Source organism: Mytilus edulis, chromosome 7 (assembly GCF_963676685.1).
Source record: "Mytilus edulis chromosome 7, xbMytEdul2.2, whole genome shotgun sequence".
NCBI lineage: Eukaryota > Metazoa > Mollusca > Bivalvia > Mytilida > Mytilidae > Mytilus > Mytilus edulis.
In genome coordinates this window covers 92,337,836-92,409,924 of record NC_092350.1, presented here as the reverse complement: position 1 = coordinate 92,409,924, position 72,089 = coordinate 92,337,836, and the positions used below count along the sequence as shown (strand labels likewise).

Here is a 72,089-nt window from a genome sequence, read left to right as displayed (position 1 = left end):
TCAGGTGCTTCGGAACGATGACCAGTGCCGAGGATGGCTTTATAGTTAACACATAACTCAAGTAATACGGAACAATGAACAGAACTGAGGGTCGCCTTTTAGTCAGCACAGATCTCATGTGTTTTGAAACGATGAGAAGTACCTTAGGTGACTTTATAATCAACACATCTCTCAGATGCTGTGGAACGATGAGCAGTTACCGATGGTGACCTAATAGTCAACTCATTACTCAGGTGCTTTTCACTGCTACGTTTGAATAGGTACTATTTCTGTACTAAAAGTATGTAGTACTGGAAATTAACTTTTAATATTTAGTACTATTTCTTGCCTTTAAAATTATTGTAATTTTTAGGTACCTATATATCTATATATTACGGTACTTGATTTGTACAAAATAACTACCAACAGTGATCACAATATTCCATGTTTGTAAATCACAACTTTAAGAGATTTGAAATAGACAAACTTTCAAAATGCTGAAAATGCAACGGTGTAACCAACATCTGTATTACATTAGTACAAAGTAAGTACAGTAAAATACAAATACCTAGATATTACAATAACTTTAAAATAACATGATAGTACTGAGTATTAGAAGTAGATTTCCAGTACTACATATATTTGGTACAGAAATAGTACCTTTGCAAAAGTAGCTGTGTAGTTAACACATATCTCAGGTGCTGTGGGAGATGAGAGGTACCAAAGATGACTCCATAGTCAACACATAACTCAGTATCTTCGGATCATCGACCAGTACTGAGGGTGACCTCATAGTTAACACATAACTCATGTGCTTCGGAACGATAACCATCATCGAGGGTGGCCTTATAGTCAACATATAACTCGTGTGATTCGGAACGATGTCAGACCATCATCGAGGTTGGCTTTATAGTGAACACATATCCTAGATGCTGCGGAATGACGAGCAGTACCTTGGGTGACCATTTTAGTCAACACATATTTCAGGTGCTTCGGAACGATGACACGTACCGAGGGTGACCTTATAATCAACACATATCTCGGATGCTTCGGAACGATGAGCGTTACAGAGGGTTACCTTATAATCAACACATATCTCAGATGTGTTGAAACAATGAGGATACATAGGGTGACCTTATAATCAACACATTACTCAGATACTTTAGAACGACGACCAGTACCGAGGGCGGTTTTATAGTCAACATATATCTTAGGTGCTTTGGAACGATGTTCACTACTCAACTTTCTAGCGACACATTATTATGGTGTTAAGATGGAAGAATAGTCAATACAATATTCTCGTTAGTAAATATACCGATTCTGTTCTAATCTCGATTGCTATATTTTGACTGAGTTTTGATTTGCTGGAGATGAATGCACCAAAGGAGGTATTTACCATATCAGAACATCCGGTATTGATCCCAAGATTTTATGTGATTCTTTTTCTTTGTTACCTCGATTCATACTGCAACTAGTTATGTTTATTTCCTAAATATAGTAACATAGACATATTTTGTATAATGTCAATTGCATCATGGAAAACTTTCTCCACAATCAGGGATTCATTAAGGGATGAAAATAAATTTGACAATTGTGTTATGATTTAATAGCCTATCAATGTAATAGTTTGAGTTGCAGTATAAAAACAATATTAGGTCAATGTCATAAAAATGTAAACTTTTTTTGTACTCGGCGCAAAACTGTGGAAGGGCTCGGTAGAACCTCGCCCTATCTCAGTTTTTTAGCCTAATACAAAAAAGTTTATATTTTTCTCCATTGACCCAATATTGTATATTCATACCTCGTAAATATATAAATAAAAATATATACAAGATTTGAACATCTGTAAACTAGTGCTGCCTCTTATTTGATGACTCCGAAACGGACCAACCAACTAAAATTCTCTAACCAACTAAACACTTTACGATATTCAAATCATAAAATCTAATTCTCCAAACAACTAAAACCCATACGATATTTCAATTATAAAATCCTACTTAAAACAACTAAAAACATTACGATAATGTAGTCATAGAATCTAAGTCCCAAAACAACTATAAAAAGTAAAATCACAAAAAACTAAACTTCGAGGAAAATCCAAAAAGTCAAGTCTCTTATCAAATGCCATGCAATATCAAAAGCTCAAAAACATTAAACGCATGGACAACAATTGTCATATTCCCGATTTGGTTTAGGCATTGGCTTATATGTAGAAAAATAGTCGATAAAACTTGGTTATGAAGCGAGCTAAACTTCTAATTTGTATGACAGTTGCATCAAATTCCATTATAATGACAACGATGCGTGAACAAAACAAACAGACACAATAGGAAAAAATGTCAAAAATAGAGGTACAGCAGTCAACATTAAGTAATAATCTTAATCACTATAAAAACAAACAAATATGTAACAAAGAAGTACAAAAAGGCATATAGACAAAGTACATTCGCAAAAATTTAAGACAAGAATACAAAAATGTACATAACACAATAACCTCACGTTACTTTTATTGTAAAATCCAGTACTTCAAACAACTCAAAACCTCACGATATTTTAATCATTAAACAAATCCTCCAAAGAACAAAAAAAAAAAACTTACGATATTTTAATCATAAAAATCAAATTCACCAAACAACTAAAAACCTGGCGATACTTCAATTATAAAACTCTATTCTCCAAACAACTAAAAACCCTATGATATTTTAATTTTAAAATTCAATTTTCAAATCAACTAAAGCCCTTACGATTATTTATTCAAAAGATCAAATTCTTTAAAGGACTAAAAAAACCCATGATAGTAAATTAAAAAAAAAAATTCTCCAAACAACTAAAAACCTTTCGATATTTCAATTATGAAACCCACTTCTCAAACCAACTAAAAACCTCACGATATTCTAATCATCAAAGCAAATTCCCCAAAAAATTGAACACGTCACGATAATTCAACTATACATTTTTCAAACAACGACAATCATTCCCACATTGCAGTTAATAAATGAGTACTGATAATAATACATACAATATGTCATCATAATGGTTTAAACTTATCGTGATAAAATGATGTATAAAAAGTATCAGATATTGTAAGATAAGTCAGTTTAAGTATCAAATGTTATTCATATGGTCACGTTTATTCTTATTTCATAAGATTGATCATGTTTATAACAGTTAATAGTTATCAAAGGTACCAGGATTATAATTTAGTACACCAGACGTGCGTTTCGTCTACATAAGACTCATGAGTGACGCTCATATCAAAATATTTATAAAGCCAAACAAGTACAAAGTTGAAGAGCATCGAGGATCCAAAAATTCCAAAAAGTTGTGCCAAACACGGCTAAGGTAATCTATGCCTGGGATAAGAAAATCCTTAGTTTTTCGTTAAATTCCAAATTTTGTAAACATGAAATGTTTAAACATGTTTCTATATGATATATCTAAAATGTGAAATAACAAAAATATCGAACACCGAGGAAAATTCTAAATAGAAAGTCCTCACTCAAAAATTGAAATCAAGAGGCTCAAACACATCAAACGATAACATTGGCATATACCTGACTTGGTAAAAGCATTTTTTTATGTTGAAAATGGCAGATTAAATCTGGTTGTGTTCACACATCGTTGTCAAAAGAAAGTAATTTTATGAAACTGCCATACAAGTGAAATACATAGAAGCTATATAAATAATTTTAATCAACTCGAAGAAATGAATGTACTAAGTAAGGAATGTGGCAGTTGGTTTTCATTTGTTTGATTTCTTTGAGCTTTGAGCTTTGATTTTTGCAATTTGCTTAGGAACTTTTCAATTTGAATTTTCATTGGAGCTAAATATTTTTGATATTTTACTATTTTTTGTACAGATAACTATAATTTGGTTGAAAAATAATCGAGGGTTTGAAATTGTCTCGCAGAATATTAATGTTTTAATATTTCTTCTGACGGTTAATGATTTAGAATTTAGGATATAATTCTCAAAATACTTATAGATAAAAATTACGATATAAAATCTGAAAAGTTAAACAATTGATCATATAAACACATTGGAGGAAAAGAAAAACAAATTACATGCGATATATAACTATTTCCTTTGATATAATGCATCATTTTAATTAGGTCTTTACTTTAGACCAGGATATAATTGTCATGAAGATAGATGTTTGTATGTCCTTCTCTCTAATTATCTGATTTCTTACATCTCCAACTTGAAACATTCCACAAATTGATGACATAGTTATCTTACACTTGTAAATAGTCAAGTGAAGCTATGTTAAATAGGCGAATATAGTATGATACTGTTGGCTAAATAAATGTTGACTAATTAACAATATGGATGTACATAAGTTCGCCCCCCATTATCAGAGGAGGTTCGTTTTGCTCAATATATATTTTTCTGTACACCTTTTGTCTGTTCGTATGTTTTGTCATTGGTTATAATTATATTCATCTTTTTAGAATTATTGAATTGTTTGCTCTGATTACAATATGATGACTTTCTTTTGATAGCTATGCAGCTTTGAAATGATTATGTTTATGAACAAAAAGTTCCACTGGTTCGACTAAGAATGATTGACAGCGCCACAAAAATTAAAATTAGATCCTGGAATAAACATTTCAGCCCTTAACGTGGTAAAAGCAGGAGAGAAAAAGACGAAAGGAAAATAAAGGGTTTTGCAATATCTATTATTGGACTTTATAAAATAAGTTTCTACTGAATGATTTCTGCTTCTAATCAATAAAATGATGAATTTTGTATTTAATTAAGAAATATGTTTGAAGGAGTGAGATTACAAGATGCGTTGTTAATTCATAACTTTGTAATTAGCCATTTAAACTATGAACAAATTAAAACCTTTTTAGAGTGTTAGTCTATATAAAAAAGAAGACGTGGCATGATTGCCTATGAGACAACTCTCCACAAGAGATGTCTAGACAACTAAACCTATACTTATCGCATACGATATTGTCAATGAAACAACTCTCCACAAGTGATGTCTAGACAACCAAACCTATACTTATCGCATAAGATATTGTCAATGAGACAACTCTCCACAAGAGATGTCTAGACAACTAAACCTATACTTCTCGCATAAGATATTGTCAATGAGACAACTCTCCACAAGAGATGTCTAGACAACTAAACCTATACTTATCGCATAAGATATTGTCAATGAGACAACTCTCCACAAGAGATGTCTAGACAACTAAACCTATACTTATTGCATAAGATATTGTCAATGAGACAACTCCCCACAAGAGATGTCTAGACAACTAAACCTATACTTATCGCATACGATATTGTCAATGAAACAACTCCCCACAAGAGATGTCTAGACAACTAAACCTATACTTATCGCATAAGATATTGTCAATGAGACAACTCTCCACAAGTGATGTCTAGACAACCAAACCTATACTTATCGCATAAGATATTGTCAATGAGACAACTCCCCACAAGAGATGTCTAGACAACTAAACATATACTTATTGCATAAGATATTGTCAATGAGACAACTCTCCACAAGAGATGTCTAGACAACCAAACCTATACTTATCGCATAAGATATTGTCAATGAAACAACTCTCCACAAGAGATGTCTAGACAACCAAACCTATACTTATCGCATACGATATTGCCAATGAGACAACTCCCCACAAGAGATGTCTAGACAACTAAACCTATACTTATCGCATAAGATATTGTCAATGAAACAACTCTCCACAAGAGATGTCTAGACAACCAAACCTATACTTATTGCATAAGATATTGTCAATGAGACAACTCTTCACAAGAGATGTCTAGACAACCAAACCTATACTTATTGCATAAGATATTGTCAATGAGACAACTCTTCACAAGTGATGTCTAGACAACCAAACCTATACTTATTGCATACGATATTGTCAATGAGACAACTCTCCACAAGAGATGTCTAGACAACCAAACCTATACTTATCGCATACGATATTGCCAATGAGACAACTCTCCACAAGTGATGTCTAGACAACCAAACCTATACTTATCGCATACGATATTGTCAATGAGACAACTCTCCACAAGTGATGTCTAGACAACCAAACCTATACTTATCGCATAAGATATTGTCAATGAGACAACTCTCCACAAGAGATGTCTAGACAACCAAACCTATACTTATCGCATACGATATTGCCAATGAGACAACTCCCCACAAAAGATGTCTAGACAACTAAACCTATACTTATTGCATAAGATATTGTCAATGAGACAACTCTCCACAAGAGATGTCTAGACAACCAAACCTATACTTATTGCATAAGATATTGTCAATGAAACAACTCTCCACAAGAGATGTCTAGACAACCAAACCTATACTTATTGCATAAGATATTGCCAATGAGACAACTCTCCACAAGAGATGTCTAGACAACTAAACCTATACTTATCGCATACGATATTGTCAATGAGACAACTCTCCACAAGAGATGTCTAGACAACCAAACCTATACTTATTGCATAAGATATTGTCAATGAGATAACTCCACACAAGAGATGTCTAGACAACTAAACCTATACTTATCGCATAAGATATTGTCAATGAGACAACTCTCCACAAGAGATGTCTAGACAACCAAACCTATACTTATTGCATAAGATATTGTCAATGAGACAACTCCCCACAAGAGATGTCTAGACAACTAAACCTATACTTATCGCATAAGATATTGTCAATGAGACAACTCTCCACAAGTGATGTCTAGACAACTAAACCTATACTTATTGCATAAGATATTGTCAATGAGACAACTCTCCACAAGAGATGTCTAGACAACTAAACATATACTTATTGCATACGATATTGTCAATGAGACAACTCTCCACAAGAGATGTCTAGACAACCAAACCTATACTTATCGCATAAGATATTGTCAATGAAACAACTCTCCACAAGAGATATCTAGACAACCAAACCTATACTTATTGCATAAGATATTGTCAATGAGACAACTCTCCACAAGAGATGTCTAGACAACCAAACCTATACTTATTGCATAAGATATTGTCAATGAGACAACTCTCCACAACAGATGTCTAGACAACCAAACCTATACTTATTGCATACGATATTGTCAATGAGACAACTCTCCACAAGAGATGTCTAGACAACCAAACCTATACTTATCGCATAAGATATTGTCAATGAAACAACTCTCCACAAGAGATGTCTAGACAACCAAACCTATACTTATCGCATAAGATATTGTCAATGAGACAACTCCCCACAAGAGATGTCTAGACAACTAAACATATACTTATTGCATAAGATATTGTCAATGAAACAACTCCCCACAAGAGATGTCTAGACAACCAAACCTATACTTATTGCATAAGATATTGTCAATGAGACAACTCCCCACAAGAGATGTCTAGACAACTAAACATATACTTATTGCATAAGATATTGTCAATGAGACAACTCCCCACAAGAGATGTCTAGACAACTAAACATATACTTATTGCATAAGATATTGTCAATGAGACAACTCTCCACAAGTGATGTCTAGACAACTAAACCTATACTTATTGCATAAGATATTGTCAATGAGACAACTCCCCACAAGTGATGTCTAGACAACCAAACCTATACTTATTGCATAAGATATTGTCAATGAGACAACTCCCCACAAGAGATGTCTAGACAACTAAACCTATACTTATTGCATAAGATATTGTCAATGAGACAACTCTCCACAAGAGATGTCTAGACAACCAAACCTATACTTATTGCATAAGATATTGTCAATGAGACAACTCTCCACAACAGATGTCTAGACAACCAAACCTATACTTATTGCATACGATATTGTCAATGAGACAACTCTCCACAAGAGATGTCTAGACAACCAAACCTATACTTATCGCATAAGATATTGTCAATGAAACAACTCTCCACAAGAGATGTCTAGACAACCAAACCTATACTTATCGCATAAGATATTGTCAATGAGACAACTCCCCACAAGAGATGTCTAGACAACTAAACATATACTTATTGCATAAGATATTGTCAATGAAACAACTCCCCACAAGAGATGTCTAGACAACCAAACCTATACTTATTGCATAAGATATTGTCAATGAGACAACTCCCCACAAGAGATGTCTAGACAACTAAACATATACTTATTGCATAAGATATTGTCAATGAGACAACTCCCCACAAGAGATGTCTAGACAACTAAACATATACTTATTGCATAAGATATTGTCAATGAGACAACTCTCCACAAGTGATGTCTAGACAACTAAACCTATACTTATTGCATAAGATATTGTCAATGAGACAACTCCCCACAAGTGATGTCTAGACAACCAAACCTATACTTATTGCATAAGATATTGTCAATGAGACAACTCCCCACAAGAGATGTCTAGACAACTAAACCTATACTTATTGCATAAGATATTGTCAATGAGACAACTCCCCACAAGAGATGTCTAGACAACTAAACCTATACTTATCGCATAAGATATTGTCAATGAAACAACTCTCCACAAGTGATGTCTAGACAACCAAACCTATACTTATCGCATAAGATATTGTCAATGAGACAACTCCCCACAAGAGATGTCTAGACAACTAAACATATACTTATTGCATACGATATTGTCAATGAGACAACTCTCCACAACAGATGTCTAGACAACTAAACCTATACTTATTGCATAAGATATTGTCAATGAAACAACTTTCCACAAGAGATGTCTAGACAACCAAACATATACTTATCGCATAAGATATTGTCAATGAAACAACTCTCCACAAGAGATGTCTAGACAACCAAACATATACTTATCGCATAAGATATTGTCAATGAAACAACTCTCCACAAGAGATGTCTAGACAACCAAACCTATACTTATCGCATAAGATATTGTCAATGAGACAACTCTCCACAAGTGATGTCTAGACAACCAAACCTATACTTATCGCATACGATATTGTCAATGAGACAACTCTCCACAAGAGATGTCTAGACAACTAAACCTATACTTATCGCATAAGATATTGTCAATGAGACAACTCTCCACAAGAGATGTCTAGACAACTAAACCTATACTTATTGCATAAGATATTGTCAATGAAACAACTCTCCACAAGAGATGTCTAGACAATCAAACCTATACTTATTGCATAAGATATTGTCAATGAGACAACTCCCCACAAGAGATGTCTAGACAACTAAACCTATACTTATCGCATAAGATATTGTCAATGAAACAACTCTCCACAAGAGATGTCTAGACAACCAAACCTATACTTATCGCATACGATATTGTCAATGAGACAACTCTCCACAAGAGATGTCTAGACAACCAAACCTATACTTATTGCATAAGATATTGTCAATGAGACAACTCTCCACAAGAGATGTCTAGACAACCAAACCTATACTTATTGCATAAGATATTGTCAATGAGACAACTCTCCACAAGAGATGTCTAGACAACCATCCCTATACTTATCGCATACGATATTGCCAATGAGACAACTCTCCACAAGAGATGTCTAGACAACCAAACCTATACTTATCGCATACGATATTGTCAATGAGACAACTCTCCACAAGTGATGTCTAGACAACCAAACCTATACTTATTGCATAAGATATTGTCAATGAGACAACTCTCCACAAGTGATGTCTAGACAACCAAACCTATACTTATTGCATAAGATATTGTCAATGAGACAACTCCCCACAAGAGATGTCTAGACAACTAAACCTATACTTATCGCATAAGATATTGTCAATGAGACAACTCCCCACAAGAGATGTCTAGACAACCAAACATATACTTATCGCATACGATATTGTCAATGAGACAACTCTCCACAAGAGATGTCTAGACAACCAAACCTATACTTATTGCATACGATATTGTCAATGAGACAACTCCCCACAAGAGATGTCTAGACAACTAAACCTATACTTATCGCATAAGATGTTGTCAATGAGACAACTCCCCACAAGAGATGTCTAGACAACTAAACATATACTTATTGCATAAGATATTGTCAATGAGACAACTCTCCACAAGAGATGTCTAGACAACGAAACATATACTTATCGCATAAGATATTGTCAATGAGACAACTCCCCACAAGAGATGTCTAGACAACTAAACCTATACTTATCGCATAAGATATTGTCAATGAGACAACTCCCCACAAGAGATGTCTAGACAACTAAACATATACTTATTGCATAAGATATTGTCAATGAGACAACTCTCCACAAGAGATGTCTAGACAACCAAACCTATACTTATCGCATAAGATATTGTCAATGAGACAACTCTCCACAAGAGATGTCTAGACAACTAAACATATACTTATTGCATAAGATATTGTCAATGAGACAACTCTCCACAAGTGATGTCTAGACAACCAAACCCATACTTATCGCATAAGATATTGTCAATGAGACAACTCTCCACAAGAGATGTCTAGACAACCAAACCTATACTTATTGCATACGATATTGTCAATGAGACAACTCTCCACAAGAGATGTCTAGACAACTAAACCTATACTTATTGCATAAGATATTGTCAATGAGACAACTCTCCACAAGTGATGTCTAGACAACCAAACCTATACTTATCGCATAAGATATTGTCAATGAGACAACTCTCCACAAGAGATGTCTAGACAACCAAACCTATACTTATCGCATAAGATATTGTCAATGAGACAACTCCCCACAAGAGATGTCTAGACAACTAAACCTATACTTATTGCATAAGATATTGTCAATGAGACAACTCCCCACAAGAGATGTCTAGACAACCAAACCTATACTTATTGCATACGATATTGTCAATGAGACAACTCCCCACAAGAGATGTCTAGACAACCAAACCTATACTTATCGCATAAGATATTGTCAATGAGACAACTCTCCACAAGTGATGTCTAGACAACCAAACCTATACTTATTGCAAAAGATATTGTCAATGAGACAACTCTCCACAAGAGATGTCTAGACAACCAAACCTATACTTATTGCATAAGATATTGTCAATGAGACAACTCTCCACAAGAGATGTCTAGACAACTAAACCTATACTTATCGCATAAGATATTGTCAATGAGACAACTCCCCACAAGAGATGTCTAGACAACTAAACATATACTTATTGCATAAGATATTGTCAATGAGACAACTCTCCACAAGAGATGTCTAGACAACCAAACCTATACTTATTGCATACGATATTGTCAATGAGACAACTCTCCACAACAGATGTCTAGACAACCAAACCTATACTTATCGCATAAGATATTGTCAATGAAACAACTCTCCACAAGAGATGTCTAGACAACTAAACCTATACTTATCGCATAAGATATTGTCAATGAGACAACTCTCCACAAGAGATGTCTAGACAACCAAACCTATACTTATTGCATAAGATATTGTCAATGAGACAACTCCCCACAAGAGATGTCTAGACAACTAAACCTATACTTATCGCATACGATATTGTCAATGAAACAACTCCCCACAAGAGATGTCTAGACAACTAAACCTATACTTATCGCATAAGATATTGTCAATGAGACAACTCTCCACAAGTGATGTCTAGACAACCAAACCTATACTTATCGCATAAGATATTGTCAATGAGACAACTCCCCACAAGAGATGTCTAGACAACTAAACATATACTTATTGCATAAGATATTGTCAATGAGACAACTCTCCACAAGAGATGTCTAGACAACCAAACCTATACTTATCGCATAAGATATTGTCAATGAAACAACTCTCCACAAGAGATGTCTAGACAACCAAACCTATACTTATCGCATACGATATTGCCAATGAGACAACTCCCCACAAGAGATGTCTAGACAACTAAACCTATACTTATCGCATAAGATATTGTCAATGAAACAACTCTCCACAAGAGATGTCTAGACAACCAAACCTATACTTATTGCATAAGATATTGTCAATGAGACAACTCTTCACAAGAGATGTCTAGACAACCAAACCTATACTTATTGCATAAGATATTGTCAATGAGACAACTCTTCACAAGTGATGTCTAGACAACCAAACCTATACTTATTGCATACGATATTGTCAATGAGACAACTCTCCACAAGAGATGTCTAGACAACCAAACCTATACTTATCGCATACGATATTGCCAATGAGACAACTCTCCACAAGTGATGTCTAGACAACCAAACCTATACTTATCGCATACGATATTGTCAATGAGACAACTCTCCACAAGTGATGTCTAGACAACCAAACCTATACTTATCGCATAAGATATTGTCAATGAGACAACTCTCCACAAGAGATGTCTAGACAACCAAACCTATACTTATCGCATACGATATTGCCAATGAGACAACTCCCCACAAAAGATGTCTAGACAACTAAACCTATACTCATTGCATAAGATATTGTCAATGAGACAACTCTCCACAAGAGATGTCTAGACAACCAAACCTATACTTATTGCATAAGATATTGTCAATGAAACAACTCTCCACAAGAGATGTCTAGACAACCAAACCTATACTTATTGCATAAGATATTGCCAATGAGACAACTCTCCACAAGAGATGTCTAGACAACTAAACCTATACTTATCGCATACGATATTGTCAATGAGACAACTCTCCACAAGAGATGTCTAGACAACCAAACCTATACTTATTGCATAAGATATTGTCAATGAGATAACTCCACACAAGAGATGTCTAGACAACTAAACCTATACTTATCGCATAAGATATTGTCAATGAGACAACTCTCCACAAGAGATGTCTAGACAACCAAACCTATACTTATTGCATAAGATATTGTCAATGAGACAACTCCCCACAAGAGATGTCTAGACAACTAAACCTATACTTATCGCATAAGATATTGTCAATGAGACAACTCTCCACAAGTGATGTCTAGACAACTAAACCTATACTTATTGCATAAGATATTGTCAATGAGACAACTCTCCACAAGAGATGTCTAGACAACTAAACATATACTTATTGCATACGATATTGTCAATGAGACAACTCTCCACAAGAGATGTCTAGACAACCAAACCTATACTTATCGCATAAGATATTGTCAATGAAACAACTCTCCACAAGAGATATCTAGACAACCAAACCTATACTTATTGCATAAGATATTGTCAATGAGACAACTCTCCACAAGAGATGTCTAGACAACCAAACCTATACTTATTGCATAAGATATTGTCAATGAGACAACTCTCCACAACAGATGTCTAGACAACCAAACCTATACTTATTGCATACGATATTGTCAATGAGACAACTCTCCACAAGAGATGTCTAGACAACCAAACCTATACTTATCGCATAAGATATTGTCAATGAAACAACTCTCCACAAGAGATGTCTAGACAACCAAACCTATACTTATCGCATAAGATATTGTCAATGAGACAACTCCCCACAAGAGATGTCTAGACAACTAAACATATACTTATTGCATAAGATATTGTCAATGAAACAACTCCCCACAAGAGATGTCTAGACAACCAAACCTATACTTATTGCATAAGATATTGTCAATGAGACAACTCCCCACAAGAGATGTCTAGACAACTAAACATATACTTATTGCATAAGATATTGTCAATGAGACAACTCCCCACAAGAGATGTCTAGACAACTAAACATATACTTATTGCATAAGATATTGTCAATGAGACAACTCTCCACAAGTGATGTCTAGACAACTAAACCTATACTTATTGCATAAGATATTGTCAATGAGACAACTCCCCACAAGTGATGTCTAGACAACCAAACCTATACTTATTGCATAAGATATTGTCAATGAGACAACTCCCCACAAGAGATGTCTAGACAACTAAACCTATACTTATTGCATAAGATATTGTCAATGAGACAACTCTCCACAAGAGATGTCTAGACAACCAAACCTATACTTATTGCATAAGATATTGTCAATGAGACAACTCTCCACAACAGATGTCTAGACAACCAAACCTATACTTATTGCATACGATATTGTCAATGAGACAACTCTCCACAAGAGATGTCTAGACAACCAAACCTATACTTATCGCATAAGATATTGTCAATGAAACAACTCTCCACAAGAGATGTCTAGACAACCAAACCTATACTTATCGCATAAGATATTGTCAATGAGACAACTCCCCACAAGAGATGTCTAGACAACTAAACATATACTTATTGCATAAGATATTGTCAATGAAACAACTCCCCACAAGAGATGTCTAGACAACCAAACCTATACTTATTGCATAAGATATTGTCAATGAGACAACTCCCCACAAGAGATGTCTAGACAACTAAACATATACTTATTGCATAAGATATTGTCAATGAGACAACTCCCCACAAGAGATGTCTAGACAACTAAACATATACTTATTGCATAAGATATTGTCAATGAGACAACTCTCCACAAGTGATGTCTAGACAACTAAACCTATACTTATTGCATAATATATTGTCAATGAGACAACTCCCCACAAGTGATGTCTAGACAACCAAACCTATACTTATTGCATAAGATATTGTCAATGAGACAACTCCCCACAAGAGATGTCTAGACAACTAAACCTATACTTATTGCATAAGATATTGTCAATGAGACAACTCCCCACAAGAGATGTCTAGACAACTAAACCTATACTTATCGCATAAGATATTGTCAATGAAACAACTCTCCACAAGTGATGTCTAGACAACCAAACCTATACTTATCGCATAAGATATTGTCAATGAGACAACTCCCCACAAGAGATGTCTAGACAACTAAACATATACTTATTGCATACGATATTGTCAATGAGACAACTCTCCACAACAGATGTCTAGACAACTAAACCTATACTTATTGCATAAGATATTGTCAATGAAACAACTTTCCACAAGAGATGTCTAGACAACCAAACATATACTTATCGCATAAGATATTGTCAATGAAACAACTCTCCACAAGAGATGTCTAGACAACCAAACATATACTTATCGCATAAGATATTGTCAATGAAACAACTCTCCACAAGAGATGTCTAGACAACCAAACCTATACTTATCGCATAAGATATTGTCAATGAGACAACTCTCCACAAGTGATGTCTAGACAACCAAACCTATACTTATCGCATACGATATTGTCAATGAGACAACTCTCCACAAGAGATGTCTAGACAACTAAACCTATACTTATCGCATAAGATATTGTCAATGAGACAACTCTCCACAAGAGATGTCTAGACAACTAAACCTATACTTATTGCATAAGATATTGTCAATGAAACAACTCTCCACAAGAGATGTCTAGACAATCAAACCTATACTTATTGCATAAGATATTGTCAATGAGACAACTCCCCACAAGAGATGTCTAGACAACTAAACCTATACTTATCGCATAAGATATTGTCAATGAAACAACTCTCCACAAGAGATGTCTAGACAACCAAACCTATACTTATCGCATACGATATTGTCAATGAGACAACTCTCCACAAGAGATGTCTAGACAACCAAACCTATACTTATTGCATAAGATATTGTCAATGAGACAACTCTCCACAAGAGATGTCTAGACAACCAAACCTATACTTATTGCATAAGATATTGTCAATGAGACAACTCTCCACAAGAGATGTCTAGACAACCATCCCTATACTTATCGCATACGATATTGCCAATGAGACAACTCTCCACAAGAGATGTCTAGACAACCAAACCTATACTTATCGCATACGATATTGTCAATGAGACAACTCTCCACAAGTGATGTCTAGACAACCAAACCTATACTTATTGCATAAGATATTGTCAATGAGATAACTCTCCACAAGTGATGTCTAGACAACCAAACCTATACTTATTGCATAAGATATTGTCAATGAGACAACTCCCCACAAGAGATGTCTAGACAACTAAACCTATACTTATCGCATAAGATATTGTCAATGAGACAACTCCCCACAAGAGATGTCTAGACAACCAAACATATACTTATCGCATACGATATTGTCAATGAGACAACTCTCCACAAGAGATGTCTAGACAACCAAACCTATACTTATTGCATACGATATTGTCAATGAGACAACTCCCCACAAGAGATGTCTAGACAACTAAACCTATACTTATCGCATAAGATGTTGTCAATGAGACAACTCCCCACAAGAGATGTCTAGACAACTAAACATATACTTATTGCATAAGATATTGTCAATGAGACAACTCTCCACAAGAGATGTCTAGACAACGAAACATATACTTATCGCATAAGATATTGTCAATGAGACAACTCCCCACAAGAGATGTCTAGACAACTAAACCTATACTTATCGCATAAGATATTGTCAATGAGACAACTCCCCACAAGAGATGTCTAGACAACTAAACATATACTTATTGCATAAGATATTGTCAATGAGACAACTCTCCACAAGAGATGTCTAGACAACCAAACCTATACTTATCGCATAAGATATTGTCAATGAGACAACTCTCCACAAGAGATGTCTAGACAACTAAACATATACTTATTGCATAAGATATTGTCAATGAGACAACTCTCCACAAGTGATGTCTAGACAACCAAACCCATACTTATCGCATAAGATATTGTCAATGAGACAACTCTCCACAAGAGATGTCTAGACAACCAAACCTATACTTATTGCATACGATATTGTCAATGAGACAACTCTCCACAAGAGATGTCTAGACAACTAAACCTATACTTATTGCATAAGATATTGTCAATGAGACAACTCTCCACAAGTGATGTCTAGACAACCAAACCTATACTTATCGCATAAGATATTGTCAATGAGACAACTCTCCACAAGAGATGTCTAGACAACCAAACCTATACTTATCGCATAAGATATTGTCAATGAGACAACTCCCCACAAGAGATGTCTAGACAACTAAACCTATACTTATTGCATAAGATATTGTCAATGAGACAACTCCCCACAAGAGATGTCTAGACAACCAAACCTATACTTATTGCATACGATATTGTCAATGAGACAACTCCCCACAAGAGATGTCTAGACAACCAAACCTATACTTATCGCATAAGATATTGTCAATGAGACAACTCTCCACAAGTGATGTCTAGACAACCAAACCTATACTTATTGCATAAGATATTGTCAATGAGACAACTCTCCACAAGAGATGTCTAGACAACCAAACCTATACTTATTGCATAAGATATTGTCAATGAGACAACTCTCCACAAGAGATGTCTAGACAACTAAACCTATACTTATCGCATAAGATATTGTCAATGAGACAACTCCCCACAAGAGATGTCTAGACAACTAAACATATACTTATTGCATAAGATATTGTCAATGAGACAACTCTCCACAAGAGATGTCTAGACAACCAAACCTATACTTATTGCATACGATATTGTCAATGAGACAACTCTCCACAACAGATGTCTAGACAACCAAACCTATACTTATCGCATAAGATATTGTCAATGAAACAACTCTCCACAAGAGATGTCTAGACAACTAAACCTATACTTATCGCATAAGATATTGTCAATGAGACAACTCTCCACAAGAGATGTCTAGACAACCAAACCTATACTTATTGCATAAGATATTGTCAATGAGACAACTCCCCACAAGAGATGTCTAGACAACTAAACCTATACTTATTGCATAAGATATTGTCAATGAGACAACTCTCCACAAGAGATGTCTAGACAACCAAACCTATACTTATTGCATACGATATTGTCAATGAGACAACTCCCCACAAGAGATGTCTAGACAACTAAACCTATACTTATTGCATAAGATATTGTCAATGAGACAACTCCCCACAAGAGATGTCTAGACAACTAAACCTATACTTATCGCATAAGATATTGTCAATGAAACAACTCTCCACAAGAGATGTCTAGACAACCAAACCTATACTTATCGCATAAGATCTTTTAAAATAGTTTACACAACATCTGTATCACGAATTTGTTCTTTGAAATAATCATAAAAATATTTAGAATTTGAGACATAGTCCAACTACGCTCGTTTTCAAAACCTGTACAAAACAATGATGTGTTGTTTTAGAACTCCTAATGTATCAGTGTATGTAAAGTGCGGATCCTAAAATATCATTTTCACTGTATATGCCAGAAATTTTTGATGTAGAATGATAAATAAACAGACGACTTTTTTTTTATTTTTCAAGAAAATGAAGAAAATTAGTTAAAAAGTATATGTTAAGAAACACTTAATACTAATAAAACAAAGTAAGAGATGCGAACGGGGTTTTTTCGCGCCTAAATCCAAATAGCTGTGAAATATATACCAAAATAGGTGAATATTTAGGACATTTCACGAACAGATCGTGCAGGTGTTTTATAACTAACAGGTAAGATGTTGTTGCAGAAAAAATATTCATTTCAACACAATTATTAAAGTTGTATAACGTAGAATAGGTTTTGTCATTCAGTTTCTTCATATTGAACTGAATTCCACTATGATGCTTTCTTTATGCAAGTCATGTTTACTGTCGAATAATGATACTATTCTTTCATTTTCACTGTAGAGCGATTCATTAGTATTGTATATGCGGCGCATTTTCCTTGTATGATATATTTATTTTTTTTTATCTATTACAGCGTATTTTTTTTGAGCATGTAAAGCAAGACTTTAGTTAGCGTGCTTGCTTTGTGTTTTTTTTTGTGCAATCATTATGATAACACCCAATTTAATTCAAATATAATAATTATATAAATACAGGTTAAACTATGCCGATACATATTGTTTAAAGATGTCAATCTTATTTACAAAGTTTGTATAAACAATTATACAAACTAAGCAATCAAGTCAATTAAAGTTTTGCTTTACATGCATTAGGAAATTAGCTGTAAAGCCTTAATTTAGCCGACTTGCTCAAACAATAGATAAAGTAAGAGACGGATTTGATAAAATTTAACTTACGGAGAAAAGTTTGGTTTTAAAACACTCTAAATAAATTCAATAGAAATAACATTTATTTCAAATGTATTCCATTTTTAAAATTTCTTATGAATCGTATAAGGATCTTTATCCTTGTTTTTTTTTTTACCCATTTCCATATCCTTGTTTTTTTATCCATTTCCATGACACTTCACCACTAATTACGTACATCTTGATAAAGATTGAATCGTTGGATTTCCCGTTTAAAAGGTTTTACACTGGGGCCCTTTATAACTAGCTGTTCGGTGTGAGCCAAGACTCCATGTTGAAGACCGTATTTTGACGCATAAAGGTATACTTTTATAAATTGTGACTTGTTTTGAGAGTTGTCTCATTGTCACATATGACATCTTATCTATCTGTGGCTCAACCCGAAACGAGACGGGATAAAAAGGGATAAAAAACACACTTTTTTAATATATTTATAATGGGCCTAATATGAGTCAGAAAAGAGTAGAATAGTGGGTCGCGTTGGGGTATAAGCGTGACGCGGAATTGCCGATTTTTTTGTAAGCGTGACACGTGATAATCAAATGATTGTGTCGTGAAAACGAGAAATAAAGTATAGCGGGACACGGAAAATTTCAAAAAATGAGAACTGCATAGTATAAGCGGGATACGGGAATCTGATAAAGCAGTAAGCGGGATCAGGGATCAGACCCCCCCCCCCCCCACCCCAATGAGACCCCAGAATAAGATATTTTTTTTATCTTCATCCTATTGTTACAGTCATGCCTTCAATAACAAATGTATCCCATGCATGCATTTTTATAGACAAAAGACCTTATGGATATTTGGGGTTCTTTGACATGCTGAATCTAACCTTGTATCCAGTTTGGGGATTTTTACCAAGTTACCGAAATAGCCCACATAGAGGTCCAAAGGGTTTAAGATCATCAAACATGAATTGTAGCATGCATGTTGTGTACAATTACCCAAATGTGCATTGTTTGACCTCTGTGGTAGTATCCACTCGCGGATCTAGAAATTTTTATAAGTAGGGGTCCAATGACTACCTAAGAGGGGGCCCGCTCTTTCAATATAAAATTCCATATAAAAGTAACCAAATGTTTTCCCAAAAAGGGGGCAACCCCCTGTCCCCCTAAATCCTCCTCTGGTATTGAGCTGTTCATTACGGATAAAAAAAAATTGTATCAAGGGTGCTCTACTTCACGTACCAATGCAAACAAAAAAGTTCGCCCACACCTTACATTTCATGTTTTAATGACTGTGGATAATTTATGTCACATACCGTTTCACCTTATACAGTTAAAATCATGCAAGCAACAATCGAGTCAAGAACATTTGTTCTACCAAAACTGTCTTTTTCAGAATATGGAAATTGAAGTAGTTGAGGGTACAACTGGGGAAAATTAATCTTTTATAAGCTTTTCTGTCACCATTGCGTTTCAAGATGCATATTTCTCTGTTCGCAAGTGTATTTATTGCGTGGAAGATAACGTCCTCAAATGTATTCGTCTCTATTTTACACAGACTGCACTTAAACTCCGCAATATCAATCTTTGACTTAAAAAAAAAACAGAAATATCTTTTAATTTTTTTTTTAAATCAAGGAAAAACGTAATTTGAAAAATACAATATGACATTTTGAGAAGCGTTTTTGTTACAAGTTTGAAAAGCTATATATTTGATAAAGAATGAATGAGGAGTTTGTATTTCAATTTGAAAATACATTTATCATAAATTCTAAAGTCATCAACTAAGTTTTTTCATTTGTTTCAAGTGCATTTATCACATAATTCTACAATAAAAATTCCTCGCATCTTAGAAAATTCCACATCAAAAATGACTGCACTAACAGTGATAATTCATCGCATCTATAGTTAAAATGGATCGCTTTCAAAAATGGATATGCTATATTATGTTGCTTTTATAACACTTATTTGAACTTTAATGCTATGTTTGTACATAATAAAGACATATCACAATGAAAATATGTAAAAACTTTCCTTCAAATCAATTAATTTGGTATTTTCAAAACGTAAACAAATACAGTTTTCCCATGATCCTTTATTCTACAATAGACATACCCGCATATGACAGTGAAAATGAACTAGCTGGATTCGCACTTTATATACACTGATGTATGACTTTATAGAAATAAACACGGTTGATGATACATTTAGCAGAACTACAATAAGTGTACTTTTTCATCAAGATATATCAAATGCTTAGTCAGGGTAAATCGAGACTTTGCATGTTATCAACGGGATATAGAAAAAGAAATTATTAGCGTCTTTAGCGATTCCGACCAAAACTTGTCTAGAAGAAAACAATTCAATAAAGCGTTATGACAAAAGAGGAATGTGGCACCTACATAATTGATAACAATAGCTATAGTTTCAGTGGTGAAGTTGTTCTAGATATTTTACAGTTGATAAATCAAAATCTAATTATTCCGGAGTTCACCGATTGTAAATTGATAAAGACAGCTACACTTCATCCTACACTTAATTGAACACAGAAAACGTTTCATTTAATATAGAAATATCACGTTGATATCCCTCTTGATTTATCGATAGAAACACGTTTTGTCCTCTAAATATCTTAAAACTGAGTTAAAGGTGTCTTAACTACAGCAAAACGACCTTCATATATTTATAATTGTATTAACATTATAATTAAAATGAGTATTGTTTTTAATAAGATAGATAAAAGAAATATAGAGAAAAATGTCCTAACCTATTAAAGGATACAAAAATAACGATCATTCTCTTTCATTTATATCAAAATTCAATTGAATAGATGCGATCGTGTGTAATGTTTTAACACGTGAACGACACAATCTATTCGTTGTGTTTTTATATGAATTTTGAATTCCCCTTTTTAAATATGACTGGGAGTTCGGTAGTTTTGTTTTTAATATTTTGACCGTATGGGATTTATAAATTCGCAGTCACGTTTGTTCGGAACAGAAATATTTAATTTGATTTTACGTGTAGGACAAGCACTTTATCCACGTTTCTACTCCTTTATTTGCATGCAACGATTGCCATTAGAGTTAATCAATCGACTTGTTATCAATCAATCTTATTTTTCATATCTAAAATCAATATTTACATTTTAACACTTATTGTCAGTAAATTTTAGTGCTCAACGCGAGATAACTGTTAAATATCTAATAAAATGTTGCAGAGATGTGTTTATTTTAAATTGGCCATCATTCCCTGATAGGTTATCATAGAACCTCAGTCCAGTTACTTAACAAAATGAAAATTAGTGAAGCCTTTACGAGAACAACCCTTAATATTTGAGCTGCATCGACAAGCATTTGACCGTATGCAAATCAATAGCAATACCTCTGTTAATCTATTTCGTGTTGATTAACTTTTTGACAATTTAGTTGTTATAAGAACCTACAACACAGACCAAATTTATTTTTTTTCTATTTTTTTTTTAATGTAAGTGTACTTGCATAAGGTTAACGCAGTCGTGTAATAAGTCCAGTTACCAAAATGCAAATTAAAAAACACATTAATAATTCTAAATACACCTTTTCTATACCCTTTTTCAGTTCACCCAACCCAATTATTTTCATTGAATTATAGTGAGAATAGACGTCGAATTCACTGACGGAAGTTTTTCTCGGTAAATGAACATCCCAAGGACACACACTATAATAGCTTTTCTCAATGTTTAGTATCTTGTTACCAAATTGATAAAAATATCTTTCACCTGGTATTCGATATTGTGTGACTGACAAGTCAGCTTAAGTTAATATTAAAAATGATTAATATAAAAGAATGTGTTCGTATTTCAGCTATGTACTTTATTTCGATGACAAAAGATTAAATTGTAGGTTACTTTTATACCAAAAGAAAATAGTAATAAGAGAAGACAGATGCTTGCTAGAAGATATTCACACAAGTGTGATGTGTAGTAATGTTTCTTTTTAATTATATAATAAAGATACATGAGAAATAACCAAATCTGTATCATCCTTCAATGACCTTTGATGTTCTTTAAAAAATGAAATTTTTCTTGGTTGATAACATTAGATTTTGTCCGTTTTCATAAAAAAAGTCAATATGCCATTTTGCGGGACGTATGACTGTTGTACACCTGTCCGATTGTTCATCCTTCCGTCCGTCCGTCCATCCGTCCGTCTGATTGTATGTTGTCAAGAATTCGGACAAGAACCAAAAAAACAAAAAACAAAAAAAAACCACTTTCACAAATTTTTATGAAGCTATGGGGATATGTTTATTTATATTGGTGATTTATATATATTTTCGATTTTGGTTTCTCAGTTCAGGGGTTTTCTAAACCTGACATAGCTGTGTTGGTTAAAATCATTATAATTTACAATGTTCACACATTACAATGGAAACAGAGTTGTACTATTTAAGAAATCAGGGTCTATTAGTACTAATGTATGTGTATGTTTTTTTGATTTCAGTTTAACAATAATTATCACTTTGTTGGTTTGATGTTCCAAGAAAAGAATAAGTCATCAATGGCATTAACAAAAACAAATAAAAGTAGATCTAACATGTGGCAAAGAAGCCCTTCACCTAAACATGATTTAAAATGAAATAAAAGTAGGTCTAGCACGTAGCAAACAAGCCCTTCACTTAACAATGATTTAAAGTAAAATATAAGTACTTACACAAATTTAACAAAATAAAAAAAATTATTAAACAAGTAAAGTCCTTATTCCAGTATTATACAATAATTTAACGTTGACTCGTTCTCAGTAATAGACTGAAAAATATAGTAAATACAAACCTATTATCGTTATCTTCGAAATCTTTGCAAATTTAACTTCATACAAAATATGCAATTGTTTTATAATATTCAATATAAATGGAATGAGAATTACATTATAGAATATAAGAAGAAATGTATGTCTTCTCAGAAGCTTGAAATTATACCGACACTTAACAAAATGCCTGGCTTCAAAACAACAGCTTATCCATTTTAAGATAATTTTGATAGCAATTTGTGTACTGTGCATGTCATTCATAAATCTATAGATTATCCGCACAAATATGCAAGTATTGTATGAAACCTATAAGTATGAACCATATTTTATTTCTTCGTTCAAACTAACGATCAACCTACTGGTTCTAGGATAATTTCGTTAGTTATCATGTATTTGTACTATCAGAACTCAGGGTTAAGATTGGCAGATGACTTGGATTGAGAGTTGTTTCATTGGCACTCATACCACATCTTCTTATATCTATAGATTGTGACTTGGATAGAGAGTTGTCTTATTGGCACTCATACCAAATCTAAATAGAAAAGGAGGAAAGTGTTCATTAAAACTCTATTTAATACTACTATATCTTGTGTTGGTATAACACCAAACAGTCAGACGTATACGTGGATTCGGTTATTTTCGTGGGCACTAATTTTCAAGGATTAAGTAAAACTCATGGATATTTAATTTCGTGGTTTTGGCAAAGTCTGCATAATTTCCTTTTGAACATTTATGGTATCCAACAAATAATAATAAATCCACAGTATTTACTGGGTTGATGCCACTGCTGGTGCACGTTTCGTCCTCAAGGGTATCACCAGCTTTGTAGACGAAACGCACGTCTGGTGTATATACAAAATTTAGTCCTGGTATCTATGATGGGTTTATTTAGTCATCACTTCGGTCATGATATGAATATCACTTATGTGGACATTTGCAAAAGTATTCGAAAAACAAACTAATTTCTTATCGCAGGCATATTCTATCTTAGCATTATTTTGCACATTTTTTTTTTGGAATTTTGGGTCCTCAGTGCTCTTCAACTTCGTACTTTATTTGGCCTTTTAAACGTTTTTGTATTCGAGGGTCACTGATGAGTCTTTTGAAGACGAAACGCGCGTCTGGCATATATACAAAATTTATTCCTGGTATCTATGATGAGTTTATTTGTACTTATATGGCTACTAGTATGTTGATCTGAACGTCACTGATGAGTCTTATGTAACCCAAACGCGCGTATTAACGTTTAAGCCTCGCACCTTTGCATTGATAACTATTGCTGCATACATATGCTTACACATGGACCTTCCCTAACCTGTCACATTGGTATAAAAGCCTAACAGACGTCATTTGGTTTGAAATTTGTCCAATATGCAATTACACCACATCTTTTTCCTTTTTTTTTTTATTTTGAACTGAATCATTCATCTGAGTTTGATATTCTCGAATTTTTGTTCATAATCCATAATGAACGTTTCTAACAGAATTTCGATAGTCCTTATTAAATTAATAAACAAACCATCCAGTACTAAATAGGGATTCAATTTGCATTAAATATAACCAATTAGCAGTAAAAGATATAAAACACTGGTTATATCAACAAAAGTTCAGAAACCAATATGACAATAAAATCATGATGCATTGAAACATCGCATAAGGCTTGCTATTTAGATATGATATAATTGTCAAAAGTAACATTGGTGCGTTCGTTTAATTGTTTTTTACCGATACACAAGTAAAATCCGATAACAAAATATATAGTCCCGCTTATATTAAAAATGTTTGAATATGATATAAAAAATATTATGCATCTAATACGCTTTACTCTATCAGCAATTTAAAGTTCTTTTTAAAAAGATACACTCTTACACACTTTTATCTTGCAATAGTATTAAACATTTGACTTTCTAGACTATACAAAAGTATTCCCCGTTCCAACTAAGCAGACAAATTGAAGAATTGTTATTAAAAAGACTGGCCAACGTAGATAAGAGAATATGGTCTCAGAGAGGAATATATCAATATTTGTGTTAAAAATAAACTGATTGGAATTAAATTTTAGACACTTACAATATCAAGATGCTCGATTTTTGATTGACCCTACTTTGGTTACGTTTAGACGACGTGTTTTTGCAACAAATAAACGTAATCCCTATGCCATCAACTATGATTCTCTTTTTGTCGACCTGTTCTATATTTATATGAGGCTGACGTCACACAGGAACCTTTCATGAAGGAAAAAAAAAGATAGAGTCATATCCTATAACTTCGATTTTCGGTTTATAGATGATGTTCTCTCACTAAATATTTCAATTTGGGTGACTGTAGAACTCTTCTATCTCAATAAAGTTGAAATAAAAGATACATATATACAGTTAAGTCTGCCTCGTATCATTTCTATGTAAAAATATGCAAGAAGAGCCTAAAACGGAGCATATATCTATTTAATACGATATTCGAAAGGTCGTATTTCCTATAATGATTGCCTTGAAAGAAAGTTGCTGCTTACAAACCAAGAGTTCCAAATGGTGACGTTAAAAACACTCCCATCGTAAATCTTACGGACGCTTTCTCGAGTTGTCTGTTTCGACGACATATATCTTCCAATTACCGTAACTACAAGCCTGTCCACTTGTCCCCCGAATGTTCCCCACCGAATAAAACTTATCACCGGGTTAATACTCTAATACATGAGCTACACAATTGGTGCCACATGCAGAGCAGGAACCGCTTAATCTTTACGGGAACCTGAAATAACTCCTTGTTTTTGATGGGGTTCATGTTGCTTATTCTATAGTTTTCTATGTTGTTTCTTTTTTACTTTTATTTGTCTGTTTGTCTTTCTATTTTTGAATCGTGATGTTGTCAGTTTATTTTCGATCTATGAGTTAGATTGTCACTATGATATCTTTCGTCCCACTTTTCTCTGGAACCTGAAATCATCCCTAGTTTTTGATGGTGCAGCTTAGTCTACAGTTTTTTTGTTTGTTTGTTTGTTGGTTTTTTTTTTTTTTTTTTATCTTTTTAGCAATGGCGTTGTCAGATTATTTTAGATTGATGAGTCTGAATGTCCCTCTGGAATCATTCGCCCCTCTTTGGAAAGGAAAGATAAAAAACAAACTGAAAGTCGTGCATGTTAAACATGCATTTGAATACACTAGTTGCAATATGCCTTATAGGAACATAGAAACAAAAGACAACATGCAGTAACTTTCCAGTTTAGGCGATTAGAATCTAATTATTTTACATATTCTCTGAATCTGTTATCGGACATCGCATGGAAAGTATGTATAGTCAATAATATGTAATTATGATTTGTAATGTTATGTTATGATGTTCTTTTGCACATTTACCAAAGAAAAAACCAACAGTGTTCTAGCATCTGTCTCATCGTAAGTTCGCAGATTAACTCTTGTGTACGACATAGATTTATATAAACTTATGTTATGGCTTCGCAGATGTAGTGCAAGGTTATTCATAATACGTTTATTTCAAAATGTATTTGATGTTTTTTAGGAAATATCATACTAACAAAGCTGTGATTCCTTTCACGGATTTGGCTATATTTTTGGGAACTTTTGGATTATATCTCTTCATCTTTTATATAAGCTTTGGATTTCACATATTTTGGCCACGGGCATCACTGAAGAGACATGTTTTATCGAAATGCGCATCTGGTGCAGAAAAATTGGTACCGTTAATGTTATTGCAGATATGTGTAAAGTTGAAAATAAAGTCTTTCTGCTTTGAGAATAAGAGGTCTATCTCGCTTTGTATATGGACAGGGACAGTTCCTGTTATTTATATTATGTCTTCTTCATTTTCAGAATTTGCGCATTTTATTTTGTCAATAAAATTATTTTCCCACTTTCACCCTATGATTCTATTCTTATTTGGCCTTTATAATATATTGCGGGTTCTTCAAAATGTAACATAATGTAATGTGCGAATGAAAATAACTGTTTAGGAATGTAGTTAGTCCGACACAGTTCTCTGTAATTTTCTTCCTCGAGGGCGCTTAAAATTAGATGGATAAATTACAAACTTGTTTTTTTTTTTTTTTTAAATCATCTATATCTAATCCTCAGAGTATTTAACAAAATCCTGTTACCAGTTCAGTGTCAGACAAGACAAATAACACTTATTGTTATTAAGTCAATGGGTTTGAAACGCCTTTCTGGATTTGCGTTCACCATGAATATTTAAAATCTACAAATGTATAAAAATTTAGAACGAACTTTATCTCCTATATAACCAGACGTTGACTGACATTTAGCAACTGTAAAAAGGGGGTGGTAGCGAAAGTTATCAATGGTACCAAGATAAAACTAAAATAAAACATGAAAACAACTTATAACTACATGTATTTACAAAACACTTCGTCATAATTTAAAGACTGAGCAACTTGAAACCCACCAGAATCAGGAGTGTCAGCGTTTTATGATGCATACTGGAAATTAAATTATTTCTTTATACATTGTTACATCATCCATATACTGAATTTATTTTAAGGTTTGAGACGAATGTCACATTTAATGTAATAACATACGTCTGTGAATGTACTTCATACAATTGTAATATGAGACATAACGATTAAATTTCTGATAGGGAAGATTTATGTAGAATACGTTATTTTTTAATTTGCCAGGTGAAAGTTTTATTTTCCGCTAAAAGCTACATTATATAGTTGCAGAGCAATAAATACAATTATAGGAAACGGTTAGTAACCTTTTTCATCTATAACTACTTCCTCAAAAAAATAAAAATCAGTTAACACTTTAATCATAGGCATAACTTAATTGTAGTATTATGTGAAAAAAGGAAAGTGTTTGTCAATAACGAAGTTAATTTTCAAACTCTTTACAAATGCTTCTCTTTTTGTACTTGCTCGTGGATACATTGTAAATCTAATTAGATACCAAGATATCCCCCTGCATACATTTTCCCCATTGTACCTATTACACCATTTTACTGATATTTCTATGGAATGCCCGACTTTTTTTTTTAAAAAGGCCAATTTTTTTTCTAAGATGCGTGATGTTTTTTTTTTATTTGATGTTGTTGACTTTGAACTAACGTAACTGCGAGTATACTTTCAGATCTGTATGAAGTGTGTTTTTGTAGTTGGAATGTAATAAACAGCTGCGCCATGAGCGCATGATACGCCCGACGTCTTATGTGGAAATTTTATGCAATAATCATAAATAGTTTCTGAGAAAGTTTTAAGCAATAACCATATATTGTTTTTGAGACACGGCGGGACATGTGAAACCCCCAACCCTGTTTTTTTTTTACAAAAAACTAAATATCACTAAAATAAAATTTTGAATCAAAACCAAAAAGTATACAGATCTTTAGATTAATATAACAAAGAAGTGTGTAAAGTTTTAAGCAATAATCATAAATTGTTTTTGAGATACGGCACAACATGTAAAAAAACCCTCCCCTGTTTAACAAAATACTCAATAACACCAAAATAACATTTTGAATCATCACCAAAAAGTATACAGATCTTTAGATTAATATAACAAAGAAGTGTGTAAAGTTTTAAGCAATAATCATAAATTGTTTTTGAGATACGGCACAACATGTAAAAAAACCTCACCCTTTTTTACAAAATACTCAATAACTCAAAAATGAAATTTTGAATCATCACCAAAATGTATACAGATCTTCAGATTAATATAACAAAGACATGTGTAAAGTTTTAAGCAATAACAATAAATCGTTTTTGAGATATGGTGCGTCATGTAAAAAAGCCCTCCCCCTTTTTTACAAAATACTCAATTACTCAAAAAATAAAATTTTGAATCATCACCAAAAAGTATACAGATATTAAAATTAATATAGCTAAGAAGTGTGTAAAGTTTTAAGCCATAATCAAGAATCGTTTTTGAGATACGGTGCGACATGTGAAAAAAAAACACACCCCTGTTTTAGTTACAAAGTGCCGTAACTCAAAAAGTTTTAATCTTATTTTCACCAAAAAGTATACAGATCATTTGACCATCATAAGAAACAACTATGTTAAGTTTTATGAAATTTGGATAAGTCGTTCTCAAGTTACAGTGCGACATGTTTACGCCGGACAGACGGACAGACGGACGGACAGACAGACGGACGGGCAGACGGACGGACACCGGACATTTGTATACCATAATACGTCCCGTCAAAATTTTGACGGGCGTATAAAAAGTAGAATCACAAAAATCAAATGATAACACATATCAAACGAATGAACACCAACTATCATATTCCTGACTTGGTACATGCATTTTTAAATGTAGAAAATGGTGGATTTAACCTGGTTTTAAAGCGCATAACCGTTTGATAGGACCATTAAAGATACCTGACCTTGCCAAATCCAGTCTGTGTTTAAGTTAGATGTATCTCTATTTGTGTATCCATCTGATGAATTAAGTCTTTTTCAATTAATTTTTATAGCTTGTTTCTAATGATGTGCTGTTACACCACTGTCTCAGTTTACGGGCGGATCGTTGTATATGACGATAATATATAATAATGATAATAATGATAACCAAAAACCAATTATTCAGAGAACTATTGAAGGTCTTTCCACCTCGATAATAAGAATGACATTTCAAAAAAATGTTAGAAAATGTCACTCCTTGTCGATGTAATTTGGTACTTCAAACTGACAAAGAAAAAAGTATATGCAGGAGACTTAATTGTTTTATAATGAACAAGATTTTTTTTGCACAGGTCAAAATCTAGAACGTCAACATGACCTTTGACCTTGACCTTAATTTCAAAGTCAAAGGTCAGTGAATTCAAATCGGAAGACTCGAGGTCAATCACTTGTATGGTTGTGGAGAAATACTGATTTCAAATACATAAGGGGAAAAAACTCCTATAAGGGTTAATCAAAACACTACGACTGAAATAGGTTGAAGTTGCGCCTTATTGCAAACAGTTATTTGGCAAACACGTCATATCATTAACTGTACCAGTCTCTTTTGTATAACGATAACAAGCAACATTCAAAATTTATAACATGGCCTTGACCTTTGACCTTGACCTCAATTTTCTTCAAATGGACCAAGAACTTCATATGAAAAGACAGTATGCCTCTACGACTTATACCGTATGAATTTATCCAACATATCGCCTATCTTATATTTTCAAAGGGGTATAACTCCCATAAGATGTCTTCCGACCACTCCAGTCAAAATTAATCAAATCATTCTTAAGAGTAAAAGAACAATTTGGTTAAAACAGGTTGATAAAATCTCTACCGTTTTAAAGATATAGGAATAACAAGAAAAAGGGACGCGTGGATATAACTCCTATGAGAATAAGTGTTCGGTCACACAGGGTGAGTTTTGAAACCCTAATTACTGTACAACATCATTGGCCAAACATCCATTCAATATGTTGTAAAACAAAAAAAGCATCTCAGACGACAGAAGAAAAAAAAAAGAATAAACAAAATAATCAGAAAAAAAACAAAAGGTCTTTCCTTAAAAAGTGGAAAGACCTAATAATAATAATAATATCTTTATTTAAAGAGAGTAACTCATCTGGATTAAGTCAATTTTTAATAAGACTCTCTACATACAATGTTAACAATATGGATAAACGTAATTAATCTACTATTAAACACATGTAAACAATAGACGTATATAAAGTAATATAACAACAGCAACAAAAACACCTATGGTATACATTGTAGCTTAACTTATAAATCTAACACTTTTAAAAATATAATGACTTGTAAAAGAGGGACGAAAGATACCAAAGGGACAGTCAAACTCATAAATCTAAAACAAACTGACAACGCCATGGCTAAAAATGAAAAAGACAAACAAACAACAGCATACACGACACAACATAGAAAACTAAAGAATAAACAACACGAACCCCACCAAAAAAACTATCAGGTGCTCCGGAAGGGTAAGCAGATCCTGCTCCACATGTGGCACCGGTCGTGTTGCTTATGTGATAACAAATCCGGTAAATAGTCTAATTCGGTAGGTCACATTCATAAAAGGGAAGGGGTTTGTAGTTACGACGTAAGGAACATATCCGATATCATTTGTGAAACGGTTATTCCATAACGGTCAACCATCTCGTGATGGCGTCCGTAAAATTTACGAAGGGATGATTTCATCTTCACCATTTGGAACTCTTGGTTTAATATCTTCCTTGTGAGCAGCAACGTTCTATCAAGAAAATCATGATAGGAAATGCAAGCAAGGGAATATCTTATCAATTGGGAGATATATACCCCGTATGCAGGTGCTGCTGGAGTGCATGATAAACGAAACACGTTCTTTCCCTCTCTGTATATTTTTTAAAATTTCAGAGTTGATCATGATTTTACACTCACATTAAACCATTAAATTCATAATGTATAAAACGTCTAGATATCATGGATATTAGCCATAAAAACTTTCCAACGAGGGCGCTAGATCGTTACGAGTAATGGTACATGTTCGTAACATATAAATATTTATTTGTATGTAATTGTGTTATAGTATTTGAAAAGTTGTTTGGCTAATATCAGTAAGTGTCACCTTGGAAATATAGTATATTTGGTAATGAAATTTGCACAGCTCACTTTTCCTATTGTTCCTATTCGGTGAGCTTCACGAAAGAACGAACAAACAGACAGACACATTTCGTCTACAGAAGACTAATCAGTGGCGGTCCAATCAAAAGGTGCCGGTCCAATCACAAAATTGCGGTCCAATCACAACAGTTGAAAGGCCAAAGATAGATGTTTTTTTTAAGAATAGGGTCTTTGCCTTGAATAGAGATGGATTCTTTAGAATGGTTCAATCGTTATGTCTAAGCTTCGTGACATAACAATTGTTATATAGTGATATTCCGTTTTCTGTAACCATTATATGTCAAAACCCTTACTTTTCCATTGAGTCAATATCTGTTTCTATTCTATTTCTTGTTTTTTTTGGATATTCCGTTTCCTGTAACCATTAAATATCACAACCCTAACTTTACTATTGAGTCAATATCGGTTTCTAGTCTATCTCTTGTGTTTGCACGACTTTTAACATTGTCTGTGGCATCAATCTATATTCCTGTTAATTAAAAAAACGAATACATTTTAAAGACCTTTTAGATGTCGTTTATATATCATAAATTTAAATAAAAGTTAAACACGACGGGTGGCACATGTGGAGCAGGATCTGCCTACCCTTCCGGGGCACCTGAGATCACCCCTAGTTGGGTTCGTGTTGCTTTTTCTTTAGTTTTCTATGTTGTGTCATGTGTACTATTGTTTGTCTCTTTGTCTTTTTCCTTTTTTTGCCATGGCGTTTTCAGTTTATTTTCGATTTATGAGTTTGACTGTCCCTCTGGTATCTTTCGTTCCTCTTTTAAACAATGGAAATAATTGCAAAAACAAACGGTACCAATTCCCAACATCAGATTCGCATATCGATTACACATATCTCTATAGTGATGATCGAGGCCCAACTATAATTAAATCCGAAACTTATCAATAACCGAGGAGCTGATCAAACCAAAAATGAAGAAAAGTATATGTATAGCCAGAAATAAGAGCAGCTTTACATTTCGTAATACTATATAGTTTCAAAACACTGTCAATGTCAGAATACAATATCCGTATCTTGATTCCTTAAAAGAAATACTGGCTATTAGACAGGTGATACTCGCGGACATTAGAAATTTACTCGCAGAGCTATCTATTCAATGACATAACTTTCTTTTTAAAGTGTTGTTAAACTGCATCGTTTCTGGTGGCATGGTATAGAAATACTCCATTTCACGACTGAACAATACAACAGTTTTAGACTAGGGAGAACAAAGTTTTTTGGTCAAAGTTATTGTTTTACATACTTCCGTAGAATGCGTCTTGTATACCTGCCTTAACATGTTTATTTGCATGGTTGAACATACAACTGTAGAATGCTTCTTGTATACTCGCCTTAACATGTTTATATGAATGGTTGAACATACATTTGTAGAATGCTTCTTGTATACTTGCCTTAACATGTTTATATGTATGGTTGAACACACATCTGTAAAATGCGTCTTGTATACCTGCCTTAACATGATTATATGTATGGCTGAACATACATCTGTAGAATGCTTCTTGTATACCTGCCTTAACATGTTTATATGAATGGTTGAACAAACATCTGTAGAATGCATCTTGTATACCTGCCTTAACATGTTTATATGAATGGTTGAACATGCATCTGTAGAATGCTTCTTGTATACCTGCCTTAACATGTTTATATGTATGGTTGAACATACATCTGTAGAATGCTTCTTGTATACCTGCCTTAACATGTTTATATGAATGGTTGAACAAACATCTGTAAAATGCTTCTTGTATACTTGCCTTAACATGTTTGTATAAATGGTTGTACAAACATCTGTAGAATGCCTCTTGTATACTTGCCTTAATATGTTTATTTGTATGGTTGAACATACATCTGTAGAATGCTTCTTGTATACTTGCCTTAACATGTTTATTCTTGAAGCTATTTTTCCTGTGCATTTGCAGTTGTCTTTATTTTGTTTCTCAACACATCTGTCGTAAAAAATGGATTTTTCAGATTAAATCATGCTTTTCCAATTTATTCAAGTAATTTCATGTGAAATATTTTTAATAAATTTAAGCTTATTTTACTGCTTCTGGTCAATTTTTCTGGAAAATTTAAAATAAATTAAAAAAAAACACCACTAGGATGACAATCTTGTACACTCGAATACCATATTTGAATACAACCTACCAAGCTGTTCGGTGTGATCTTTTATGATTTGGATGGAGAGTTGAGACATATTGACACTCATACCACATCTGATTATATCTAATTTGGATCGAGAGTTGAGACATATTGACACTCATACCACATCTGATTATATCTAATTTGAATGTAGAGTTGAGACATATTGACACTCATACCACATCTGATTATATCTAATTTGGATGGAGTGTTGAGACATATTGACACTCATACCACATCTGATTATATCTAATTTGGATGGAGAGTTGAGACATATTGACACTCATACCACATCTGATTATATCTAATTTGGATGGAGAGTTGAGACATATTGACACTCATACCACATCTGATTATATCTAATTTGGATGGAGAGTTGAGACATATTGACACTCATACCACATCTGATTATATCTAATTTGGATGGAGAGTTGAGACATATTGACACTCATACCACATCTGATTATATCTAATTTGGATGGAGAGTTGAGACATATTGACACTCATACCACATCTGATTATATCTAATTTGGATGGAGAGTTGAGACATATTGACACTCATACCACATCTGATTATATCTAATTTGGATGGAGAGTTGAGACATATTGACACTCATACCACATCTGATTATATCTAATTTGGATGGAGAGTTGAGACATATTGACACTCATACCACATCTGATTATATCTAATTTGGATGGAGAGTTGAGACATATTGACACTCACACCACATCTGATTATATCTAATTTGAATGGAGAGTTGAGACACATTGACACTCATACCACATCTGATTATATCTAATTTGTATGGAGAGTTGAGACATATTGACACTCATACCACATCTGATTATATCTAATTTGAATGGAGAGTTGAGACATATTGACACTCACACCACATCTGATTATATCTAATTTGGATGGAGAGTTGAGACATATTGACACTCATACCACATCTGATTATATCTAATTTGAATGGAGAGTTGAGACACATTGACACTCATACCACATCTGATTATATCTAATTTGTATGGAGAGTTGAGACATATTGACACTCATACCACATCTGATTATATCTAATTTGAATGGAGAGTTGAGACATATTGACACTCACACCACATCTAATTATATCTAATCACACGCACATTAAGATATGTTTTAACCGTTTAAGATGAAAGTATTTGCTGCTTTAACGAATGTATTTATCTATCTCTAATCATTGATCTCTTTACATCTGTTGTTTACATATACTGCGAGATTGTTTTGTGAAATTGATAGCTGTCGTACGAATAAAAAAAGTCTGATGTGATTGTTGTACATGATCAGCTTACCATCCGAAATACATGAGATCACCCACAGTTTTTGGTGAGGTTCGTATTGCTAAGTCTTTAGTTTTCTATGTTGTGTCTTGTGTACTATTATTGTTCTGTTTGTCTTTTTATTTGTTAGCCATGGCGTTATCATGGCGTAATCAGTTTATTTTCAATCTATGAGTTTGACTGTTCCGCTGGTATCTTTCGCCCCTCTTTCATAAATTGGAAGTAAAGTCTTCGTGTTCTGATACTTAAATGCAAAATAATTTGAATATGATAGAAGTATTTAAACTAATATATGTTACGTACCTCTTAGAAAATGAAAAAAATGCACCAAGAACTGTGTAATATTTTCAAATATCATTTGCATATCATCGACATGTGACAAAGTATTCACTGTAGCTAATTAGCTATCTTAAAGATATATGTTTATTATACGAATCTGTCGAATTAAAAGCACACAATTTTATATATACATAATGTTGAAAACAACAGCAATAATTCGAGTATCATATACGTTATATCAATAAAGCGAATTGCGTTAAATAAGCGTTTAATAAGCGTATGGACGTGTACAGACGTTGGATACACTATTCCAAAAACAATGCGAATTGTTATTTAGTAAGCCTCTACGGCAACAATTTTATGAGATAAATTTCTCTAAAGAATTATAAATATTTTAACAAAAACAATATTCAGAGTTGCAGTATCAACCAATTGTTTTAATTCTACCGCCACTGATGCATCTGAAATGGACAAACAGTCAGTTTGGCGTGTCAATGACCAGTACGTTCTTTACATTTACATCTGTTTTACATGCAAACGCTATCAAAAATGAACATTGTCATTGATGAGATCTTTCATAAAATTAATAAAAAGTTGTTCATATCTTTATATCTGTGTTTTTGCTAAATAATTTTTCCGCATACTTTATATCGTAGTTAAATAATAAACAAACAATCATTTAAACATATTATAATAGTCGTCCAAGACAGATACATGTATATATGTAATCAAGACAGATACATGTATATATCTAATCAAGACAGATACATGTATATATGTAATCAAGACAGATACATGTATATATGTAATCAAGACATGTATATATGTAATCAAGACAGATACATGTATATATGTAATCAAGACAGATACATGTATATATGTAATCAAGATCAAATAAAAAAAAAGTAAGACATGCTTATTTGGAAAAAGCAAACATAATTTACAGCAAGAAAGTACACACAACAAACAATCAATCATACTAAATGAATTATTATTATAAAGGAAATCATAATAAATTGAAAAATGAACTCATTGTATATGAAGAGAATTTTGCTTACTGTAACTGAGCATAAAAAGTGATGACAAATATCGAATAATGATCTAAAAAAATATATTACCCCTTTGGTGATACACATATATACTATATATGTTGTTACTGTCGGTATACACGCTAGTTGGTGAATGTCTTTCAGTTTTATTCAACATTAATAGGTTTTTATTACTGGTATAGAATATTGCACCACCATAAACACCAATAGGACAGAATTGATCTGTATGCCCCGTTGTATAAAGTGTTTTAACATCACATCCTCTGACACTTGCTGATTTTAAGTTACCAGGGTAATGAAAAGTTGTCCAATATAGTTTGTCTTCATTCCTGTCTAACAAAAACGTTAAGATCACAGAACATTCTCTTTATTTTCTTCCAGCATGACATACAAAAAATAATCAATAACATTAACTAAGATGACGCCTAGTAAATCGACGTCTAAACTATTCGTCAAATGACTTTATCAAAGAACTGCATTTGTTAACAACAATCAGAAATATAATACCGAACAAAATCTAATTGTTAAGGGAGTCGAAAGATACCAAAGAGACATTCAAAAGAACACCGACAACGCCATTGCAAAAATTGTAAAAAGACAAAATACTCAAACAACATGTACAAAATACAGCATATAAATTTAAAGATCAAGCTAGAGAACCCCATCCAAAGCCGGGATGATATCATGTGAATCGAAAAGTTAAGAGATCTCGTCAGCATGTGACACCCCTCGTATTACTCATACAAGTACAACCGCGTTAATAAGTCTTATTCGGTGGGTAATATTTGAAAGAGGGAAACAGAATTGCTTCAACGATATTGGGACATATCCGTTGTCATCTGTGAAACACGTATTCCATAGCGGTGAACCAATTTTTGATCGCGTCCGTAAAATGATCGAAATGTAGATTTCAACTTCGCCATTTGGAAGATCTGATTTACTAGCTTTCTTGTGAGAAGCAAACATTTATCAAACATGTCAAAGAAAACATTATAGGAAACGGCAGTCCATATGCAGGTGCTGCTGAAATGTTTCTGCATAAAACGTTGACAGTTTTTGATATAGGCTATTTAAGAAGGTCTTGTTAATTGTTTTCAATGCATGTTACACAGTCTTTAGAAATCAGTGAATTGTTTTGTGGACGATCGTCGATATTTACTTTTTTTTGGCCATAGAGTTGTCAATGTTTTGTACTTTAGATTGTTTAAGTTCTCGGCATCATTGTCAGAATCAAGTCGCTAATTTTACTCTTGGGTGGTAAATTGAAAATATTATCTAACTAATATAAAGTAAAATCCCCCCAAAAAAACTGAACTCCAAGGAAATTCAATCGGAAAGTCCCCAATCACATCGGCAATTCAAATGACAAACCAAAGCTTTATAGGTTTTTCATCAAATTAATTAACATGGATATACTCAGCAGTTCATATAAAATGACGTATGAACAGATATTGGATTATGTTGCTTACATTGATAAAGAAAACATACCTAAATCCATATAGTCAACACGTGTCTTTAAATCTACAATACCATGAGCTTCACTATAATTAAATCTTGCTTTTATTATTCGCGCAAAACGTTCAGCGACGTACAGCCACCTGTAATAACGGTTTATATTAATCCACATGTTTAGAATTTTGTTACAACCGTCGGAAATTGTTTTAGTCCTTAATGTAATAATTCTATAATGTATAATGAACATATTGATCAATAAAGAATGTACCTCTGCGGCAAACCTTGGTCAAATTTAAATGTAATGCGTCTTCATTCCATCACAAATTAACTGTTAAGATGAATTATTGAAAATGTCTTATCCAGGAATAGACAATCTTAGCTTTTGACAAATCATATATTAGAAAGTTCATTTTCATGCATCTACATAATGGCCAGACAAAATCGGTATATATAAGAATAATAGGCTTTGATTTTAATCATCAATACATGTATATGCTGCTTTTTACTTTGTAAATCAACTTAAATATTATCATACTACAACAAAAAGTATATGTGACTGACTTTAAGTTAAAATAATGTTCGAATGCAAATACATATTAATACCAATTCCATATTTTAATTTAAGGTGGATTCGTGTCCTCTGTTTATTATAAAAAAAAAGCTGCATTCTTTCCAGTAAAAAAAGTGTAGGATACCATGGAAACATAACATACTCAAAGTTGAGGTGAAACATGAAAGACGAAGAAAAAAAAACATTTTCAACCATGATACGTAGAAATTAGAGACTGAGCGACGCGAGCCCAAAACTATATCCAATAATTCTAGGAGAGCCTGATGGAGAAGCTTATCCTACCTTAATTGTGATGTTGCTCATTTAAATACAAATTTGATGATAAATATAATTTGGTGGTGTCATAAACTAGGATGTAAAAACATGACAATTCGAACATTTCCCTGGTCGTATAAAAGTAAAACTAAAATACCGAACCCAAAGCTAGATTGGAAAAGGGAGGGAGGCTCATAAAAACTGAAAAATCGTACGCTATGAATCAACGAAACAAGTGAAAACCATATTCCTTAGTTGGTAGAAACATTGTCCGAGGAAAATTGTATGTTAAACCTGATTTTATAGGTAGCAAAACCTCCAACTTTTATGATAGATACTTATGGTTCCGTTATATGTTTTGGATACGCAACCATAACATAAACACTTTAGGCTTATGTCACAACATCCAGGACACAACAGGGAAAACTGTGTAATCATTCATAACTGAATTTATATCTATTTATTTGTTCATGGATATTTCCGCAGACCTCTTTGAGAAAACAAAGTGACATAAATCACCATTATGGCGAATTATCTAGTGGTGACATCTGTTACCTTTCAAGGAATGAATTTCAACTTTAGGCAATTGAATTTATTGAATACTGAAGTATATATACATTGGAATTTACAGTTCAAAATATGAACACACTTTATTCTTATTTTTTCGATAGAGTTAAGTCTAATCATCAAGATTTAACTGTTTATTGTTGTTCTTGATAACAGTAAAAAGATATAACAATGTCTATAAACCGAAAAAATCAAACTTTATCAATTAAGTTAAATCTAATGTTATGTAGCTACACCACTGTTCCTATTTAGGTGAAGGGTTGGTTGTTTAAAAAAAATATACTTGTTTTCTCAAAATCTATCTTATTTTTCACTATATAGCGTTTTGTAGACTTGCTCGTTAAATGGGGATGACATCATTTCAGAGTTTATGAATAAATAGAACGTGGACCGTATTAAACAAAGAACCACTTATGTGTGTGTCATTATGTGTCGTCATATAGATCTGTGAAACAAACAATATGAGATACAACCCTATTATATAATAGAAAATGTCATGACATCAAGTAACACAAATCTGAGGAAATGATACCAATATAAATATTTAAAAAGCCACGGATTCATTGTCATGATGACATGAGACACAAAAACGAGGAAAAATATAGATTTGGTGCTAGTCTCAGTTTCATATTTTTGAATCTGATACTATTCATTGTGTCGTATCCATTTCATATTGTCGAAATTTTTTTATCGTGCCTAGTACTAGTAAAAAACGAAAAACTATTTTACAGAGGTATACTTCTATTGGCTTAATTTATATGAATAATGGCAGGACGACAATAGGCGACCAATAGTACTGTTAAAGATTTTGACATAGAGACATATAGACATAGTAGGAGCGGTAACATTACGACGACTTGGTTTTGGCAACATTCAGCAACCATTATGGCAGTCATCAGATGCAAGACATAGAATGGATTGTTGTAAGCATCCTACTCTGATCAGTATACGACGTACAACCAAAACACACACCTTAATTCCAAAGTCAGATATATGACAATTGTATTAAATTTGTTTGTTGTGTTTGAGCTTTTTAAATTTCCATTCTATAAAAAATAGATTTCAGGAAATAAACTGAAAAATTACAGGCTATTACTTAATGCCTAAGAACTACCTAATAATCAAGTGGTAGACCTATTGTATAATTATTTTAATTGCCGCTTACATATAGTGCGGCTACGGGATACACGAGTAAATGGGTTCCATATAGACTTGAGTAAATTGAACTCGATAATTACTGGGGCGACTCCTAATTGAACATGTAAAACATTATATTACATACGAACAAGACGGACATGACATAAGGTCTGTTTTGACCACTACACAAGTGCCAAGGTAAGTATGTTTGGCACTCTTGATATCGTTATGTTCCAGGGTGGTGTATGAAGTATACCTGTTTAATACATCGATTCGTACACTAAAAGGGCTTGTCAGAGTTGTTATATGGACTTCATTGTTTCTAGCTACACTACATCGCATGAGCCTGTTACTCTGATATTCAGTCCAGTAAACATGTCCATTTTCGGAATCGATTGCAATACCTGCTGGACCACTGCCTGTGTTGACAAATTTTTCTATAACTGCATTCTGTGCTGGATAAGGAAATCTATTTGAAGTAAAATGATATATTTTGTTTTGATAAGTTGTATATGGAATGAATACGGTTACATGGTATGGTTAACAATGAAACACAAACAGAGGAGGATTTAAACAGCTATCAGTCATCATAGTTTATTTTTCGTCATGCATTGTATGCATTTATGTCTATTCAAAGCATAACAAAAAGATTTTTTGTATTACTACATCAAATTTCAGTATAAATGGCCGTGAACTATAGTTGTTAATTTCTATGTCATTTGGTCTATGGTTGAGAGTTGTCTCATTAAGAATCATATCACATCTTTATCTTTTTATGTTCAGAACTTTCTTAAATTTAAAATGTCACCTAAAGAATAATGTCAGAGTTTATATATGTTTTAAATATACAGAAACGTAAATTGTAACTCTCCAGAGCATAACTGACGTAAGACGATATCAACTCTCGCCTACGACTCTTTTACGAGTCAATATCTTGGAGCAGATTCTGAGATCTGATTACCATCTCTGCTAGAATATACACAATACTTCTGAAGACCGTCTTTTATTGTCGATAATATGGTGGTAGTTACTACAGAAAGATGTTTAGTCGAACATCATGAAGACCCGGACATTTATTATTCTTATAATGTATCCGGGAAGGAGAGTTAATACATTTATATCAGACGTTATACATACCACATTATTTTACGAGAATCATATTGTGTAAAGTTAATATATCTATTTCAGACGTTATACATACCGCATTATTTTACGATAATCATATTGTGTAAAGTTAATATATCTGTATCAGACGTTATACATACCGCATTATTTTACGATAATCATATTGTGTAAAGTTAATATATCTATATCAGACGTTATACATAACGCATTATTTTACGATAATCATATTGTGTAAAGTTAATATATCTATATCAGACGTTATACATACTGCATTATTTTACGATGATCGTATTGTGTAAAGTAAATATGCTTGTTCTTATCATCGTAATCCATGGCAAACATTATCTCCGGATTCGTAACAAGTAGCTTTACATTGCCGGTATCAACATCAAGTTCCTTAATATGGAATTTAGTTCCAAACAGTACTTTTATGTTGGTACCTTAAAGAAAATAAATCATCGAATTCTATGTTTGAATATAATTTCTTCAAAGCAAATTGCTTTAAACATGTTAAAGGCCGTTGTTAAAAACACAAAATTAACATCAAGAAAAAAAACCCACCTGGCTTAGTATTAATTCTTTCTTCAATTTGTGATAAATATTTATCATATTCTTTGGAACAAGCAGATCACTACCATTGTATTCACTCAATTTTTTTTAGAATGTGGCACAAAGACTATATATTTTGTTTTATCAAGAATTTATTATCGACCGACAAAAGACATCTTTTTATTTCTTATGAGTCTAAGATGCCTGATTTAATTAGGTATTATGTTTTTGAGCTTTTGATTTTGCCATTTTATTTGGACTTATATCTAGAAATTGACACATTCCCCATATCCATTCTCAATTTTATCAGGGTCAGATGAAAACAAAACTTTACGACAAAACAGATGATTCTAGCTGCCCAATTCAGACCTTTTCATTTTTAAACCCAAGAGATCCAAATGTTGAACTTCTTTAATATTACGGACGCCATCACGAGTTGGATGACCGTTATGAAATATTCGTTATATGATATCGGATAAATATGTTCCTTATGTCGTAACTTCGATCCCCTTCCCATTCCACGAATGTGATATACCGAATTAAACTATTTACCGGTTTTGTAACCACACGAGCAACACGACATATGTAGAGCAGGATCTACTTACCATTCAAGAGCACCACCTGAAATCACCCCTAGTTTTTGGTGGCGTCCATGTTGTTTTTGTACCCCTTTTTGTGACATTTTGTTCACGTATCATTGTCAATATAATGGAAATTGATGTGACTGTCGTAAAAGTTAGAGGTTTAGGACTATTAAACCAGGTAAAATCCACCATTTTCTACATTTGAAAACGCCTGTACCAAGTCCGGAATATGACAGATGTCCATTCGTTTGATGTGTTTTATCATTTAGTTTCGCAATTTGATGAGGGACTTTCAGTTTATAATTTTCTTCGGAGTTCAGTATTTTTGTGATTTTACTTTTTAGTAACTGTAATTACTCCAAATCTGTATACGTGCTAGGTGTTGTATTGTTCTTGGGAATGTAATTACCATATCCATTCTGTGTCTAATGTTGTTAGATGTGTTTCTTCTTTGATTCAATTTAATGAATCAAGCCCTTTTCAAGGCATTTTTTATAGTTTGTTCTGATGTTGTACTGTTACAACATTGTCTCAGGTTATGAACAGGGTTTGCGCCTACAAACTTATTAAACTCCGCCAAATTCTGAACTTGCCATTCCAAAAACAAGTGCTTGTTATTCAGTAATTGTCGTTTGTTACTGTATATCATATTTCGTTTTCGTTCATTGTGTTGTACATACATTAAGCTGTTAGTTTTTTCGTTTAAACTGTTTTTTCAATTGTCATTTCGGGGCCTCTTATAACTGACTATGCGGTAAGGGGTTTGCTCATACTTGCATACAGTACGGTGACCTATGGCTGTAAACTTCTACGTAATTTGACCACTAAAGGAATGATTTCTCATTGGTGGTTATACCGAATCTTCCAATTTTACATTGAATGCTCGTTTGTAAGTATAATATTTTATTATATGCATCACAATTTTGAAAAAAATCAGCCTGATATAAAAGAAAAAAAAACATTGTATGATTTATATAAATATACATTTACAATGTAAATAAACTCGATACTTACATAGAATCATGGACAGAAAATGAAATCCAAAGGATATAAAGATCAACATTTGTACATCCATCTCCGCATGAATGAAAAATATACAGACGTGTGCTGTCTTTTAAAAGGAATATTAACAATAAAGAGTTAACTTACATAGTATTATAAACCAGTTTCATATAGAAACACGATGAACAAAAAGAAATGCGAAACCTTAATTCATCCGGAACGTCAACATTTTGTCACTGTAAATAGGATGATTGTTATCGTTGCGTTTTTAGTCAAGCTATATCAGTGATGTCTTTTGATTTGTGACTCTTTGTTTACTCCTTGGTTTTGATTGTTATTGTCTTCGTAGCGGGTAATTATTTTTAATTTCTCAACTTCGATGGTGTATATCAATGATAATATTTAGCATTTAAATATTTGCAACGAATGCAGTTGTTGACTTCCAATTGTGCAAATTAACTTAGCGCAGAAATGAATTTATTTAAAATCATTTTATTACATTGAAATGAAACATCACGGGATTCTTTTTCAAATGGATTTATGTGATCTCAAAAATGTTGCAAAAGAGGGACCAAATATACCAGAAGGACATTCAAATCCATATGTCGCAAAAGAGGGACCAAAGTTACCAGAAGGACTTTCAAACCCATATGTCGTAACAAAAGAGGGACCAAAGTTACCAGAAGGACATTCAAACCCATATGTCGCAAAACAGGGACCAAAGTTACCAGAAGGACATTCAAACCCATGTATCGTAACAAAAGAGGGACCAAAGTTACCAGAAGGACATTCAAACCCATATATCGTAACAAAAAAGGACCAAAGTTACCAGAAGGACATTCAAACCCATATGTCGTAACAAAAAAGGGACCAAAGTTACCAGAAGGACATTCAAACCCATATCTCGTAACAAAAGAGGGACCAAAGTTACCAGAAGGACATTCAAACCTATATGTCGTAACAAAAGAGAGACCAAAGTAACCAGAAGGACATTCAAACCCATATGTCGTATCAAAAGAGGAACCAAAGTTACCAGAAGGACATTCAAACCCATATCTCGTAACAAAAGAGGGACAAAAGTTACTAGAAGGACATTCAAACCCATGTGTCGTAACAAAAGAGGGACCAAAGTTACCAGAAGGACATTCAAACCCATATGTCGTAACAAAAGAGGGATCAAAGCTACCAGAAGGACATTCAAACCCATATGTCGTAACAAAAGAGGGACCAAAGTTACCAGAAGGACATTCAAACCCATATGTCGTAACAAAAGAGGGATCAAAGTTACCAGGAGGACATTCAAACCCATATGTCGTAACAAAAGAGGGACTAAAGTTACCAGAAGGACATTCAAACCCATATGTCGTAACAAAAGAGGGACTAAAGTTACCAGAAGGACATTCAAACCCATATGTCGTAACAAAAGAGGGACCAAAGTTACCAGAAGGACATTCAAACACATGTGTCGTAACAAATGAGGGACCAAAGTTACCAGAAGGAAATTCAAACCCATTTCTCGTAACAAAAGAGGGACCAAAGTTACCAGCAGAACATTCAAACCTATATGTCGTTACAAAAGAGGGACCAAAGTTACCAGAAGGACATTCAACCCATATGTCGTAACAAAAGAGGGACCAAAGTTACCAAAAGGACATTCAAACCCATATGTCGTAACAGAAGAGGGACCAAAGTTACCAGAAGGACATTCAAACCCATATGTCGTAACAAAAGAGGGACCAAAGTTACCAGAAGGACATTCAAACCCATATCTCGTAACAAAAGAGGGACCAAAGTTACCAGAAGGACATTCAAATCCATATCTCGTAACAAAAGAGGGACCAAAGTTACCAGAAGGACATTCAAACCCATATCTCGTAACAAAAGAGGGACCAAAGTTACCAGAAGGACATTCAAACCCATATCTCGTAACAAAAGAGGGACCAAAGTTACCAGAAGGACATTCAAACCCATATCTCGTAACAAAAGAGGGACAAAAGTTACTAGAAGGATATTCAAACCCATATCTCGTAACAAAAGAGGGACCAAAGTTACCAGAAGGACATTCAAATCCATATCTCGTAACAAAAGAGGGACCAAAGTTACCAGAAGGACATTCAAACCCATATCTCGTAACAAAAGAGGGACCAAAGTTACCAGAAGGACATTCAAACCCATATCTCGTAACAAAAGAGGGACCAAAGTTACCACCAGGACATTCAAACCCATATGTCGTAACAAAAGAGGGACTAAAGTTATCAGAAGAACATTCCAACCTATATGTCGTAACAAAAGAGGGACCAAAGTTACAAGAAGGACATTCAAACCCATATGTCATAAAAATTTGCCAGAAGGATATTCAAACCCATATGTCGTAAAAAGTTACCAGAAGGACATTCAAACCCATATGTCGTAAAAAGTTACCAAAAGGACATTCAAACCAATATGTCGTAAAAAGTTACCAGAAGGACATTCAAACCCATATGTCGTAAAAAAAGAGGGACCAAAGTTACCAGAAGGACATTCAAACCCATATGTCGTAACAAAAGAGGGACCAAAGTTACAAGAAGGACATTCAAACCTATATGTCGTAACAAAAGAGGGACCAAAGTTACCAGAAGAACATTCAAACCTATATGTCGTAACAAAAGAGGGACCAAAGTTACCAGAAGGACATTCAAACCCATGTGTCGTAACAAAAGAGGGACCAAAGTTACCAGAAGGACATTCAAACCCATATGTAGTAAAAGAGGAACCAAAGTTACCAGTAGGACATTCAAACCCATATGTCGTACAAAAAAAAAACGTCAACACAATGACTACAAAATAAAAGACTAACAGACTATCAATAGTACACAAAACATAGAAAACTAAAGACTGAACAACACGAACCACATTAAAAACTGGGGCTGATCTCAAGTGCAGTGTATTTGATAAATAATGGCCATCAATGTTTATTTGAATCAATTTTGATTTAGGACAAATATACTTAAAAAGTTCTTGTCTATTCGTTTTTGATGTGTTTTTATATTTGATTTTGCCATGTGATTATGGACTTTCCGATTTGATTTTCCTCTAAGTTCAGTTTTTTTGTGATTTTACTCTTTTTTTATATGAATACAAATAATAAGATAGCAAAAGTGCTACATACTGCATTTTTTTTAAAGGGGTTCGTCTGTAACATCAAGATGAAAAATTAACAAAATAGCGCGAAACTATTTATTTTTTTCTGTTTTCTTAATCTTTATGATACCACATGTTATATATGTCATGTGTATACCCCGAAATAGATAAACAGCTGTATTGACACGTATTTGCAGAAGGTCGATTTCAGCATGACGCTATTCAAATGCCATTGACATACCATATAGCGGGTTACTTTCGCGGGTGTAAAATTTCGCAAAAAGGTACATGTATATTTTGGCGGTTATTAATTTTTGCGGATTAAATTTTTTTATCAATACCTTTGCATGTGCCTTTTTAAATTGACGGAATTTATTTTGGCGATTGAGTTCTATCCGCGAAAATGAGCGAAATTTACACCCCGAGAAAATAACCCGCTATATGGTATCCCATTTTAGGACCTCGTCATTGATTGTGTCAATCTATGTGTTTCCCTCATAGTGAACATGAAAATTATGGCAAGAATAATCCTGTCCTGTATGAGGCATCGGTTGTGTTGTTACTATGTAAGTTCAAACCCAGTGATAAGCTTAATTATAAACAGTTCTTTTTAAGGTGTAGAGAATGGGAGTGTGGTTACAGCAATTGGACAATATGTTGTATTCTTGTCTTTCATATTTCTAATGTACTTTGTCTATATGCATTTTTGAGTTCCATTGATACATATGACCTGGCTTTGTTTGGTCACCGGTTATATCATTTATATCAATTATATAGTCATTTTATAAAAAAAATACTGTTTGCAAAAATATGAATTATTCTAAGATCTCTGATTAAAAAATATTTAATTTTCATATATTTACCCATCTTGATGCAGTCATTTATGGATTAAAACAGTGGTATTGACTTTGCTTCTAGAATCCATAGATTTATTTGCTGGAACCTTATAACTTGAGGAGATTTGATGTGTTTTTGTGAGTAGCCCATGCGTTGTTTACATGATTTCATAATGGCGGTAGACCTTCATAAAGCTCAAATCCAAAGACACCTATCTATTCACTTCGGTCTTAGTTTCACCAAGGGTATTACACAGACTGAAGTATAAATTGAACTCAAAACTCTAGTTGATCAAAACGAAATAAAAACCGTACAAATTACAGAGAAAGATTGTATAGTTACAGTAAACGACCAGAACACAAAACTTACTTTACTCACACGAGGAATAAACTTGAAAAACCGTTTCATCAAAATGGTAGATGTAGAACAACAAGTTACAAATGTGACTATAAAAGATGCCCCGTGTGAAATGAGTTAAATAACAATATGTGGCCATATTTCAAAATTTGGTGATGTTGTGCATGGGTCCCTACGCAGGGGTCTAATTAAAGATACAATATTGAGACCGGCACACGTTATGTGCAACTAACAAACTGTGTCCCAATAATTCCAACCGCAACCAAATTCGGGAGGTTCAGTGTCAGGGTATTCGCAAACAATAATAGGACAGAGTGTCCGTACTGTACGAAAACAGACCATCCATCCTATCGATGTACAAACAAACCAAACCGTCATAATCAAGCGGCACGCAAATGTTATCGATGCAACAGTACTGCACATACAATAAAAGATTGTCCCCACTCCGAAAAGTTATGCTATCGGTGCGGGAAAGAATGTCACATACAAAGGGAATGTCAGACTGATGACCAAGAAATGTATGGTGACTATGTACATGACATTCAAGATGGCAGAGACGCCAATAAAGATGACTCGTTTACCGATGATAATAACACAGAGGAAGTTATTATTGATCTAAACAAAACCACTGAAAATATGATTGATCTGAACAAAACCACTGAAACTGTGATTGAAAAAAAGAACGCTTCATTCCCAACATCTAAAACAATATTATTTGGTGTATCCAATTGCAGTCGCCTTAGAATTGAGGACCCAATTGTAAGTATCATAGCGGTATCAGACACCACGCTTGATCAAATTGACATACTTGTTTGCCAATCTGACTATATAGTGAATTCTGACTATGTTACTAATGTGATTTTATCATTAAGGACAAATGACATCAGTAAGCTCAGGAGTGACACCGAGAAAATAACGGCAAATCTCACGACATGCATAGATACAGTTAAAACCAAATATCCAAATGCACGCATTGGCATTAGCAGTATTCTACCAAGAAGAGGTAAGATTGCCTCTATACAGCAGCAAAATCAGTCAGTAGTTTTACACAAAAATTCTGTGTAAAAAGTCAAGTGCTGAAATGCGTTCACCTATGGGACGAATTCGTTCCCAACAAAACACCATACCGAGCACTGTTCGATTCGAACGATCCGAGTGGGGTTTATATCAGCATGTCCGGTACAGAACTGGTAGAAAATATATTCGAGGACTTTATTTATTCAGAGTGTGAAGGTGAATATCAAACCCCGAGTAAAAAACGTAATCGAAGTTCAAGTTCCACTCCTGGCTCAAGCGAGAAACAAGTAACCAAGATGCCCAAATCATACTAACTAATTATTTACAATATATATAAAACATGATTTTTATTTTAGTCGAAATCTAAATTGCTATAATGCATCTGTTTAATTCAACTTTGTCAACAATATTCAAAATCAATGCTAATTTTAAACAGCTTGTAAAATTTATATGTTTTTTTTTATTTACATATAAACACGTGGACTATGTTCTGAATTGCGACCCTATAACATGTATAATCAATGTAAAATTGAAAAATATTTCAAAGAGTTGTTGTAACTTATGTATGTTCACCAAAGTACACTATGAAATTACCAAATTATGTGTTATCAGATAGTAAAATATACAATATACAAGTTTTCATGATTATTTGTAGTAACCAATGTTGGTTTCGGCCTAGATCATCAATTGGAAAAATGAAAGAAGGTGTTTATTTAATAAAATGTAAAAGGCAGTTACGGGTGTATGCTCATCCCAGTGAACTGTGACGATGTCATAAGTATGCACGAGCAAAATGAAACGTTTGTAATTGTGAGATACTTTCTATATATTGTGTATGAATTCTTTTTACATATCTGCAGCACTTATGATTAATGAACAAAACAAAGCATTATTTTACCATAACTTGTTATTATGTCAATTTCAATTGTTAGTTTAAATGTATGTGGTATGGCAAAAAATAAAACGAAATGCCGTTTTTTACTGGTGTAAAAAGAAAAATATTGACGTAATATGCTTGCAAGAAACACATAACTCTAGCGAGGTCGAAACGAAATGGAAAAACGAATGTAATGGGGGACAGTTTTTGGAATCATGGATCAAGTAATTCAAAAGAGGTAGCGATTCTTTTTTCAAAAAAATTTAAATTTGAAATCTCTAAAATCGACCAAGATAGTAATGGTAGAACAATTTCTGCACATGTTAAAACACCAGGAAATAACGGGATTTTTATTTACAATATTTATGCTCCCAATTTGGCTGGTGACAGAAATTTTTCTTTTTGAAAAAAAATATTCTTATTGATAACGGTAATTAGAAATATCGTTCTTTGGGATTTTAACTGTGCTCTTATAAAAAACTTAGATCGAAAACCGATGCCTTTTCGAGAAGACATTGGATCGCTTGAATTAAAAACATTTGTCGAGCATAACGAATTAAAAGACGTGTGGAGAAAACGATACCCTAAAGACAAACGATATACTTTTTGTAGGGGTAACTCAAGGTCACGAATTGATTATATCTTTATAAGTAGTGAGCTTCAATATAAATCGGAACAGGAAAAAAGTAGTTTATTTTCCGTTCAGTGACCACGACGGTGTATTCATGAAATTAAAAACAAATGAACCAGAACGCGGTCCCGGAACGTGGAAAATGAACTCGTCAGTTATTCAATCGGATTTATTTAGAAATACGTTCGAAAGCTCTTGGGAAAACTGGAAATTAAAAAAATATAAGTTCGAAAATAGTCTTGAATGGTGGAAGTAAACTAAGATAAAAATAAAAAGTATTAATATAGAAGTGGCAAAGCAATTAAACGTTAAAGAAAAACAAATAAGGGAGTGGGAAAAAAATGGATAAAATTACGGGATCCGATCCGACAAATCAAATGAATAATGAAAACGAATTAAATGATTTAAAAGTTAAAATAAAAGACTATTATGACAAAAAAGCCGAGGCAGTCAGAATTAGCTCTAAGGTTAATTGGTACGAGAAAGGCAAAAAATCTACAGGGTACTTCTTTAATCTAGAAAAAAAGAGGGGGGGCGGAAAAATATGGTCTAGAATAAAAGGTGCAGACGGAAAGTTTAAAGATGATATAGAATCTATTTTAGAAGAACAAGTATCTTTCTACAAAAACATTTTTACGTCCGAGGGGTGGGATAGGGAGGCTGCAGAAAATCTATTACCGAATATAGACCATAAACTAACCGAAGAAAAGAAAAAAAATGTGTGAAATGGAAATAACTTTGGATGAAATAAGTAAGGCCATTACAATTTTGAAACCTGATAAATCCCCTTGGGAAGACGGAATTGTAAATGAATTTTACAAAATATATTGGTATTTGATAAAGGACGATTTCGTGGTTGTTATTAAGGAAATCTTTGACAACAATTTGCTCTGTGAATCTCAATATAGAGGTATGAGTACGCTTATGTTTATGTCTAGGGAGAGAGAAGACATAAAAAATTTGCGTCCAATAACGCTCTTGAACACGGACTATAAAACTATTTCCAAAGTACTCGCGGAAAGGTTAAACAATGTATTACCGCAAATAATTGATTTCGATCCATAAGGGTTTGTCAAAGGGCGCAACATTTTCAAGGCAATAGATTACTACAAGATGTTATAGATTTTTGTGAATTAGAAGATGAGGAGGGAGCAATATTATTTTTGGATCAACAAAAAGCATTTAATAGGGCGGAATGGGAATGGATCGATTCTGCTTATTAAAATTTGGGTTTGGGGAAAAATTCAGGAGTTGGGTAAAAATGCTTTTCATTAACGCCAAGACGTGTATTCATACGAATGGGTTTACTTCTAGATTCGTAGGCATAACCCGTTCAATTCGTCAAGGATACTCAATAGCCCCGATGTTATATATCCTGCAAGCAGAACTAATTGCAGCATCAATTAGAAACAATCCTAATATAGAAGGAATAAAACTTCCTACTACAACTGGGGACTATATTGAAACAAAGCTAAATATGTTTGCTGATGATACTCAACTTTTTAATAAAAGAGAGGAGTCTATCGAAGTAACTTTTAAAATTGTACGAAAACGGTTCGGGGGCTAAAATGAAAATGGATAAGACTGTTGGCATGTATTTCGGCAAGTGGAGAAATTAAAAACCAAAATTAAACAAAATTCAATGGTCTAAGCGTCCTGTGAAAGCATTAGGGGTACAACATGGATATGGGGTGGACTTGGATCAAATTTGGTTAGAAAAAATAAATAAGATAACAAGCTGTATGGAAGTTTGGAAATCAAGAGATCTCACATTTACAGGAAAAGTTTTAATTATTAAATCCTTTGTTCTGTCTGTCATTGGATACGAAATTGAAATGAGAGGTATCCCGGATATATACGAAAAACAAATAAATAATATTATATGGTCCTTTATATGGGATGGGAAAACAAATCAAATCACCAGAACAGTGTGCTGCTTACCGAAAGAAAAAGGGGGAGATAGGAATGAAAAACTAAATGGACTTTATTAAATCAAAACAGGTGAAAAGTATGTACAGTATTGTCAACTCAAAAACACAAAAATGGAATGCAATAGGAAAATACTGGTTAACGTCACTAGACGAACAAGAATGTATTCTAAGTACACGGATGCCCCACTCGCACTATCATTTTCCATGTTCAATGGACCGTGAAATTGGGTAAAAAATCTAATTTGGTATTAAAATTAAAGATCATACCATATAGGGAACGTGTGTACTAAGTTTCAAGTGGTTTGGTCTTCAACTTCATCAAAAACTACCTTGACTAAAAACTTTAACCTGAAACTCCCACTTTCTATTTTATGTTCAGTGGACCGTGAAATTGGAGCCAAAAGTGTAATTTGGCTTTAAAATTAGAAAGATCATATCATAAGCAACAAGTGTACTAAGTTTCAAGTTGATTGGACCTCAGCTTCATCAAAAACTACCTTGACCAAAAACTTTAACCTGAAACTCCAACTTTCTATTCTATGTTCAGTGGACCGTGAAATTGGAGTAAAAAGTGTAATTTCGCTATAAAATTAGAAAGATCATATCATAAGCAACAAGTGTACTAACTTTCAAGTTGATTGAACTTCAGCTTCCTCAAAAACTACCTTGACCAAAAACTTTAACCTGAAACTCCCACTTTCATGTTCTATGTTCAGTGGACCGTGACATTGGGGCCAAAAGTGTAATTTGGTTTTAAAATTAGAAAGATCATATAATAAGCAACAAGTGTACTAAGTTTCAAGTTGATTGGAATTCAGCTTCATCAAAAACAACCTCGACCAAAAACTTAAACCTGAAGTTTGGCGAACGGACGCACGGACGGACGCACGAACGGAGGCACAGACCAGAAAACATAATGTCCCTCTTCTATTGTAGGTGGGGCATAAAAATATGATACAGATTTTTTTATATGTTTTTGTTCGGACACTACATGTTTTAGCCAAATACAAATGTCCAAATATTATAAAGAACTTTTAATTTCCTGGACTGACTTACAGAAAATCCAAAAATCGGTCAACAAAGAGGACCTTTTAGAAGAAAATTTATTCGGCAATTGTAAATTTAAATTCAAGGGACAAGCATTATATTATGCAAATTTCGCATCCAGTGGAATAAAACAAATAAAAGATATATGGGACTTAAACAATAAATCCTTTAAAACTTCTTTTGATATTTTTAACAGTCTTAAAGATAAAAGGAATTGGATTTCACAATAAAGCCGCATTAAATCTTCGTTAACACCTCAACAAATTGACGTTTTAAAAACAGACTCTATCATACAAAGTCATTCTGATAGAACTATAAAAATAACAAATTCTTGTCAATTCATAAAAAATAGCCAGTTTAAGTGGAATTTACATTTTGGGAATGAATTACCATGGGAAAACATTTGGGAAACTCTAAATAAGAATTTAACTAACAGGAAAACTAAACAACTTCAATGGAAGTTACTACATAATATAATTTACACTGAACATGCTGAAGAAAAATTACAAAAAATGAATCGCTCAAACGGGAAGTGTCACTTTTGCAATGAAAACGAATCACTTTTTAATCTTTTTATTTATTGTAAACTGGTGGAAGACGTTTGGCGGGAAATTTTTGAGAAAATATGGGAATTGTGTTCAAAATTAAATATCGAAAAATTACAAAAATCGGAACAAGTATAATTTTTGGGGTCATTAATGCAAAGACATCTTATACAAAAATTTTAGATACGGTGCTTCTTATCACGAAATGGGTTATCTGGAAAACTAGAAATATCGCAAAATATCAAAAGAAAGGGATAAGGGAGCTACCATTAGATTTTTGTCCTGCCTTTTTTTTTAGTTGTAATCTCTGTCCGGCTTTTTTTTATTTTTCAGCCTATTCGGTCCTGCCTTTTTTTTCTTAGCTTATCCTGACTTTTTTACAACAATTGTCATTTTTTTGGCCAAGTTACTCATCCTGCCTTTTTTTTTACTCAAAATCCTGTCCTGCCGTTTTTTCAAATTTTATCCTAGCCCCCCCCCCCCCCCCCCCCCCCATAAAAATCAAATGGTAGATGCCTAAGTAAATCGGTGATTTTTAAGATGATAAAACATGAAATGCAATTTATGCTCAAATATCTTAAACCAAATACGAAAAACGATGCCTTTCTACTATATGTGTGACATTTTTTGTATATAAATATATATTTTGCGTGGTCAGGTAAGTGCAATGACCTCTTTGATACTGATTGAATAACAATATGTACACTGCTCTCAACTCCCTACATATAAAAAATTAAATCACAAAAATACTGAACTTATAAGGAAGATCAATTGGGAAAGTCCATAATCACATGGCAAAATCAAATAACAAAACGCATCAAAAACGAATGGACAAAAACTGTCATATTCCTGACTTGGTACAGGCATTTTCAAATGTAGAAAATGGTGGATTAAACCTGGTTCTATAGCGCTAACCCTCTCACTTTAATGACAGTCTCATCAATTTCCGATATTTTTACATTGATGCGTTAAATAAACAGACACAATAAATATAATAGTCAAAATATGGGTACATCAGTCATCATCGTTTAACAATTTTAAAAGGAACGATTTAATTTATATTGTGTATGTAATTCATGTATATCATCTAATTGTAACAAGACATGTTGTATCAACAGGTTCATTCTATAAACAAATATTTACTCACCATATCTTTGAAATAAATTCTTTTTTGAAATCAAAATCATTAATCCATTTTTTTTTTATGAATGAACTACACATCCCTTTAAAAAATCGCACGTGGTCAATGATCACTCGACCAGAAATTAAATGTAATTGAAATTAACATAACAAAAGACTTGATGTACGATAAAATTGAAACTGCTTCATAAATACAGGTAGCCTTTGTGAGAAATAAATAAAGATAAAAAACCACAGGCCCTTGTCTCAGAAAAAAATTTCCTATATACCTTAATAAATAAATTTGGTGTATTTACTGTCTTCTGATTGGTTAAAATTATTAGTTTTATTTTCAATGTTGTCAATTTTTATGGCGACACGCCTACTCTGACGTTGTGTATCCATACGCCAACATGTGTGTACGTTGTTATTGTTAATATAAATAATATAAAAAGTTCTTTGAGCCTTATTTTCGATGAAAATTTATTTATAATGAATGGCAATAATTTATTTTGATTTTATTGAACCATAAAACAAATTTTTGACTCTTCACATTTTACATAATCCGCTTCGCGAATTATTCAATGTGAAGAGTCAAAAGTTAGTTTTATGGTTCAATAAATTCAAAATAAATAATAGCCATTCATTAAATATAACACGTGTTATATTAAGGTAAATAGGAAAAAAAATTTCTGAGACAATTGCCTGTGTAAAAAACATACTTTATTCAAAAAAATATATATGGTGAGAGGTAAAGATATATAGATCGATAATGATTGCAGATACATGTACATTTGTACAAGGATAGATAAATTTATAAAGGTTGATGTTAATAATTCTTAGTGGGAGTTTTTTTTCTCATTTGCTTTTCCCCCGACAAATGAGACTGTAAAAATTGGGGCCCCCTTAGTTGTCCCCCTTGGCAACTGAGGGTTGATGTAACAGGTGATTGTTAATAAAATATGTTTAATATTTAAAAAAAAAATATTCTAAATAATAAGGATGTTCTTATCCCAGGCAAAACAAAAGATAGCCGTATTGGGCATAACTTTTAGGAACTTTTTGTCCTCAATGCTCTTCAGCTTTGAAATTGTTTTGTCTTTCGAACTTTTGTCATCAGAGCGTCAAAGGTAAGTCTTGTGTGAACGAAACGCGCGTCTGGCATATTAAATTTTAATATAATTTTGAAACTTATCTACTGTATTGTTTTATCTTAATTTTATGGACAATATTCTGATATACCATTATACTCTGTAATATCATATACATCACCCACGTGTATCTCTGATACCATTATACTATGTAATATCATATACATCACCTACGTGTATCTCTGATACCATTATACTATGTAATATCATATACATCACCCACGTGTATCTCTGATACCATTATACTATGTAATATCATATACATCACCCACGTGTATCTCTGATACCATTATACTATGTAATATCATATACATCACCCACGTGTATCTCTGATACCATTATACTATGTAATATCATATACATCACCCACGTGTATCTCTGATACCATTATACTTTGTAATATCATATACATGACCCACGTGTATCTCTGATACCATTATACTATGTAATATCATATACATGACCCACGTGTATCTCTGATACCATTATACTATGTAATATCATATACATCACCCACGTGTATCTCTGATACCATTATACTATGTAATATCATATACATCATCCACGTGTATCTCTGATACCATTATACTATGTAATATCATATACATCACCCACGTGTATCTCTGATACCATTATACTATGTAATATCATATACATCATCCACGTGAATCTCTGATACCATTATACTAATGTATGTAATATCATATACATCAACCACGTGTATCTCTGATACCATTATACTATTTAATATCATATACATCACCCACGTGTATCTTTGATACCATTATACTATGTAATATCATATACATCACCCACGTGTATCTCTGATACCAATATACTATGTAATAGCATATACATCACCCACGTGTATCTCTGATACCATTACACTTTGTAATATTACTATGTAATATCATATACATCACCCACGTGTATCTCTGATACCATTATACTATGTAATCTCCTATACATCATCCACGTGTATCTCTGATACCATTATACTATGTAATATCATATACATCACCCACGTGTATCTCTGATACCATTGTAAAAGGGGTAAAAGATACTAAAAGGAGTTTCCAACTCATAATTCGAACTACAAACTAACAATGTCATTTTATAGATATAAAAATAAGTCAACTGACAAACAATAGTTTACAACACATAACATGGATAATAAAAGTTAAGAATAAGCCACACGAATTCCAAACAAAAACAACTACAAAAAAAACACATGGGAAGATCTAGAGTGCTCTGGAAGGGTAAGCAGATTTTTCTTTACATAAAGGGATATATATTTGCATTTTAAAAGATTACTGTAATAAAATTTCATAGCTTATGCTTAATATAATAAAAATCGGTAACAAAAAAAAATCTCAAAAAAATAAATATATAATTGCGCCATGGTGCGTTTTGACTACAAAAGACACATCAGTGACGTTCGAATCAAAAGTAATTTTAAAAAGTCAAAATAAAGTACGAAATTTAAGAGCATTGAGGACCAAAAATTCCTTAAAGTTTTGCCAAATACAGCTAAGGGGACAAACTCTTGTATTTCAAATGTTCAAAGTTTAGTAAAAAGTTTATTTAAAATATGACCATATAAATGATAATACTAGGCTGATGATACCCTCGGGGAATAAAAACTCCATCAGCAGTGGCATCTAAAAAACTCACCAAATATACGCGCATCATAATTTAGCATACCAGACGGGCGTTTAGTTTACATATAACTCATAATTGACTCTAGATAAAGAAAAAGTGATAGACAAAAGATAGAAGACTTTTTTTAATATTGTTTCGTCTACATTCATAGTCCTTTTAAATTGCATTCAAAAATAAAAAAAAACAATAGAATGATTAAATAATGATCAAAAGAACCGTGAGTAATAAAAAGTGTACAAGCATTATATGTTACTTTTTCTACCATGAAAGATACATTAAGTTAAAATGATTGAAATTGATCCATGGTATATTTTCCGATTCTGTTCTTGGTGTCTTTGCTATCCATTGGTATTCTTTTTAACACAACAAACTATCATTTTCAGTACACAATTTGTAATAAATGGGTACACAATGTAAATACTTCCTTATTGCTTATGTTTTATTATATCTGTATCACACCCAGTTGTTGGAACAATTATCTGTTGATTTTTTTTCACCATGGAAAAAAGTATCACCCTTTGAATAGAATGAGAAATACTGAAAAAAAAATATTGTTCAATGATAATAAGCATATATCAGCTGATAGACATAAAAAATGTGGTTCACACTATATAACCTGCGGAACAGATTGTTTCAAAGTGTGCACCACATTTTTATGTTATTTCGAATAGGCAGAAAAAATATAACTTATAATTTAAATTTAAACTCCATTTTAAACCGGAGTAAACTATGAAAAACGTTGATGGCGTCACGGTCACATAACAAAATTATGTCTATGAGCTGATAAACAAAACAACGTCAGCCAATCAGAAGACGCGTTACATTCAAAATTAAAAGACATGTGTATATAATTAATTTCTATGACATGTTTGATCAATTCTTTCCGTTTGATGATGCTGATTGTCTACCCACACAATATTTCTCTACCCTTATTTTTAATGACATAATTATGTATTAACATTTTTTTTTCAACTGAACGATCGCGCTTGCCATTTATTCCTTTTTAAATTTAAAAGTGCACAGCCTCGTAGAACATGGTAAAGTTCCTCACGGACAAATTCAAGACATATTTAGCTTATAACAAATGACTGGTATTTTAGCCCCTCTTTTACAACTGAACTAACAAAGTGATTATACCAAAGTCATGGCGTCTTCATGATTAACATTTTTTATACTCTATATACCCTTCATTGAATATATGTGTGCTACATCGCAGGAATTGTTTTATTTTTGACACAATAAATACACTGATTATATTGTTATTTGCAATTTTCAATTTTTGTCTGTCAAATCAGTTTATGTTGCTTCTTAATAGAACATAGCTCTTTATCTTAATAGCCCCTCTTGGATATTCAATGGATAATTTATTTCTTTTATTTTACCATTGGGATATCATATACTATGCATTGCAAACAACAGTACAGGATTTTAAATTAAATGCTATGACAAGATCTAGAAGAGGGACGACAGATACTAGAGGGAAACTCATAGATTGAAAATAAACTGACAACGCCATGGCTGAAAATCATAAGACAAACAGACAAATAATAGTACAGAAGACACAACATAGAAAAGGTTAATTGTAGTAGGTAAATTTGAATTCCCACATATGCAAGAGGAAATAATCCAAACATTTTAATATTCGCTACAATTTACATAATCAAAAATCCGGGGACACCTTGTTGATTGACAAAATCAATGTAAGTAGACAAGTAAAATATAAATTGTTCTTAGATACAAGGCTTAACATTATGAACGTCAGACAAGCGTTTCGTTTGCAATAAACATAGCAAAACCACTCGATTTTTATTTTAAGAGGCCAGAATATACTTTCTCTTATGTCTGATTTTGATGACTTGATATTGAGCATCTATGGTCATCAAATTACGCACCGGTCTCGGGAAACATCAAATTATTAATAATTGTCTACAGTATCCTATACCATGTGTATACATATATTTGTCTTTATAAGGTTAATTTTTACATTTATTGTCTCTGTACCTTTGAATGTTGTCTTGATTTCCTAGGTTCCTTACCATAGAGCGAGATCCCGGTAGTATTTGTACCATAAGTGCTATAGATAGTGCCCTCCAGTCACGTTTGTTATTGAAGTTAGTTCTGCTTCATTGAAATAACTTATGAACAAGAATTTATTCAGAATAAGCTGAAAAATAAATAAAGAAGAGGCTACAGTAGGTATCTGACGTTTCTCTTTTAAGTCCAATACAAATACCAACGAAAATTCTAGAGGAAAAAGCTTCAACTACAAATAAGTCCATTTATATATAGATATAGATTGTAAGTTGAACAGTAATAGCCACTAGAAAATATAATAGAATTCTAAGGAAATGTGACTTGATTTATATTATATCTCAAAGTTGAATAGGTTCCGCGGTGAAACTGTGTATACTACTTTAAAGTGTCTTAACTTCTTATCAACCCGAGGTTTTAAAGTTACGATCATCATGGAACAGAAAATTCATACAAAAATAATATAAGAAAAACTAAAAACTAAAAAATGTTTCTTTCTTCCTTTTACACTAAGAAAATAAAGAATAATACTTAATACTTTACATATCATCAACAAAAATGTATCATCAATATGAACTAACATAACATTAACATCAATACAACTATATTCGATATGAAAATACATATAATCAACCTTAATTTGCATATCATTAAACATATATCTACATATTATTAAACATATTTACAACTTATATAATTAATACGTGAACTTTATTGATGTTTTCATATCTGTTACAAATATGTTTCTTATAAATTTCAATCAATATAGCTTACTATTATCATGATAATCAAGGTTTATATTATCATTTTTTGTTAATTCGTTTCCATTGTTAATTGACATATACAAGAAATATAGTCATTTATGATTTTTATTTTATATTCAATATGTCAAACAAAGCAATTGATATTAAAGAAACAAAAAGGCAAATGTATATGAATTTTGAATATATACTAAGAAGCTAGGTTATATATGCTTGGAATACTAATAAGCTTTGATAAAATACGACAACAATGTTGCTACAATAATTCCTACTATTTAAGAATGAAGATTCAATAATAAATGATATTACAGATATTGTTTAAATGTCCTTAAAAAATGTTTTCTGCATAACACGGATGTTTAGAAGCTCTAATAAACAATCCAATTTCGCAATCAATAAAATCGTTCTAAGCCATCAAGAAATACTTTTCGCACTTCCAATCGGAAAATTTACGCTTATATTTCAGGGCTGTTGCGAGAAAAATTATTTGATGTTCACTTTGCATAAGTAGTGATTAATGAAAAGAAAATATAGAACATGATTATTTGTCAATGGTTAACACGATTTCAACTAAAAAAGATCACCCAAATAAATGATTATGGTTAAAATAGTGATAGGCAAATTGCACAGAACAACGCAGTGATTCCGGACATTAAGATTTCCATGATGACATTGCCTTTATATATTAATAAATGATTATACGAATTAATAAAAGAAATACTGATTTTGGTCTTTCAGACAAAAAATACAATCTTTCACGCTGATCTTTTTCATAAACTGATGTATTAACAAAAATGCATTGCCATTTCTTATGTTGACCTTTAAATAGTTGTAGCTTATCAGTCTACTTTGGTTGCCTCATATCTGTTGTATGAAGTCACAAAACTGAAATTCCAATTATCAGTCCAAATAGCGTATTAATAACTATAGAGCACTTAATTTGTTTGGAACAATTATTTTAAATCAGGGTTTCTATTTGTTGCTATTGTACAACTGACACTATCAAATATATTATACGATGTGCTATTCCTCATCTTCCTGGCAAAAATACAACTATTGTTAAAAATAAACGGAAGACATGTGAAAATCAATGGTCAACATTCGGCCTTGAAGAGTTGGCAAATCCTATACCGTATAGTAAGGTATGAACTATGTCGAAATAACACAATGTCAAGCAAAAGAGTAAACCAATATTATTTTAACAAAAAAAAAAACAAAAAAAAAAACAGTTTATAGGTGATGATTGCTAATAGATTAAAGGACTTTAGACCGACAAATAAAGCATGTGGTCAGGTCATAAATGATAAACGATTCCTTATAACGTTGACAAAATCTTAGATATCGTAGGAAAAAGCGGTACAACAGGACTCGAATCGTCTAATCATGTGTTCAGAATGTAAAATAACAAAAAAGATAGGTTCCAAAGTACAACAATAAAGGAACAACATGTATAAGTTGCAAAAAAAAAAACATTCGAAGCCTGATCTTTAGATTATGAGCAAGAAATGTTCTTCACAAAACTGAAATGTCAATCAAAACACTGTTTGCAAATTAAGTGTTTAGCCGTCATTGGCAGTCATTTCTAAAACTAAACTTTGCATAATATATGAAAAAAAATAAGTTAAGGTTGAATGTCATGTTTGTCAATGAAAATCCTGCTACCAGTATACATAAGTTACGTTTCATCAAATCTCAAAGTCGTTACAGACACGGACAACAACAACGACACGGACGCCAACGCATTGGAAAATACATAAGTTGTTATACCGGCGTCACACATCAGCGTATAGCTCCGACGTACGCCACGCCTGGTGAAAATCCTGTACGTTGCCAATACGCTAGTAATTTTGGATGCATTCAACTTGTCAATCATATATCTATCGTGTGTATTACCAGCTTTAAGCGTGTAGTGGGCGTACGGGAATCGTACATAAACGTGTATCGGGCGTTCAAGTAACGTATGTTGGCTTATGCATTGCGTTTGTCTAACGTAGATGGAATGCACGCTACGGAAGAAAAAAAGTCCCCTAAACGTATTTGAGACGCGTCCTGTTCGTATCTGGGACGATAATCCGTGCTTTCAGCGTATCTGGGACGTTTAATTATGGGTTGTTTGTTATAAACACCGATCTTGAAACGTATACAACGTGCCCTAAACGTGTCTTACACTTATCTGTAGCGTTTTCAACGCGCTTGTAGCGTATGTCTTGCGTGCGTGTAGCGTATAGGTATATATGCTTGACTAACGCTTGAGCTAGATAAAAAATTTATGCTGCATAAAAATTCCCGGGTGTTATAGCGTTCATTAAGCGTATACCTTTGAATTTTGACTTACTTCAAACTTATGGAACGCACGTTTTATGATCGCTAAACGTTCTTCTGGCGTGCAACTAACGTATACGGACTTTGTCAATTTTCTCTGCACGCCGATCTATACACCAATGTGTGACGCACGGCATTGCATGTTATTAACATAACTTCAACGTACAAAACATAAACACGTGTATTACCTGTTTGATGATACACATAAATACTAAATATTCTGTATGCGTCTGTATACAATGAAGTAGATGTCGTTCCTTGTGTTGTATTCATCATTAACAGCTTTTGGTTACTGGAATAAAATATGGAACTACCATAAACATCAATAGGCTGGTAATAGTTTGTGATCCCCGTTTGAAAAATTGTTTTAACATCACAACCTCTAACACTTGCTGATTTGAAATCACCGTTGTAGAACGTTGTCCAGTATAACTTTTCTTCAGTTTTATCTGAAACATTCATAATATCATATATAAATCTAACATTATTTTGATTTTTACTCTTACAAAAGAGGGACGAAAGATACCAGAGGGACAGTCAAACTCATAAATCGAAAATAAACTGACAACACGCTAAAAATGAAAAGGACAAACAGAAAAAAAATAGTAAACACGACACAACATAGAAAACTAAAGAATAAACAACACGACCCCAACCAAAAACTAGGGGTGATCTCAGGTGCCCCGGAAGGGTAAGCAGATACTGCTCCACATGTGGCACCCGTCGTTTTATTACAAAAGTATTTCTGTTCCTTCTCGATGATTTGTTTTATTCCTATGAGGTAAATGAAAACATTCACATTTTCAAAACAGAATAATTAAAAGAAGCTAGCATTATTTTCAAAATTCTCCGTCCGCTAAATATACGATGACCTCTCTTTAATTATATTGATTAGATTTTGATGACTATGTTGAACATATCAATTCCATAGAACATGAAATAAAGGATAAATCAGATACAGTCAAGTTTGCCTCATAACTCAAAATTAAAATCTAGATATTGACAGGAAAAATATTACGGTCATTCCTTAACTATAGATACTTAATATAATGATAACAAACCTAAATCCATGTAGTCAACTCGTGTGTTTAAGTCTATAATTCCATGAGCTTCACTGTAATTAAATCTTGCTTTTATAATTCTTTTAAATCGTTCAACAACATACATCCACCTACAAAAATATATATGAATATATGTGTCTCTTAGTATTAGATTGATAGATCGAGTGGTTAAAACTTTTGTAGTTGTCACATACACAAACACACCAACACACACACACACAAACAAACATATCCTTATAGATTTAAAATGTTCAACGTTGTGTTATATCAATATAGTAAATTCAGACATTTTCTACATACATTCGATTACTCATTGTATTGGGAAAAAAAGTAAAATTAGAAAAAATAATAAACTAGTTACAATTTATGACAAAAATAAGCAAAGACCCATCGTAACAACATCTGATAAACAAATTTAATAATACTTTTAGATATTTGGATGATATTTTGGCTCTCAATTATGACGACTTCAGTATGTATATTAAAGAAATTTATCCTGTTGAACTTACTTTAAATAAAGCTAATACTAACAATGACCACTGCCCTTTCCTCGATCTTGATATCTATATCACTAACGGAAAGCTGAATACTAAAATTTATGATAAAAGAGATGATTTTTCATTTCCTATCGTTAATTATCCATTTTTAGATGGTATCGTTCCCTTGTCACCATCCAACGGTGTTTATATATCTCAACTTGTACGATTCGCTCGTGTATGTAACAATGTTTTCGATTTTAACGAGAGAAATTTATGTATTACTAAAAAATTATTACACCAGAGTTTTCGATATCACAAACTAGTCAAAACATTTACTAAATTTTATCATCGGTATAAGGACATCATTCGTAAATATAGCTCAACATGCAGACTTCTTATACGTTCAGGTATTTCACATCCAATATTTTATGGAAATATTCTTTATAAAGCACAAAGGTGTCAGTATTCACCTCAAAAACTAACAAAACCTTTGAATAGACTTATTAAGAAGGGATATAGTTACGATACTGTTGTCAGGTCATTAAAGATTGCATATGTTGGCGTTAATATTGATTCACTTATAGGGTCTTTGCATCGGAACAAAACACATTTATTCAAAAACCAGTTGTTGGCATGACACGGGTTATGTTCTTCTCATATATGGTATGATGGTATGATACTAAACCCCTAATGGGAAGGATTGTGCCTGATGTTCATATAGAGAAATCATAATCTTTCAGTCAGTTTAATTGAAGTCTGGAGCTGGCATGTCAGTTAACTGCTAGTAGTCTGTTGTTATTTATGTATTATTGTCATTTTGTTTATTTTCTTTGGTTACATCTTCTGACATCAGACTCGGACTTCTCTTGAACTGAATTTTAATGTGCGTATTGTTATGCGTTTACTTTTCTACATTGGCTAGAGGTATAGGGGAGGGTTGAGATCTCACAAACATGTTTAACCCCGCGCATTTTTGCGCCTGTCCCAAGTCAGGAGCCTCTGGCCTTTGTTAGTCTTGTATTATTTTAATTTTAGTTTCTTGTGTACAATTTGGAAATTAGTATGGCGTTCATTATCACTGAACTAGTATATATTTGTTTAGGGGCCAGTTGAAGGACGCCTCCGGGTGCGGGAATTTCTCGCTTCATTGAAGACCTGTTGTTGACCTTTTGCTGTTGTTTTTTTCTATGGTCGGGTTGTTGTGTCTTTGGCACATTCCCCATTTCCATTCTCAATTTTATCTAATGAAAATTCAAAAATGGAAAGTCCCTAATCAATAGGTAAAATCAAATAATTAAACACAGTTAAAGAATGAACAGCAACTGTCGTATTCCTGACTGGGTCCAGGTATTTTCAAATGTAAAAAACGATGGATTGAACCTATTTTTATAGCACTAAATCTGTCACTTGAATGACAGCTGCATTAAATTTCAATATGTTTACAATGATGCGTGAACAAAACAGACATATTAAAAAAAAATTGTGCAAATAGGGTTAAAACAGAGCTGCCTTACGTATACTATTTCCATTAAGTTCGTACTTTATTTGGCCTTTTTAACTTTTATGATTCGAGCGTCACTGGTGTCTTTTGTAGACGAAACGCGCGTATGGCGTATGTACAAAATTTAGTCCCGGTTTCTATGATGAGTTGATTCATACACCTTTTAATTATATGTTGAAATATGAGCAAAACAAGTGGGTGAAACCAATCGTTGATTTTTTTTCAGGGATAACAAGTAAGCCTTGTAAATCGAGAACACGTACAGTTTCAACAAATTGAAAATAAAAAAAGTTTAACCGGAAACAAAGTATCTGTCGAGATGGTCTTAAGTATTTAAAATTTGTAAAAAAATATGTTTTTGTATAAATAAATCAACGGTGTGTTTTCTCTTTAAACGTGTTTGGGTGTTTGTTAAGTGGTGCTTATTGTAAATTTAGGTTAAGACCACAGTAGATAAATAGAGATGAAATTAAAACAATTATAACCTCGTGTGTTCGGAGAACATTTTTATAGATCTACATTCATCAGGACTCTCAAACTTAAATTTAAAAGTCAGGGATGTAAAAATACGTAGCAAGGTTAAAAGCTGCGTGACTAAGAAAAATACTCGTCGACTGTTAGTTTCTGGAAAAATTATTGGCCTCAGTGTGTTGGTACAATGGTTTCTGATTCAAAACTTATTTCAAAAACAGATATTTTTTTCAAAGGCATGTTTTTGGTCGTCTATCCTACCAAAGCACCGATACCTAATTGATGCTTAGTTCTTGAAATAACAGTGCACAAGATTGTTTAAAATGAAAATACATTAAATACCTGTTTACTAAGCTGAGTCGAATAGAAAATGGGTTTTGTAGATTGGACGATATAATAACTGCATTTATTCCGTTAACATCACACCGTCTCAGTCTATGCCAGTCATACTCAGTCCAGTAGACATGTCCACTTTCGGAATCGATCGCTAAACCTGCTGGACCCTTGCCGGTGTCGATAAATTTTTCCAAAACTTGATTGTCAGATGGATAAGGAAATCTAATATACAATAGTTTGAATTAGAATTAAAGTCTCTATACACAATAAGGAGGTATGCTATCGTAGGTATTGAGACCATTGTCTACCAGAGACCTACGAGGTATGACGATACTGTAACCCAACATATTCACGACTTCCGCGATTAGAAAAATAACGCGAATTATAAATCATCGTGCATGTCTAAAAAATTGATCTTTCTAAATCAAACTATACGAAATCGCGAAATCAAGAAGTCGCGAATTGGACGTGAAAAGGAAACACGCGAAATAAAGTATCCGCGAAAATAAGTTGGTTTACAGGTAAAGACATTGTGATATGAGTGCCATTTAGACACCTCTTCATCCAAGTCACAATTTTTGTAAGAGTAAACCATTATAGGCCAAAGTACGGTACGTATGATATATTTGGTATTGATGCCAGGCTCCTTGAAATTTAAAGTTTCGCAAAGGAGGTTACTGTTTACAACTATAGGTCATTCAAGATTGTTTTATCTTATATTGCTTTTTAATGCGTTAAACACTTTATTATTTGATGAATTCTTTGCAGTATGTTTAAAATTGTACACCAAAAAGTTTTGAGCAGCTAACATTATTCTTAACAATATACATTTAATAGTTAAATTGACGTTTGTTTCTGATTGTTCGATAGAAATAATGAGATTATCCCTGGTCTTTTAGATTCTGAAACGGAAAATTGATGTCGGTTCAAGGCAGATAAAATTTTAACATTGTTTCAATTGACAACCTTGAAGTCTTGAAGTACTAGTATTTCATATTTAAAAGATTTCTTATATGTTTTGTTCTAAAGATATATGACCAACAGTTAATCTGAATTAAAAAATTATAACGAGTTCTCAAAATCGATTATAAAACTAAATTTATCAATTTTAGCGGAGTCTCAACATTTATCTTTTATCAAGCTATCTCGTTTTTCGTTTTTGTATATAGATTACACCGTTGATTTTCTCGTTTGAAATGTTTTACACTAGTAATTGTGGGGCCCTTTATAGCTTGTTGTTCGATGGGAGCCAAGGCTCCGTGTTGAAGGCCATACATTGACATATAATGGTTGACTTTTATAAATTGTTATTTGGATGGAGAGTTGTCTCGTTGGCACTCATACCACATCTTCCTATATCTATTTTGTCTATATCAACCAATATGCATACCTCATTATAGTACGATGATTATATCTTGTAAAATACATGTATTTATATTTGGGATCGTAGTCCATACCATACATTTCTCCACGGGCATCGCCAACAAGTATCTTGACATTGCCTGTATCGATATCAATCTCCTTAATCTGGACTTTGGTTCCAAATAAAACTTTGGTACCTTGAAAAGATATCGCTTAATTGTAATTAAAATATAATTTGCAAATGTTAATTTATTTGCCTCACTTCAGGAGCAATAATCCAACTTCAATAGCGTATGGTCTATACATTTGTTACCTTATAGTACGATTTTCAAGAGCTTGTAGCTGCTGCTAAGAATTTGTAAAACGTCATTTGTGTCTGAGCAAAAAGCTAATGAGCCAGGAGTTTGTTATAGATCGCCCTGTTTGTCAAAATTTCATAGCGAAATGTTTATACCTAATAAGTTATTCAGTGTCTAATCTACACATAATACAAAATAGTCTGGAGTCATGGATTGCAGGTGGAAATTAATGTGTATGGTTGTTGGAATTCTTTAGTCTGTTTTGCTGTATGTTTACCCTGTTTTAGCTGTTTGAACCCCAATCTTGTCACATTAAGTTAACCTATTATGTCCATTTGGGTTTCTCATCCAATTTTGTCAATAAACAACTGCAATACAATGGGAGGTATCTCTAGCTGTTAAAAAAAATGCCGGTACCAGGTTAGGAATATTGATTGTATACCACTTGTACATTAAAGGATATCTGCATTTGAAAGTTTATACACAACTACTCGTATTTCATGCATTGTTGTCAATTCTACAAATGTCAAAGTTAACCAGATATTTCATGATGATATTTAGACGCAATCGATACAAATTTAGAAAACATGTCATTGAGTGGGTTATTGTTCTACATTCTTAAATGCAATAATGTCTGTGCAAATGACATAATTGTAATTAAACAGGGCCATTTTGTCCCGTAAAGTAAGCATCTAAGTATTTCGTGTAGAAGGTCACACATATGTATGTCAAGAACCACACTAATTGAATAATCCGATTGATAAATTGCGATGCGACCAGATGCGCGACTTCTTACAAAAATCTGTGAAAAATGCAGTGATTTCAATTATCAACACATTTTTTTTTTCATTTATACAACATATCTTTTCCTGTCTAGAAATGTAAATGAAGAAACAGATCATTGATTGGAAACTGTGTTTTCGATCAGCAGTTACCGACCATCAATATTTTTTTGAAAAATCTGTACCAAGCCAGAAATATGACTGTTTTCATTCGTTTTGTTGGTTTATCTAGACGAGCGTGTCACTTTGTGCGGTGTGTTTTTTTAAATTACTTTGGTGTTATGTATTTTCTGTCAAATCGAGATTGGTTTCGGCCTATGTTTGGATGTAGTCACTTATGGTTATGTCGAGATCGTACAACCGTAGACTTTTACTGACACGTACGTCAATGGACCCGAGGTAGCATGGTAAAACATTCTCTGTGGTTCCTCGATGAAGAATTCTCCCTAGTCAAGAAATTGTCCCTCTGCTCTATTTTTCTTCCCGTTGATATGGTGACAGATAAACGATAAGCAGCAACAGTGATATAGATATGTTAAGAGAAACAAATTCCAGGTAAAAAAACCGAGGGAAACACATAAACTATAAAAGGACAGCAACTGAACAACAGAAACACTAAACTGCAATAAAAACAAACGCCAACATACATAGACATGGACTATCTTTAATAACTGACTTGGTACAGGAAATTTAAGAAAATATAGTCAGTAGAACCTTAATGCATGGCAAACCAAACCTACGGCTTGTATGCCAATGTAAAAAAATACATATAAAATGACAACTTTACGTGTCAGGAATACATAACAAATAAACGCAAGAAAAACAAGGGAAAAATTTATAGAATTTACGATAGTACACCAGAAATCCACAGACCTGTGCGTCACACGAATGTATCAACGTTACAAAACGATGCGTTTATATTATCATTGGTAAATTTCTAAAAAATAGAATATATCTGTGTTCTCTTTGACACGTACACGCATATATCTAAAACAGATGTCGAAGATCGAAGAACTATCCTTTCTATGTTGCGGAGTACAAAAATGTTTCAGAAAGCAAAGGTGAAAAGTTAGTACCTATTTATGTTTCTTCAAATACTAATTACTCTTTTCCGAAACCTGCCTCTCTTTGTGATCTGTTTAAATTTTCATTTCTGATTTTATATTAAAAAACTGATGTGTAACAGTAGTAGGGTTCGCACAATACATCATTCCTTATCTGGGTTTTATAATTGTATCTTACCTTAGTCAAACTATATTTGTATCAATTAAGAATGTTTAGAATTAGACTGATAAAAAAGCATGTGTTTCTATGCATATTTGTTAATACTTACATTGAATCATAGACAGAAAATAAACCTCCAAGGATAAGACAAGCCAAATTTGTACATTCATCCTCGTATCAGGTACGAAACAAATGCCTGTGATGTCGTTTAACAGGTAAAATCAACAAAGTTTCAAATTCACATTTTCTGGTATCAAATTATTATAGATACGACAATAGAAAAAAAGTCGTAGTCTTATATTCAGTCTCGTGTTAGATAAATTGTACATTTTTGCAACAGGTGCGATAGTATTAAAGTTTCATTTTCAAAGTAAAATGAACAAATACAAAATTGAAATATGACCAATTTAAACTAGTTTGAAACATCGCACTGAGCCGGAACGTCCATGTCAATGAACTATACGTATCAACTTTACGCTGACACCTGGTTTGCCTCCACTTTCTATAAGTCTTTGTTACTTTCCTATTTGCTGTTTTCTCTGATTTGATTAACAGAAAGAAACAATGTAAATCAACTGGAATGTTAATTTCTTAAGAAGAGTATCGGGTAAAATATTTTAATAGTTTGAGGTCATATGATATGTATAGTATTGTTAGTGCAGACTTTTCTATAACTATCAACATTATGTTTTCCTGGAACATGTGTTACCTAGTAAATGTACGAAAGATTTATTTTTAGTTTACACCCGTTAAGTACATTTAAATTGTATATCCTTGA

General features: G+C 33.0%; 3 protein-coding genes across 7 annotated transcripts; 1 reads left to right on the top strand and 2 right to left on the bottom strand.

Annotated features, from left to right (window-relative positions):
• Positions 1-31,319: 31,319 nt before the first annotated feature.
• On the bottom strand, positions 31,320-45,049 carry LOC139482465 (low-density lipoprotein receptor-like). 5 transcript variants are annotated; one of them, XM_071266366.1, is made up of 7 exons: positions 44,401-45,044; positions 42,522-42,693; positions 41,385-41,597; positions 38,632-38,741; positions 37,213-37,476; positions 34,231-34,302; positions 31,320-32,821 (listed from the first exon to the last, which is right to left on the bottom strand). In XM_071266366.1, exons 1-6 carry the CDS (start codon positions 44,459-44,461, stop codon positions 34,253-34,255), a joined length of 870 nt encoding a protein of 289 aa, XP_071122467.1. In that variant the 5' UTR covers positions 44,462-45,044; the 3' UTR covers positions 31,320-32,821; positions 34,231-34,252. The 5 variants fall into 5 exon arrangements, 4 of the variants coding, with proteins under 4 accessions (XP_071122467.1, XP_071122469.1, XP_071122468.1 ...); XM_071266368.1 differs by lacking the exons at positions 42,522-42,693; positions 44,401-45,044 and adding an exon at positions 42,330-42,340; XM_071266367.1 differs by lacking the exons at positions 31,320-32,821; positions 34,231-34,302 and having other exon boundaries at positions 36,977-37,476; positions 44,401-45,041.
• An 86-nt stretch (positions 45,050-45,135) lies between these two features.
• On the top strand, positions 45,136-47,215 carry LOC139483501 (uncharacterized). The gene is made up of 3 exons (XM_071267523.1): positions 45,136-45,193; positions 45,407-46,007; positions 46,816-47,215. The coding sequence occupies exons 1-3, from the start codon at positions 45,136-45,138 to the stop codon at positions 47,213-47,215; spliced, it is 1,059 nt and encodes a 352-aa protein (XP_071123624.1).
• Positions 47,216-63,733: 16,518 nt separating this feature from the next.
• LOC139529674 (low-density lipoprotein receptor-related protein 4-like) lies at positions 63,734-71,508 on the bottom strand. The gene is made up of 5 exons (XM_071325518.1): positions 71,421-71,508; positions 69,035-69,203; positions 67,651-67,866; positions 64,858-64,967; positions 63,734-64,245 (listed from the first exon to the last, which is right to left on the bottom strand). The coding sequence occupies exons 1-5, from the start codon at positions 71,479-71,481 to the stop codon at positions 63,884-63,886; spliced, it is 918 nt and encodes a 305-aa protein (XP_071181619.1). The 5' UTR covers positions 71,482-71,508; the 3' UTR covers positions 63,734-63,883.
• Between the last annotated feature and the right edge of the window lie 581 nt (positions 71,509-72,089).

Coding starts and splice junctions, on each gene's coding strand:
- LOC139482465 (XM_071266366.1), bottom strand. CDS start 44,461: ATGGATGTACAAATGTTGATCTTTATATCCTTTGGATTTCATTTTCTG. Junction 41,598..42,521: donor GATCATCGTAAAATAATGCA/GTATGTATAACG, acceptor TACTTCAAATAG/ATTTCCTTATCCAGCACAGA. Junction 38,742..41,384: donor CGAATCGATGTATTAAACAG/GTATACTTCATA, acceptor CCGTTATTACAG/GTGGCTGTACGTCGCTGAAC.
- LOC139483501 (XM_071267523.1), top strand. CDS start 45,136: ATGTATCGTAACAAAAGAGGGACCAAAGTTACCAGAAGGACATTCAAA. Junction 45,194..45,406: donor GACATTCAAACCCATATATC/GTAACAAAAAAG, acceptor TCGTATCAAAAG/AGGAACCAAAGTTACCAGAA. Junction 46,008..46,815: donor GGACATTCAACCCATATGTC/GTAACAAAAGAG, acceptor AGTTACCAAAAG/GACATTCAAACCAATATGTC.
- LOC139529674 (XM_071325518.1), bottom strand. CDS start 71,481: ATGAATGTACAAATTTGGCTTGTCTTATCCTTGGAGGTTTATTTTCTG. Junction 69,204..71,420: donor TTTTCTGTCTATGATTCAAT/GTAAGTATTAAC, acceptor TATCTTTTCAAG/GTACCAAAGTTTTATTTGGA. Junction 64,246..64,857: donor AGTTGACTACATGGATTTAG/GTTTGTTATCAT, acceptor TGAATGTTTCAG/ATAAAACTGAAGAAAAGTTA.